The 71,315-nt window shown below is 47.3% G+C and overlaps 1 protein-coding gene across 1 annotated transcript; it reads left to right on the forward strand.

Annotated features, from left to right (window-relative positions):
* The first annotated feature begins 10,728 nt into the window (after positions 1 to 10,728).
* Positions 10,729 to 54,272, forward strand: SFRP1 (secreted frizzled related protein 1). Its single transcript, XM_030312576.2, has 3 exons — positions 10,729 to 11,272; positions 16,359 to 16,436; positions 50,718 to 54,272. The coding sequence occupies exons 1-3, from the start codon at positions 10,729 to 10,731 to the stop codon at positions 51,038 to 51,040; spliced, it is 945 nt and encodes a 314-aa protein (XP_030168436.1). The 3' UTR covers positions 51,041 to 54,272.
* Positions 54,273 to 71,315: the final 17,043 nt, after the last annotated feature.

A 71,315-nucleotide genomic window follows, 5' to 3' on the forward strand; every position in this document is an offset into this window, starting at 1 on the left:
AGGAATAAAAAAAAAAAATCACATCACAACAGCTCCATTTTGGGTGCTGGCATTGTTTTTTTCACAGTGATTTTTGCCAACGGTCATAATTACCACTAACATTTCTATTGCACTCTACAGTTTTCCAAGCTCTGGTGTTTCTGGAGTTCCTGATGCAGTATGGGACAGTAAAGTGAAGGAAGTGTGGTCAGAGTTTGTGTTTCCCATGAAATTTGAAAGTTTGAATGGGTCTAGAGCCTCTCAGCTCCTCTTCTTCATAAATTAAGGACCTCAGGCTCAGAAAAGTGAAGAGATTGAAAACATCACTCAGGACCTCAGGCTGGAAAACTTTTTAGCTCAATGTTGCATCCATGAAAACAGGTGTCTCACATAGGGTTGATGTTATACGGCATCATTCCCTTCTAGCAGCCAAGTTGATTTTTCCGATGTAAAATTCCAAACGATCAAGATTGTTTTGGAATCAGCCACCGGTACCAGGGGCCTCAAATTAAAAATGAAACCTGTCTTGCCTGTTTTAAGTAGCAGTTTCTTTGCCTCCTTCTGGGCCCATGTGGGCTCTGTCTAGGGATGGGCCTGGGTGGCTGGTGTCAGCCTCAAGTATCATTCCTGGGTTGCTTTGAGTGGTGGTGGTGGGGGGCAGGGGGGGCGGGGGGGTGTCCCAGGAAGTCACCTGGTGCTGGTGCCCCAGTGCCCATTAGCCAACCCCGTATGAAGTCCTGAATATGGACTTTGTCTGGTGAGCTCCACTGAACTCTGAATGGACTAAAGCCAGTCATTTGGCAAAAATCAGCTCAGTTGCCACCATTGTCCTTAAAGAGGCAGTGCTGAATGGGCTGTGGACTAATGTATTCTATTATGCCCCTCAGGCTGGCCTCTGAGTGTTGGGGAGAGGGCTGCATTCCACACGCACTCCCTCCCTCCCCTGCACTCTGCTCTCCAGCCCTGCACTGGCCCTAGGGAGGAGCTGCTCAGACAGCCCTGGGGCCCTGGGTATCTCACCTCCCAGGAAGAGCGCTTGATAATCAGCTGTGGGGGAAGGTGTCCCATCTGTAACCCCGGCAGTAGTAGGAAAGGGTGTTGAGAGTGGCCAAGAGTCCAGTAAGAGAGCCAGGAATGGGCATGGAAAGGCTTGGCTGCTGAGAGGAGCAGGCATGTTGCCCCACATCCCTCCCCCACATCCACCCATCATGCAGCCTGTGTCTGCTGCCCCCTTTCTCCTGAAGCCAGTTGACTATCAGGAACATCCTTAATCTGGAGAACATGATGGCTCATGGGATATATTTCAAGCAGCCTGCAGATCTTTCATTCCAGGGTCAGTTATGCCCAAACCAGGAGAAATATGATGTGTGAAAGACAAGGGGAGAGGATTTGGAGACAAAGAGCCTGGGCTCACACATTTATCATATATGCCCTTTTAAGCACAAAGGAGAGGCTTATATGAGTCTTGGGACACTACCTCTTGCTCCTTGTGTTTTGCAAATCTAGGTCTCTATCCAGGATTTCCCTTCACCTTGGAGAGCTGGAGGGGACCTCAGCCAGAGGAGTGAGGACAGAAGCCAGCGTGTGGCCAGCTGGTTTAGGTGTCCTCCCTAACCAGATGGAAGTTTGGAAGTGTGAACTTCCTGGCTCCAGGACTGGGTGAGCTCGTTCTTCAGAGCCTTCTCTCCTTTCTGGACTTTCACACTCTTCATCCCCAGCACCCTAGTTAATCTGCCACAGGTGTACTTATTCTCACTGACAATAGCTACCCCACCTTTGGAAAGCTATCAGAAGGCTGAGAGCCTACTTGTTTAGGATAGTTTGGGTGGGGCTGGGGCTGAGGAGGTGGACAAAATGATGGGGAGAGAGAGAACTGTCAGCCAGTCTGACAGAGTCGTTAGACCTGAGAACTATGGGGACCTGCATATGCTTAATGCCACAGTGAGGTAGGTTCCTGGTCACTTGTTCTGGGGCCATGGCCCTAGTTGGCTGCTCTGAATTGCTGGGCAGTGAGTGGGCAGATGAATGCTCCCAGATGAAGTATGCTGTCCTGACTGAATGTGACACCTCAGCCCGAGCTCTTCACACCTCCCCTCTCCCGAACCCTCTCTTCTGCACTCAATCCTGCTTGATTGCTTTGATGTGTGTCTTTCCTACCTCTATGCTTTTTGGGTTTTGGGAATACAATAAAACCTTGGTTTGCGAGAATGATTCATTCCAGAAATATGCCTGTAGTCCAAAGCACTCATGTATTGAAGTGAATTTTAAGAACCATTGGCTCATTTGTGATCATGTGACATTCAGTGTCATGTACTACTTGCATTGCAAGACATTGCTAGTTTGTCAAGTTAGAATTTATTAGAAATGTTTGCTCGCCTTGTGGAACATTCACAGAACAAGTTACTCGCAATCCAAGGTTTTACTGTACATCTTAGATGGCTTCTCTTTCTCATGTGACTCAGTCCAGGCAGAGGTTATGGTCAGGAGAAAAGAGAGAATAGAATAAACTCCAATCTGAAATCCCTGCTAATTGCAAGGAGGCAATTTCCTTGGAGAGGGGATGGAAATAAAAAATCTGGGAATGTGGGTGAGTTAAAATGGTGTAGGATGTAGAACACTTCATCCTCCAGAAAGAGTAATTTATTCTCCTGTCAAGGCGCCAATGATAATGGCAATAAAAGAAAACATAAGTGATGGTGGTAAGGATTATGTGGCAATTTAGGAAGGAGCCAGTTATATATTTATGGACCAAAATGGCTGGAAACCCTTCACACCCGAGGAGTTAGTGCAGAACTTGGGAAGTGCTCCAAGGCTGAGTGGCTCCACTTGGGAAGTTGTTATGTATGGAGCTTTAAACGGGGTATTCAGTAATTTGGTGGTCTAGACTATAGTTAAAAATAAAGAACAAAGGGTTTGATGGACAAATTATGCTTTCCTGAGGGGTGGGGGCTATGGCTTTCTTATAACACTCTGAGTGTTAGAAGGATTGATAAAAGGCAATGTTTGTATAGTGACAGATATTAAATATGATAGAGTGTGGAACTGCTGGAAGATTACAGAAGCCTCCAGATATACAGCTGCTTAAAATACAGTGCGTGGGAAGAACGCAGGGTCTGTTCGCTCCTGGCTGCTGTAGTCAGCTTCAGAGGGGCCAAGGGATGGCCCTTCTTTGCTGCCTAATCTTTACTTGCTAACACCTCTGCAGTGTGGCTTCCTGAAGAAAGAGGGTTGCCTGTCCACCCTTTCTGTTGGAAAACCTAATTTCGTTATTAAAGAGCAGTCTGAGGGGCACCTGGCTGGCTCAGTTGGTTGAACGACCCACTTCAGCTCAGGTCATGATCTCATGGTTTGTGAGTTCGAGCTCTGTGCCAGGCTCTGTGTTGATGGAACAGAGTATGCTTCGGATTCTCTGTCTCTCTCTCTCTCTTTGCCCCTCCTCCGCTTGTGCGCGCTCTCTCCCTCCCTCTCTCTCTCTCTCTCTCTCTCAAAAACAAATAAACATTAAAAAAAAAGAGAGAGAGAGAATTGTCTGAATGCTCTATACTTGCGGTGGCTGAGGAGCTTGTCTGTGACTTAGTTTCCTATTCAGAAAAGTGGGCCCTTCGAGTGGGATGCTAAATCTAGGGATACAGACACATGCGATTCATGTTGTGAGACAAATCCCCTGACGCTTTGAAATAGGGTGCTTTGCAGCTATAGGAATCAAAACAAGAGAAAAGCAGGCATCTGGAAGAGTTTCTTAGGATGGTGCTTCTCAGTCTTAACTATGCATACAACTCACCTAGGAATCTTGTTAGAATGCAAATTCTGATTGGACATGTCTGGGGTGGAGCCTGAGATTTTGTGTTTGCTACAAGTTCCCAGAAGATACCGATGGTGTCAGTCTGGGGACCAAACTTTGAATAGTAGAGTCCTAGGAGACAAGCAAAAATTAGAACTTGAAGCCTTTGAGTTTTCTGTCTGCTTGGAGAGTCCCTAAACTATGGATCTGTGCTAGTTAGGTTTATTTCCAGCTGTAAGAAAGAGAAAACCAAAATGATTTTGTATTCGAAAAAGTGAGAGAGAGATTGTAGGTCTCACCTGACAAGCATTCCAGGGCAGGCCTTTGGGTCATTCCTTACAGACCAGGTTCTTTCCATCTTCCTGCTCCTCCACCATAGCGTGTGGGCATTTATCTTCATGTGTGTGGTCTCATGGTTGCCAGCTTGCTGCTGTATCTCTTGGGATCCCACCTGAATTCTGGGCAGGAAGAAGAGGGAAGGGTCAAGGTGCATGCCTTCTAAGGCCGACTATTTTAAAATGCTTTCCAGGGTGCCCCACTTACCAACCTGCACTTAATTCTCAATGCTTAGAGCTGGGTTATAAGACCGATCTCATTTGGTGACCATAGGCCCGCTGCACATCTAGTGTGTGGCAGGCACTGGGCTAAGTCCTGGAGATACATGGCCAGAACAGATATAGTTTCTGTCCTCAGGAAGCTTCTAGAGGAACTCTGGACATGTAAACAGGCAAGGGGTGTTTGAGGAGAGGTGCTCAGATAGCCTTGGTACCCAGGGGCAGACACATGCCTTCCTTGACCCCTTCTAGCTGAGAGGCTCTGAAGAGTGGCTGGCCAAGAGAAGGTGGAGAGCTGAGTCTTGGACAGGGGCAGGGCATCAGCATTACCTTAGGCACAGAGACACAAGGCAGCATGGTGCATTCTGGGAACTGCATATCCACTCACACCACTGTTGGCATTGTCCCAGTGTCCCAGCGGGATCCAGCCAGTACACACCTGTAGGGCTGCACAGGTGATTTTCATCAGACATACAATCTTACCAGTCATGCCATCCTAGATTTTAAATAATTTAAATATCACCGCTGGAATCATCATGGAACTCTGAAAACGTCTAGGCTCTAGAGAGGACCATAAGTAGGACTCCTGCCTTAGCAGGACACCCTAGATTAGCTTTTGTATAGTCTCCTCTTTCCATCTTTCTCTCAAGGGTATATAGTGAGCCCTTTATCTCTTGGCATGGTCTTTTCTCCCTTGGAGTCTTTCTTTTGGGCATCCACATGACGGCAGGCCAGCTATGCATGCTTTATGGGCAGCTGCCAGCACAGAACACTGGGGTCACCTCTGCAACCCTGGCCAGGCCAGGGCACCCATTCTTGCAGCATTCCCCCCCCCCCCCAACTTCTGACGCCTGTATGTACTCACTACTCTATCCAATTCTTTTTCTGTCCTGGGATCCCATAGGAAAACACCCCATGTACTTGTCCAGAACTTCAGACCTCTATCTCCATCCTCCCTCTCTTTCAATGCCATCTTTTCCTTCTAGCTGGCCTCTTGGAAGAGTCCAATAAATGAATTCATGATAAGACATTAAGGACAGCCGAAGGCTCTGCAGGCTTCTCTTCCTAAGGATGAACACTGAGCAAAGGCAATTCAGCCTAATGCAGAGTCAACAGAATTGGAATCCAAAGATCTGTGTTCCTGACTTGAGTCTGTATGGCACCAGAGTGCAGTGGTGGGTGGACTGGTGGAAAGGGGCCCATCACTTGGAGCCGCTGGGTCTTTTATAAAATGGGAATAATGAGCTTCTCTGCCAGCTGTGAGGCTTTGTGTGAGGTTCGAAGGTGATAAGGCAGGAAGGGTGCAAACGGAGAAAGCCTGAAGGAAGACAGCTTACTCTACTGGGTGGGCACTGTGCCTTAGCCAGCGGAGGCCAGCCTGGTACAAGAGGCTGCCCCCTGCCCGGATGGAGGCCCCGGGTGATCACTTTCCCAGCCAGCCCTGGACTGGAGCTGGGAGTGAAGCTTTCCGGAGGAGGGGAGGAGAGCAGGAGTGTGATGATGGCTCTCTCCCACTCTTCCCCCTTAGCCCCTCATTCGTATCCCAGCTGCTGTTGAGAAAGGTGGTGGAGCTGACTGGTGTGCCGGCCAGGAAGGATTAAGTCAATACACACAGGGCTCCTTGGGGAATGTGTCCCGCCTCTGGGCCACTGCCCTCCCTGGAGAAATCTGGGCAGATTTCTGGGCTTGCAGTCATGGAAGCATGTGCCAGTTCGCCTTCACAGGGAGAGGGGGAGGGGTCCCTAAAGACTCATTTTTCCTTCCCAGTGAAGCCTTGAGCTCTGAAGCCAGAACCTCGAACCACGTGTTACAGAGCCAGAGCCCCTACCAGTGTCTCCTGCCCACTCCACTCCCAGGTGTTGTCAGAGGCTTCTGGAAACCTGGCTTTCCAGGTACCAGCCCTTGTTTTTAAGAGGATTGCCTTAAGAGGCTGGGGCTCAGTGTTCACTGCAGCGTCAGTCCCTGCAGGACTTACTGGAAGCTCTGCCCTCTTCCTGAAACAGCCCACTGCATTCATCAGCCCACCCGCTGGCTGCCCATCATTTAGAGCAGCCTACTCTGTGTATGCCCTGGGGAGAGAGAGGTGAGTCTGCGAGCATCTGTGCAGCAGGTCAGCTCTGGACGTGGACCAGAGGAGGGTCAATACAAAAGCCCCACACCCTCTTTACAGTCTTTGTGTAAGGGCTCATGATCATTTCCTTTAGAATTCAGATCTAGGGAAGATTTTTCTTTCCTGCAGACAAGGACAGCCACGTGAGTTATTCATGCTTGCTTTTTACCTTGGTTCTTGGGAAACGCAGTGCAAAATCAATGCTCAGGCATAATACCTCCCTTAGATTGGGTATTTCACATACCTGCCTCCTTCTACTATATATTGATGCACTTTTTGTGATGGTGGGCTTCACCAAGCACTGGCTGTGTGCCTGGAACAGTGATAGATGCTGGGGACGCCCATGTGAGACAAAATATGACAAGATTCTGGCCTTCCAAGGGCTCACAGTCATGTAGTAGATACCCCAAAGCAAACGGTTTGAAAACATCCATGTGAGTGCTATAACAAAGTGTGCACAAGTGCGCTGGGTGCAGGGCAGAGAGAGCAGTTCATCCGACTAAGGGTGGAGAAGGCAGGTGATGGACTGAGAGGAGGTCAGGCAAGGCTGCTGGGAGGAGGCGATGCCCGAAGGACGGGTAGTGGGTTTGCCAGATAAAATACAGGACACAGGAGTTCAGTTTAAATTTCACATAAACAAGGAATACCTTATAGTATAGGTATGTCCCATGCTCTATTTGGGACATACTTATACTAAAAAACTATTAAAAAGCATGTACTGTATTTTATTTTCCAGAGTAGTGGGACAGGCATTAATAGTTCTGTTTTACAGATGAGAACTCTAGGGCCAGAGGGATAACGTGCGAGCCATTCAGCCCGTGAAGAGCAGAACACAGGCATTACTCCATATTTCCTGACTCGGGGCCAGAATGCTGTCCTCTGCATTGTACCAGACCCACAAGCACCCAGCCATAGACAGGACACTCTCTTGCCCTGGATAATGGAGAGGATGCTGAGTGTATCTTTGGAGTGTCCGAAAAACCACGGACAAATGATAATGGAGCAGAATAGGAGGAAGAGGCTGAGGCTGAAAAGCAACCCCCACCTTCCCCCCTTTTTCTAGGAATGGGCAGGAAGGAGCTGTGTGTGTAAGAAGAGGCCACCAGGTAGGCACCTGGGAAGCCCCTGCGTGGTCCTGCTTGGCCCCAACATTCAGCTTTGGGCAATGGGAAGACTGAAGAATGCCTCCTTAAGCTGGTGTTATGAAGCAACAAGGAACACATTTCCAACTTTCATGTATGGGCAACTGGCAGTATGGGAAAATCAAAACTTTTTTGAGATGAAGAACACATTTCAAGTAGTATTTTGCTCCTGATCATTTAAACCGTTCAAGGAAAGGAGGTGTGCTTCCTGGCTCACAGCTCTCATATTTCAAAACCCTGGTTTCTGGGAGCTCTGTCACATCAATAGCATGTTTAAAAAATCTTTGTTCTAGAACTTTCTCCTCTACATACGCAAATGCTTGCTATTAGGAAAAGGGAGACTGGACTTTGAAGCTCCAAGTTTTGATAGTGTGAATAAGGACAAAAACCTGTATGCACCTCTAAAGTACAGTTTTCAGGTTGTTCTGCCTGGTGCTATTATATGATATGTGAACTGATTGGCAGTGGGCAGTCACTCTCCAAAATCTCAGGTGCAGGTTCTGGTCCGTCAGTGGTACTGAGACTGAGTCCTTCCTTTCCAGCTGGGTCTTTGGAGGAGCCAGAAATGTACTGGGTTTAGGATTCTGGGTTCTTAGTCATACCAACACTCCCTGTCTGTCCTCAAGATGACTGTGTCCTTGGCACAGCTCAAGAGGCCTCTCTCCCAAGCAGTAAGATGGGGTGGAGGGTTGGGGGTTGGGGTGATCAAAGTCCACAAGGAACAACTAGGTGCAGCCTAGGTCCTCTCATCAGTGGGACTGTGAGATTTTCTCCTTGAGACCCTCTGAGACTGGTGGAGGTCTACTACTGAAAGTAGCTATCACCCGGGCTACTTTCCAGAATTTTAATCGTGGAAAGACATAAGTTCCCACCATTTGGGGAAACTGCAAACATGAGTGAGAGGTCAACTAAGCGTGGATTCAGAGATGAGAGGATGTTATCTACAAACACAACTCTTTCCATTGCGTGAGTAAACAGACACATTTGGTTTGGAACTGAGGGCCTGGCTGTAGGAAAGAAAAGGACCCCCTACCAAACAGCATTTTTCTCTAAATGCCCCTTGAATTGAGAAACAGTTGCCCAGTCTCCTGCAGTCTATTCTCTGTGAGGAATGTCTTCCCTGGCTTCTTGGGCTGAGCATCACCAATTGTTTGGGGATTAACCCTTGGCCATCCAAAGTCTTGCTCTATCTCTCTCATCTCTTTCCCTCCATTCTGCCTGTCTTTCTTTGCTGCACCTTTCATGAGCTGAGAAATGACAGAGAGGATGACCGTGCAGCTGCTTCCAATGTGGATGGCTGAATCACAATCGCTGGATGGCCACGACTGCTTTAAGAACAGAGCCTTACTTCTTCATGAACTCTGGTAGTTGTACTTGGAATCCGTCCATCAAGAAATTAGGTCTGCAGCGTCCAAAGCAAGCTTCCCCAGAGCTTTACAAACAAGCTGGCCCAGCAAGACAACACCACCTACAGTGCCTGCCTTGAGCTCTGAGATCTGTGGCCCATTTGCCACATGCAGTAGTGTCACACTGCTCAGATGTGGGTTTTCGGCATCCTTGGCTTCCCTCCACCCACACTTCAAGATGCAGGCAGTGTAGAGACCTAGCAAACTTCACGAGATGTTTGCGGTTGTCACCTGTCTCCAGGGGTCAGTCATGGTCACACTCTCAGCTCTCTGGAGACTGACCCTTCCTCTCAGGGTAATGTTAGAAATATACAAAAAAATTCCCAGAGACTCCGAGGGCAGGGAGACTTCTGTTTCCTTGGGGGAGGGTTTGCCTTTAGAGAGGACCTGCTGTATATCTACTGATACACTCTTTTTGCCTTCTGCCTTAATGGGGACCCTGGGTTTTGACCCGAGGTTCCTGGGCCAGCTCTGAATGTAGCATGTGAGCCTGAGTGATGGACTTGATATTTACACAAGCCACACTGATAAGTGCACATGTGTTTTTAATGTTTTGGCTTTCTACACCACAAACATGTCAATGTGTATTTGTGGGCACACACAAGACTTGCTGTCAGGCTGGGACTTGAGTATGTCTTTTCTTTTCTCCTTTCCTTTCTTCTTCTGTCCTCCTAAAGCTAACACCTCTGTGAGAAATATTTCCTCCCACCCTGAGCAACATTGGGACAGTTACCTACTGCCTCCGGTGTTGTCTGAGGTTGGCCACCGGCCGGTTGTCCCACCTGGAAGGGTGCTGCATTTTTAAACCGGCAAGCGACTGGAAGGTTTAAACCTTCCCCTTTGGGTTTGCACGAACCGAGCCTGGACACCTGGACGGCTGGGGATTTAAAAGCAGACCTCTCTTGGTTCAGCCTTCCTGAGCCCGGGTTTGTCTGAAATGGTCTGTCTTTGTACTGCAACTACAGAGGACAAAACCGGGGAGGTGGGCTGCTTGTCTGGTGGGCTGCTGCTTGAAATTAGGAAAAATTGTATTAAAAAAAAAGGGGGGGGGTCTTCAGTATGTCACGGGTTTGCAAGTACTGTTAAGGTTCCTGGCTTTTCATCAAGCCTACTCAAGTTGACCAGCGTTGACTGTCCTCTTTATCCACCCCACACTTTTATCTAGCCCCTCTTTCTTTTCCTGTCCGTTCCTTCCATTTTCTCCTCTCCTTCCCCCACTTCTTCCGCTATTTATTTATTTATTTTTGGTTTTGTTTTTTAAGGGGTGTTGACCTGGGTTTAGTTCTAGTAAACGGAACCCTCTTGCAAGTGAAGCGATTGGTTAATTGCGCCGGTGACTGACGTGCTAAATGAGTGCGGCTCGCAGCAGCCGGGAGCTGATTGGCTGCGCAGGGAGTCTCCGAGGGCTTTGCAACAGGAGCACCGGGCACTCGAATCCTGCAGCCTCCCGAGTAAGTGCCGCGCGGCCGCCCACCCGCCCGCCCGCCAGCCCGCCGCGCGTCCGGGAGCCGGGGCAGCAGCACTCGGCCCGCCGCGCGCGCTCCCCTTCCCCGCGCGAGCTCCCGCCGCGGCGCCCGCCGCAGGCCGAGGGCCGCCACCCGCCGAGGACCGGGCAGGAGCGCGCGGCCGCCGAGCCGGGCAGCGCTGGGGCCGGCGCCTTTTGTCCCTGGAGGTCCCTGGAAGTTTGCGGCGGGACGCGCGCGGGGAGGCGGCCGAGGCAGCCCCGACGTCGCGGGAGCCAGTGCGCCGAGCCAGCATGGGCAGCGGGCGCGGCGCTGGGGGCCGCCGCTGGGCCGCCCCGGGTGTGCTGCTGGCGCTGGCCGCCGGGCTCCTGGCCGCGGGCTCCGCCAGCGAGTACGACTACGTGAGCTTCCAGTCGGACATCGGCTCCTACCAGAGCGGGCGCTTCTACACCAAGCCGCCGCAGTGCGTGGACATCCCGGTGGACCTGCGGCTGTGCCACAACGTGGGCTACAAGAAGATGGTGCTGCCCAACCTGCTGGAGCACGAGACCATGGCCGAGGTGAAGCAGCAGGCCAGCAGCTGGGTGCCCCTGCTCAACAAGAACTGCCACATCGGCACCCAGGTCTTCCTCTGCTCGCTCTTCGCGCCCGTCTGCCTCGACCGGCCCATCTACCCATGCCGCTGGCTCTGCGAAGCCGTGCGCGACTCGTGCGAGCCCGTCATGCAGTTCTTCGGCTTCTACTGGCCTGAGATGCTCAAGTGTGACAAGTTCCCCGAGGGCGACGTCTGCATCGCCATGACCCCGCCCAATGCCACCGAAGCCTCCAAGCCCCAAGGTCAGGCCGCCCCCTCCCACGCGCGCGAGTCCCCCGACCCGGGCCGGCGGGGCACCCGGGGACCCGCCGCGAGGATGCCGCTGCCACGCTGATCCGCCCCCTCCCCCCACCCTGCCCCGCTGCTCCTCCCTGGAGTTCGGACGTGCTCCCTGGAGGTTGCTCTCAAGCTGTGCAATGAGTTTTAAAAAGTCCGAGGTGTCGCTTAGCACCTCTACCAGCCCAGGTGCACGGCGGGCTTGGCCGGCAGCGGTGGCCGCGCCTGAGCCCCAAGCAAGCTCCGTGCGGTGCCCCGGGCGTCGCTTCCTGGGATCCAGGGTCGCTGCCTCCACACCTGAGACAAAGCCTTATGCTCCACAGGAAAGGAGAGCCCTTTTCTCTCTGGGAGGGAACCGAGTCCCCATCGAAGTTTTTCACACCCGAGACGGGATGCCCCAGGAGGAAAACACCCAAACCCACAGTGTAGGAAGCCCAGAAAGGCCGAGAAAATGCTAAGGCGCAGCTTCGTTTACTTTCATAGGTTCGACGAGGATTAAAAAACCCAAAAACCAAATACCTCTCGCTTCCCTCCAGCTTTCCTGAGCTAGTCACTGGGCCTAGGAACTCCGGGAGGGCTGAGAACTGGCTGAGAAAAAAAAAAAAAAAAAAAAAAAAAGTTTAGAAGCTGAGGATTTCTGTTTCTCCACCCTTTTCAGGTGGTCTGCTTGGGGAGGGTTGGGGCTGGAAAGCTGGTCCTCCCATTCTTGCATACCCCCTGCTTCTCCCATTTACACAAATCCTCAGGTAATTAGAAAGATAAAAATGTAATTAGCTCATTGTTCATCTCTCCTTGGGGAGTGGGGCTCCGCAAATTGAAGACTTTCCTAACAGTCCCTGGAGGGGCCTGAGCTTCCTCTCAGAACCCCTCCCACTTAAAGGGCAGCTTTTGAGTGGGAGGGAAAAAAATCCCGGAGAGGCAAAAAAAAAAAAAAAAAAAAAAAAAAAATCAAAATAAACAAGCAAAAAATGCAGTGCAGTGGCCTTTTATAGGAGCGAATTCTTCAGAAGCAGAGTTGAGGCTGAAAGATGTGCATATAGTCTGGGATGGGGGCCCCTAGGTGCCCTCAGCACCAGGGCACATGTCTTGCGGGTTTGCTGAGGAGGGGTTTAGGGTGGGGGACCGCCTGCTTGCTGGCTTAGCTCATCTCCAAGGATGCCTGAGAGAGAAGTGTCCTCTGAAGGGCTTACTCTTCCAGAGTGAGGGGGTAGCATGGGGACAGGGGGCCCCAAACTTGAATGCTCCTGCTTCTTCTAGGGAGGGAGGAGATCGGTCCAAAGTGATGGGCATTGGGTGGCATGGACCCCTGCTGGGTGGGAAACCTGGCTGTCTGGCTGCAGTGGCCAGGGCACCTCTGCTCCCCACCTCCTGGGTGTCTGCACAGGGTTAACCTTCGGGGAAATGCGGCCCTTTGGGAGCAAGAGCTGAGCAATTACCTAGAGCAAACAAAGCACTTTGTGTTCTGCGGGTGTGGAGCCATCCCCTGCAGCCGGCAGGATTTTCCTTCTCCCCTTCCTCACAGGCCAGGAGATTAGCCCAGCTCTGCCCCAGCAGCCTCTGCTCCACTCCCGGTTGTCTGTTTCTGGGACAGCCCAGGCACGTGAGGTGGGGGCCCATTGGGGGAGCACCTTCAGAGGGGAAGATGGGGACTGCTTATAAAGGGGGAAGAATCCTCCTAACAGAACCCCTCAAAAGGCTGTGGTGGAAGTAGAGGAATACCGAATAATTGTTGTCTTGCCTTTGACTCCTTGGCTGCTCTTTTCACTTGTCTGCTATCTCCTCAGGGGCCTCGGTCCCATGCTCCTCTCCCCTCCGCTCTGTCCCAGTAGTGCCTAGGCAGTCACCCTCCCAAGGCCAGCTGCCCAACGGAGACAGACTGTGGAGGACCAGTCAGGTGTGGGGCTTGGGGACTGGTTCTCCCCTCAGTGTTTATGGTGAGAGGCCCTGCCCGGAGAGAGCACCCACTCCTCTCCAGTGCTGCAGCCCTTGGGTGGAGGGAGTCCCACAAGACTTCCCCCCCCACCCCAGGATGCCTGGCCACTGTCAGCTGAGGTGGGTCTGGGAGAGCTGTGTGTGTGTGTGTGTGTGTGTGTGTGTGTGTAAGGGTAGGTTGACACAGACCAAACTGCCACATGGCTAGTGGCTCCAGAATGGAACCGATACTTTTGGGTGAGAATAAATACACATGCGTGACTTTTATTCTTCTGATTCTCTGAAATTAAAACCAAATTTTCAAAGCAATGCGTATCTCTGCATGCTCTAGGCTGGTTTCTGTTCACGTAATTGGTCATGTTTTGGGATATTGGGCAGACTTTTGCAGCCATGTGTTATTAAAGATAAACTTGACAATGAGAAATGAATGAAAAGATGCTTTTCCCTCCAAAAGGCTGATGCCCCAGCGACACCCACATCTGTTATCGGAAGAGGCATAACTGTATAAACTTTCCAGGAAAGTCGTTTCTAAATCTTGCACTTAACATGAGACCTGTACGTTCCCAGGCTGATAAACTGTTGTTCCTCCTTTCCGCTTAGGTTTCACTGATTTAAGTTCTATGAGGGAGCACATCGTTTTAGTTTTAGTTTTTGTTGTTTAGACCTGTTGTGCATTAAATCAGCCTGGCTGTTTTAGTTGCAGATTGCAGAGGTCATGGTGCCCTTGTGTCTCGAGAGCCTTTCTTAGGGTCCTTTCTCCATGTTATCAAGGAGCTGGTCAGGGAAGAACTGCTGTGTGTGTGTGTGTGTGTGTGTGTGTGTGTGTGTCTGTATGTGTATGTGAGAGAGAGAGAGAGAGAGTGTTTGTGTGTAATTGTGTGCATGTGTTTGTGTATGTATCGGTGTGTGTGTGAGAGAGAGTGCAAGCAAGCTGTGTGCGTGTGTGCATTGATTTTTGAAAAATCACTTAATCTTAATTCCAGTGTTGGACTTTCTCCTCTACTCCCCCTAAAATATTAATGAGCCACAAAACCTTTCAGTTTTTGGTTCCTTTGCTTTAAACGTTATTTTAAGTATACCTTCCAACAGTGATTTAGTTCTCCTTCTCAGATGGATGGTGGATTTCTCCTACTGAGACAGCCTGCAGGGCCCTGAGGACACGCCAGAGGGGGCGCAGATTAATATTGCATTACACATTCCTCCCTTCCCGGATCAGGCTGCCGCAGAGTGCCATAAGAAAAGTTGCGATGGGGGTTAGCCCTGTGGAGAGCACACAGAGCTCACCCCAAGAGCTCTTTCCACCTTGAGTGGCGCTGAAGGTCAAACATTAATTGATGAGACTGAGAAAATGTCCCTGTTGGCTCCGGAGCCCTCAGCTGCCAGTCAGATCAGGGAACTCAGAGGGTCCAGAGGAGATGATGGGGGTGTGCCAGGGCGATGGTGTTTTATATTCTCACAGCTGCTTGTTCGGTGAACACCATATTCATAGACACTTTCAGTATGATAACTTCCACTTAAAAAAGATAATAATAAAACAAAGAAAACCCCAAAGCACAGTTCACACTCCTAGTATAGGTAACATGTAGGACCTCCTTTCCCTGTTTTTTTCCCCATGGAAGCAAGAACCATAATGCAAAATTCTGGCTAAGTTTTTCCTTTTGTCAGAAACACCACCTCCAGAACCCCATTGCAAGTTCTGACTGAAAAGCAAATTTCCAAATTCTGGGCCCAAAGACAGTCATAGTCTTCTGCTTGGAGTGTAGCTGTGATTCTTGCTGCCCCGAGGACGTGGATGGTGTCCGGCCCTGGGTACAGAGTGAAGGTGGAGGGGTGTGGCCTCTGCTGGGCCATGAGGGGACCCTGCTTGGAAGTGGGGGTGACCGGCTGTGCACTAGGTATATCCTGGGGGCAGCCCTGGCCTGGCAGGGCTTGGCAGCAACTTCCACAGCATCAGTATCGGGGGAAGCTTTGCCCATTTCACTGAGCCGCAGGGGAACTCCCAGGCAGGAGATGCTGCCACGGAAGCCACAGAAGCCACGGAAGCCACAGGAGAGGAGAGCATGGGGAGGAAGAGGACCAAGGGCCTCACCTCTTACCATTTTGCCTTGGGGTGGCTTTCCTGGGCTCCTCAGCTCCAGCCGGGCTTGGCCTCCGGTGGTTGGCCAAGGTGTAGTGCCTTTAGAATGTGTAAAATGCTTTCCTAGATGGTGGGTTCCACTCCTAGAGTTTGATAGGTGATGGTGGGGGTGGGGGTGATGGTGAGCAGCTGCCTCGCCCTTCTGGGGATTCCACTGCCTACTTTCTGCCTGTCCTCCCACAGAGGCACTTTACTTTCAAGGGATCCCCTCCAGCAGTATTTTGGCTCAGAGACCTCCGGCCCTGGCCTCAGAAGTCTCCTCCCCCTGTGCCTAATGCCTGGCAGTGGCCCTCATGCCTGCCACACACACACCTCCTCTTCAAAGCCCTTCACCGTATTGTGAAAACGCCTTCAGAGGGTCCCCCATCTGCCCCCCCCCCCAGCTCTCCCATTTGGCAGCTCTTGCTACCCCGGTCCCCAGCCCCCACTGCCCCCCCATCCCCAGCCCTCACCTGGCAGGCAGGAACTTGCACTGCAATAGCCTTTTTGGAAGGGGTGTTCAGGGCCTGCGGCTGGAGTTTGTGAGTCTGGCTGAGTTTCCTTCTTGGCTCCTAGAAAGGGGTTCAGATTGATCTGCTGTCCTATTGGGAGTTTGGGAATGGGAAGGGGGCAGGATTCAGAGAGGGATGTTTAAGGGAGAGGGGAGAAAGAACCGGAAACAACTGGAATAGATGTGTTTCCCAGGGACCACCACACCTCATCAAACCGGAGTTCAGAGACCCGCCCTGCCTAGCCCTGGATAAGTTTGGGTTAAATGGTTGTACCATATTCAACAGGTTTTCAAGAAGCTATGTCTGTTTGGCTTTAGGTCCAGGGCTTCAGGACTCTTCTCTTATTCTCTAGTTGCCCTTCAGAAATTCCAGGAGACCTTTAACTACTTTCAGCCTGGCCCTGGGGCTGACCTCTTCCCCAGGGGCAGCTCCTTCCAGACACCCCTACCCCTGGAACTCACAGCTCCTCTTTCTCTTCTTTTCCTTTCCTAGGCACAACCGTGTGTCCTCCGTGTGACAACGAGTTGAAATCTGAAGCCATAATTGAACATCTCTGTGCGAGCGAGTTTGGTAAGAAAGCATCCCTGGCTGCCTCTAGGAGGTTTGGCATTGCCTGGTTCTTCCTGATCTGCGTCCCTGGTGAACAGAGAGCCCGGTGACACATCTTTTTGGACCTTTATATTCTCTCCGTCCATTCTCCCCGAATGGTTGCTGTTCTCGGGCCCGTGGGAATCTAGACAGGGTGGAGGGCTGGCTAGTTTTTATTAAAGTCAAACTTAGCTTTGGCCCTTCTGTGTGAGGGATCACTGGACAACTTTTGGGGACCTTCTCTGGGAGTGGAGGGAGGTAGACTTGTGGGCAGACGGAGAGGAGTTAGGTGACAACACCACTCCTTGGATGCCTCTAGGAGGTGCACCCAGGAGGTCCTGCCCACAGCTCGGTCTTCCCTCCACACAGGCTCTTTCTCTACCCACCCCTAGGTGTCAGCACCACCCTGCCCACACTCTGAAATGACTACACAGGGTGTCCTCCCAGGGAGGGAGTGTCCACCCAGGGAGGGTGTTGTCCAATGCTGAGGGCCATGATCAACTCCTTCCTGACACAGACAATTGACATTCCTCCAGTAGTGGGAATTGTCTTCCCTTCTTCTCAAGTCACTGTGCGTTAAAAGGGACTTCTAGATCAGCACCTGCAGCCCCAGGGGGAAGTGCTGTATGTGGCCTGGGGAGCAGATCTCAGGGGGCCTTTCAGGGATGGTTCCTTGTAGTCTGCCTCATAGGAGACCTGACACCCCGAGACTATCTTCTCTGGGAAAGGTAGCTGTCAACCGCATCCATTTGGAGGGCCGACTCCTTCTATTTTATATGGATGGTGAAAAGTGGCTTGGCTCAGGCCAGGCCCACTTTGCTGAAGGAAGGTTCAGCCTGGCACTGAAAGTGCATTTCTCAACGTTCCTTAGCAGGAGAAACAGAACGGTAGGTAATGTGAGTCTTTGTCCATTTGGGGCTGCCAACTCCATGTTTTCATTAAGTAAACATAATAAAGTGTATGAAAGGGACTTGTTCTGGCAAAGTGCTGGGCCTGAGTCACACAAATAGGGCCTACACATGCAAGTTGAAGGAAATCATATAAGTGACGCATACATTCTCAGGATTGTCATCATGACTGAAGACCCCAGGTGGGAGAATTCAGATCCTTTGCCGCAGAGAGCTTCTTGAGGATGAAAATGTCTTGCGTGCTTTATTTCTGCACTAGGTGTCTCTGCCTCCTTTGTTCTTGGAGGACCGCAGGACCTCTAAGAAGATTAATCTGGTGTGCATTTTCCCTCCTGTCTTTGAATCACATCCTTTTTTCTTATTGCCATTTTATTTATTTATTTTTTAAAGTTTATTTATTAATATGCTTTGTGTGAGAGAGAGAGAGCCAAGAGTGCATGTGTGCATGAGTGAGCAGGGGAGGGGCAGAGAGAGAGGCAGAGAGAATCCTAAGCAGGTTCTGTGCTAACAGCGTGGAGCCCGACTCAGGGCTCTATCTCAGGAACCGTGAGATCATGACCAAAGTTGAAATCAGAGTTGGGTGCTTAACTGACTGAGCCACCCGGGTGCCCCTGTTTTTGCCATTTTAAATGTAGCCAGATGAAATTGTAGAGTGTGCCTGCAGTGATGTGTGCAGACCCTGGTTACCCTTCCACCTACTGATAGTTATATTTGCTCCTTGATGCTCACCCCCTTGCTTCATCAGAGGGTGGTGAAAGCCCAGTCTAGCCTGGTACGTCTCCTGCTGTAGAGTCTGTGGGTGCACAGCCCCATACTGCATTAGCAACAAGTTTTTCTTCCACAAATGGAGCTGAGATTCCTTCCCAAAGATGCATGTGGACATAGAGGAAAACTCTCTCGTAAACCCAGACGAGAAGCCTTTTGCTGCATGGCTGGGGCAGAAAGAATCTGTTGAGATATGGCTGTGATCCCAAGGAATCCTTACAAGGGATACCTAAGGGGCCACATTTTGATTTCATGGGTCCTCTTCAGATATTATATATCAGCACACTCACTTTTAGGAGTTGGCCCCTGATATTCCAGCAAATCCAGGACACCGTATTAGAGTAAACTCTGAAAGGTAATATATCAGATGATGTTTTGTGCTCATATGACTTCTGTTGGGCTCACCTCCTGAGGGACAAGTGATGGCAAACTCTGGAACTCTGTGTCTGCAGGTGATTGACTGACTATGCCTTCCTGTTCAGGAACTCAAATTCAATGTATCTGATCATTCATTGATTCATGTATCCCTCCATTCAACATTTCTTGAGTACAAAACACTGTGCTAGATACCATGTGCAAAAATACTTAACTTAGAATAAATTAGAATTTAATTAAACATTTTTTTCTTAAACACTGACCAAGCACTAATCAATGATTCTCTAGAGAATCATGGAGTCATGACATAACTCACCAACTGTGGAGGGGGCCGTGGGAACTCAAGGCCAAGTTAATATTAAGGAGGTGTCGGAAGAGAACCCATGTCTTCATGCCCAGAGTCTTTGTCTAGAACTTACCAGCTTAAATTTGTCGTCAGGTCTCCTCCCTCCATTCCCACTTGCTCACCACAATTCTGGTGATTAGGGGCTTTGTGGCAACCAGTCAAACTAGAGACATTCTCTAGAAGTGGGCCAAAGAGGCAAGCTTTGAGGAGGAATTTGAATGTGGAAGGTTGACCTTGCCATGTAGGGTAGGGCTCTCAAGGGTGTCAGGTTCCTCACCTGGGGATGGATATCCTTTTCCCCACTGTAGTAGCTGCCTGCTGAGTCAGCAAGCCACCTGCTTACTGCCTATGGGAGGGAGGGGTAGATCTTATTTTAATAACCAATCAGGTCTTGGCAGATCTGAATGATTGGTTGTTTGGGATTGTTCCTTTTTCCCTGAGATTATTTTCTTCTCAGGTTCAGAGAATTTTTGAGGTCTTCCTGGACCCCATAGGTCATCGTATCACATCCACTTATTTCATAAATAAGGAGTCTGACTTTCCCACCTGGAGTTCTTTTACTCTCTGTCATGCTGCCTTCCTCATTTAGGAGAAGAACAGCCATTGGGCTTTGCCACGGAGGCCTTTAACCCCTCAGCATGGTGGGTATGGTGTATGCCAGGCTCCTTTGAACTGGATGCAAGAGAGACTTTTTGGGTGTTTTTGTTTGTAATGTTCTTATAAGGCAATAAATAGGATCTTTTTTTTTTTTTTTTTTTTCCCACTCTGCAGGAGCTGAGCTTAGCTCTGCCCTTCTCAGCATCCTGGAGAATGCAGCCTTGTTGAGAAACTTGTTTCTTAGCTCAGTTCATTTCAAGTAAGTGAGGCAGTCAGCCACGCTGATGGGATTCAGTTAGGAAACAAAGAAATTCAGCAATGCAAGCTGACACACAACAGAGAAGAAAAAGAATGTTTTACTCCCTACTCCAGGGATCAAACTTTGCATTAAGTGGCCCTGACATCCCTGGTGGGAAGGCATCAGGTTGTTGGAAGGCTCTCTGTGAGCTCTAGGAAGAAGGGGGTGCATTCCTTCTGGGTCAGCACACACACTCGCCCTCCTGCCAATGCGTCCTCAGACTCCTGCGGCCTCCGTGGAGCTGGGCGTGCACAACCCGTCACCTCTTTCCCAGGCAGTGCATTTTTAAATCTCTGGCGGGTCTGCTTGGCCACTAGTCTCTCCACCTCTGCACTGTACCCCCTCAGTTCAGAGCGCATTTTTTTCCCCCAACAGGGAAAAAGCATCAGTAGAAACACCTGTGTGCTGATACTCAGGAATGCAGCTGGATCAGCCTGGATCAAGTACCAGATGTGGGAAAGCCAAAAGTTAGATGGTGCAGAGTCTCTGAATTCAACATGGTGGCCAGCCTGCCTGCTGCACTTAAATCAGGACGCACTGCTCTGCCTTTTGTTCTCTCTGCTTTTCCTGCTATGTGACAAGAGGGTGCTGCTGCTCCGTTCTCTTAAACAGGCCAATATAGTATTTGCAAGCTGCCACACTAGTTATCTTGCTGTTAACAACTCATAGCCATCTTTCCTTCATGTTAGCTTATCCCAGGCGTGTGAGGATCTGATTTATAATTGCTGTGAGGTTAGGTCCCCACCTCTGGCCAGTCTCTCTAGCTTCTCCAAGTATCTGTAAACACCCTTAAGCTTTTCTGGTAGAAATGTGCATTGTGCTTCTGCCAAGATAGTTCAGACCTTCCTCTTGGACTGGCTCCTCCACTTTTTTGAGCTTGAGAGTTCAGGTGGCAGCGTCCTTTACCCCAGTATTTTTTTGCTGTGGAAAAAAATTTCTTTGCCCCCAGAAATTTTCCTTGCCTTCTGGAAGGATTTTTTTTTCCATTTATGTGTTTCCTCATAAAGAGTAAAACCATACTTTGTAACACCAAAATGAGTCAGATATGAAAGAAAAGAAATCAGCGCTCACTGTTAGCATTTGGGAGTATTTCCTAGAAAAGAAATATTTTCAGAGGTTCCTGAACCTTCACTAATTTGTTCTTGCTCTGCCTTACTCTTCTTTCAAGGTGTCTTGGCTGTGCTGCTGTTTAGAGGCACAGTGTTTTACTCCCAAGGGTAATTTGATCTCTTGCAAAAAGTTCAGCCTTTCCAAACTAAACCTTGGGTTTCCTCCTGCAGGTGAGGAAAGCTGGCTGCCAGCACAGTAATTGCAACATCTGTAAGCTGCTTGAGAGCAGAGTCTGTGTCCTGCACCTTATTTTACCTAATGTAAGATGTCCATTAATTAAGAGATGCGCTATTCAAAGGAAATATACCTCATGTTAAAATGGGAAGATAATCCGTGTCTTAGAATGAACAAAACAAGGCCTGTTTGTACTTAAATAGTTCCTGGAAAAGTGTCTTCTTCTCCACGGTCGGCATGAGATGCAAGTTCGTCAGATGAGTATTTGAATGACAGGATGGCAGGGATATGGAAACGGGACTCCTTTTTTTGTAAAAGGAGAAAACTCCTTTCCAAGTGACTGTGTACAACAGGTTAATTAATTTCAAGGAAAGATACATGACCTGTTTTAGGTGAGTGAGTGTATATGTGTATATGTTAAAAAAAAAAAAAAAGCACTCACATCCAGAAATCTAGTTCGTTTAAAGTAAAATTAAATAGACATGGGGAAAGGGCACTGTTACCCCCGGGGTGGAGTCAGCAGGCTGAAAACAACTGCTTTTTATTGTCTTTGAAGATCTCTAAAATACATATCCCATATACAGATCTGTAAATACTTGGAAGGGATTGTTAAGGCATTTCACGTGCGGGAAAACCCACTCGGTGCTTTAAGTCCATGGGAAGTGTCGCTCATGGCCCGCAGCCTGTGTCTCTATGAATTTGACCATTCTGGGTACTTCATATAAGTGGAATCCCACAACATTTGTCCTTTTGTGTCTGGCTTGTTTCACTTAGCAAAATGTCCTCCTTATCATTTGATGTATGTATAAACTGTCATGGAGAAGGGGAGCAAGGAGGACAGACCCTTCACTTCACCTCTGCTCTCTGAAGCTTTTCTGGGCATGGGTGAAGAAAGGTGGGGGAAGGGATGAGATAACATAAGGGGGCTATTCACAGCCTGCACGTGTGGCCCATTCCTTTGGGTGCTGCATTGCTCGTTCGTATCCCTTTGCCATTGTAAAGACATGCTGAGCTGGACGGAATCTCAGAGATCAGCCAGTCCAGGGCTCATCTTACGGACTGAGAAAAATAAGACTCAGAGAAAGGAGTTAGTCATTTGATTGCCCAAGGTTGCTCTGCTTGGCATCCATTACAGCTTCTGTTCCCACCAGCCAGTCCAGACTTCATACCCTTCCTCCTTCATGTACTCCTGTGCCTGTCACATTCCTGTCCTGCCAGGAGTGCTGGGGAAACTCCCTGGGAAGGGGGCCTTGGGTGCTCCTTCACTGCTTTCAGAGCCTGTGGATATAAATGGACTGATATGTGTGCTTGCACTGTGGAAAGAGCTCAGCAGTCATTGCTTACTTTGTGGAGAGGCAGGTAGTACAGTAGAAAGAGCATAGGCTTTGGGCCAGACAGACTTGGATTAAATCCCAACCCTATAAACTGACCGACCACGAGAAAGTCTCTTAACCTCCCTGAGCGTGTCTCCTCACCTGCAAAATGTGAGTGGTGATTCCTGTGTTACTGTGTTGTAGGGAGACTTGAGTCAATCAGATGTGTGCAGTTCCTGGAACATGGCTGCTGCTCAATCCATAATAATTATTGTCTCTTCTTATTGGAAAGAATTGTTTCAGGATGGAAATTAGCCTAGGTGGGAGGATTCTGGCACGGATGAAATCAGCTTGTTTGGCAAAAGATGTTTTAGGAAATGGAATGGAACGTTCTGGTTAATTCTCTGGTTAACAGAGAATTAAACTGAAGGAGCCTTTTAAGAAGCCCATTTGGAAAAACTTTAAAAGCTTTATGCAGCTTCAAGGTGCTAGAGTTAACCAAACCAAAGCAAACCAAAGCAAACCAAAACCAAATGAAACCAAACAAACAAACAAAAACCAACCTTGTGCATACCAGAAGTTAGATCTGGGTTTTAGTCTGATGATAGCCTTGAGGCACCATCAAAGGGGGAGTACCTGACATTTGTGACAGCAGAACTCAGGGAGCTAGGGCTGACTGTTTGCAGCTCCAGGACGTGTCTCCTGAGGTTGTTTGTGTGTGTGTGTGTGTGTGTGTGTGTGTGTGTGTGTGTGTGTGACTTTTAGAAATCTTATTCCTGGTGTGAGTTTTCCTATTCATAATTTGTTGGGTTCCATTTAGGAAAGGTTTTAAAGCCCTTGTGTGTTGTGGTGCCCTCCGCACTTCTCTTTTTCTCAGGCTGTATCTCCAGGACAGCCAATGCTGCTTTGCCTTGTGATATTTGTGAGATGTACCCACTCCAGCCAAAAAACAGGCGGTGTTCAGAGAAGCGAGTGAGCATTTAAATATTGGTGAATTCCGTCCAGTTTTGCAGAAATGAGCCAGGAGCTCCAATCTGTTTTTTTTTTTTTTAAAGGAGAACAAATGGCCAAAGAAATGTCAGGCCCTTGCCCTGCCCTAGCCTACTTCGAGCAGCCAATTAAACATGCATTAGCTTTGGAAGGCTTCTCAAAGGCCTATAGATTACGTTTGAAATCTTTGTTTAGTCTTTCAGGAACACTGTCACACGGATGATTTATCAAAGAAAGTTGTTTATCTGGCAGTAAAATAAACTCTGGGCCTGTTCAGACGAAAATTTCCCGTGAATTTCTACCAAGGTAAACACTGGTAACTGGCAGGTTGCAAATTCCGTGTGAAAGCCAGACACATACAATAAATATTTGAGCTATAGCTTTGCTGTGTAAGAGGCCCAGCCTGTCACTGGCACTGTCACTCTCGCCATGGCCCTGAGGACCTGGAGCAAGAACCGGGAGGGCCCATGTGTGGGCCTCCCTGGACTGCAGTGCCACTTAGCGCTGGCACTGGGGGCTTCCTGGTTCAGAGAGGGCAAGCCTCAGGATGGCTTCCATCAGCATCACACAAACAGCCTGTGATGTGTTACAAGGGAGGTGAACCTGAAGCAGCCAGCTTAGGTTTCTTGGAAAAGAGGCATTTGTTGTACCAAATTGGCAGGGGGCGGGGGCCTGTTGAATGATTTGGGAGCCGGGGCCAGGATGCGGTGGCAGGGGGCGGAATCACCTTGTGAATTCTGCTGAGCTTGAATTGTAGTGGCAAAAAGTGCTGCGGATGTGTCCCCAGGGCCTCTGGCTTTACTTGCTGGTGAGAGATCCGTCTGGAATAGAGAGGACAGAGCTGGCCCTGTAGGTGCCGCGGTAGTAAGTGCCCACGGCATGTTTGAGTGAAGGGTTGAATGAATAAGCTAGTGGTAGTGAAAAGAAAGGAGATGAAATAAAGCCTTCTAGGTCTTTCAAAGGAAGCTATTGTGGTAATTGTTTATAGTGGCTCTTCAGGGAGGGACTACTGAATGATAAACAGCTCGTTCTCTGACCGTCCTGATCCCAGAGTCTGGAGCTTCTAGATCACCCTGGCGTTGGGCAGGGTCCTTATTGCAGGACTGCATTTATAGGTGTTCCTAGGCACATCCTGTGACTTAGATCCTGAGACTGAGGTCTTATTCTAACTTCCTTGGTGGGTCAGGGAGAGGAAGCAAGGACCCAGGAGAAGAGGTGACGTTTGTGTCATTTGTGAGGACGTTTGGGGTTGAGGTCTGGGCTCACGTGCAGAGAGAGCATCCACCCTTGTGTTTAAATCTTGAGAGTGACTGGTGTTGGTCTTTCCGGGTGAGAGGGGTGGGTGTGTGTGTGTGGGGCCAGCTCTCTGGGGATTGGGGTGCAGGTAGAAGATGCTTCCTGGCTTGCATTTAGGGGAATTTATTTAGGGGAATAAAGGAGTATTTCTTCAGGGCAGGAATTAAGGGAAGTCATTTACAAATTCTGAAAGGGTGTCTGTGAGTTGTAAAGAGATTACAAAGTAGTGCTTTGGCAGTAGGGAAAACGAGGAACCCGCTTCCCTACACTGGTGTCACTCAGGCAGGATGACGAAGGCGGCTTTCTCGGGCTCTCTCTTGCCAGAGTGTCCGTCAGTGTGCTTCCCAGGACATCTCCCTCTGGAAGAACCTCGGATGTCTTGTCTTTGTGAGCCCTTTGAAAATCACTTCACACTGGTGTGTCTTCCAAAACAGATCCATTCAGTTTTCAGAAATGGCTTTATGGTGGAAGGAACTCTCTAGCTCTGTGTCCGTGGTGGCAGCACATGCAGAGACAGCTGGCACCTGGAGAGTGAGTCCCCTCTGGTAGCACCCCCTGTGCGGCAGTGGCTCTAGCCCGCCACGCTTACCTCCTGGCCCCAGGGACTTGTCTGTGGTCCTTCAGGGCTTCCTTCAGTCTTAACTTCAGGCCGAGGATCTGATATTTTGTCCTCAACAAATACAGGAATCTGGTGAACGAGGCAGGCCCTTCCTTGGCCATGCTTGTTTGTCCGTGTTCTCTGGTAACTTCAGATGCTCTCATGTGCAGTTTCAACTCTCAGGCTTGAGGAGGGAGGGTCTTCTGTTGGGGCTGGAGAAATTCAGGGAACTTTATGAGAGGAGATGAGTATTCTAACTTCAGACAAGATTAATGGAGAAAGTAAAGACAGGGATTCCTGGTGTCAGGAGACAAGGGCCAGGGAAGGAGTCAAGACCCCAGACAAATAGTAATTCTTAAATGACAGAACCTAATTCAGGTAAACAAATATGAGTAGAGAATATCATTTGTCAGCTCTAGCAATTAAGTTGGCATTCTGTGTTAGGACTCAGCCCTGGCCAGAGACTTGGAGACGCAAAGGCTTCGCTGAAGTGTGATGGGAGGAGTTGGCTTTTGGGATGCCTGTGTACTCCACTGGGAAGGTGGGGGGTCCCCAGCACTGGGCCTGCTCCTCAGGGAGCTGCAGTTAGAATGAGCTGGTGTGTTATGGTGGTTACCCATTCAATGGGACCCCCCCCCAGGTGGGGGTCAGCTACAGGAGGAAAGGAGATCAGTCATTAAGTATTGCTGTCTGCTGTGGGCAAGGTGCTGAGACATGGAAAGTGAAGCAGCTGAAGAGGGCAGCCTCTAACTTCCATGTAAGCCGTGACTGCTTCTACCAGAGGGTGGAACCCATGGAAAGGGTTACCGCCTTTTTTCTAAGATGCAGGGGTGCAAAGGAACTCAGATGTCTGCAAGGTTAGTGTCTTTACTCTTAACCGTCTTCATTTAAAAACAGGTGTATGGGGTGTGTGTGTGTGTGTGTGTGTGTGTGTATGTGTGTGTGTTTCTTTCACAAATCAAATTATCTGCAGAAGGTATGCACTCTTGCACAGATTAAATTCAACACACAGTGGTTGAGCTTCTAGTGAGTACATGGCCTTGCTAATGCTTTGTACTGCGTATGCTGATTTTGGGATTGACACGCAGGGAGATTCCAGTGGGTACACACAAGTGTTTGTATCATTTCTTCCCAGGGCCTGGGAAGAGGAGAGTCCCATAGTCAAAGCCAAAGAGACCACCTCTTCCTCCCCATAGGTTTTCTGAACTCTGAGGTGATCTCTTGGCAAGGAAGGTAGCTGGCCAGAAGAGAGCTCATACCTGTGCAGATAAGTACAGGCAAGGGGAGATTTGTTGTAGGCCCACTTCTATCCTGTGGTGCCTTTTACACTGGATTCTAAGTGAGAAGCCCTGCATAGAGCCACCAGATGAGGTAAGAACAGCCTACTTTATCATGCCTCTATCTGACTGAATAGGAGCTGGTGAGTTTTGGAGGTGGAGGTGGGGGTATATCCGTAGGTGAGCTCATGGGAGACTGGGGCACCTCACCCTCCCCATTCCTGGGGCCATCTTGAGGCCAAAGCTTCAAGTTTGCCATGGGCTTCCCAAAGGTGCTTCTGTTCTGCCTCCCAGGCCTGGCACCCAGCACTTTTGTGCTACTCCATGTGGTATTTCCTGCCTTTGAGGTGCCTCAGTGAACTAATGGTATGCTAGTGTTAGAGGTTTAATAAATGCCTGGATTGAGGAAGTATTGTATGTCAGCCTTGGCACTGGTTAGTGCACTTGAGAATGGTTGGGTGGGATGATTAGGATGTGGTGGCTGCCCTCCGAGGGCTTACCTTCTGAGGAGACACAGAGGGAAACAAAGATACACATAATACCATGTCATGATATGCTGAAGTTTCTGTAATAGCTAGGGGGCTGTGGGAGCACAGGAGGGAGTGGGTCTTCCTGGGGAGGTGTCAGAGAAAGCTCCAGAAAGGAGATACCTTTTGTTGTCCTCCACAGAATTGGTAGGAGTTTGCCAGGCTGAAGAGATGGGCATAGGAAGAACACTCTATGTAGAGGGCTTAGCGGAGATCCAGACATGGAGGTAGGACATTATCTGCATATTGTGGAGCAGTGAGTCTTTTTGCCATTAGCTTATAAGGTAGGTGGAGGCAAACATTTAGAAATGAGATTGACAAAGTAGTCAAGAGTCAGTTTGTGAAGGGCCTTGAATGCCATGCTAAAGAATGGAACATTTGTCTTGTTGGCAATAGAGAGGCATCAGGAGCCTATTTTAAAATGTTACATTTACTTACATCTTAAAAGAAGATCTTGGGTAGGGAAGGAGACAGAAAGAGAAGGTACTCGGTAATCCAAAGCAATGAAGTGCTAATGGCAGAACTTTAGGCATCAGAGAGTGAGATACTTTGGAGAGGGGGTCTGTTGGGTAAGGGTGAGGAGGGGCGAGAGAAGAGGCCCTCAAACCACCTCCCTTAAGAGAGGGCACAGGACCTGGACCAGCTCTGGGCCACCCAGTTGAAGGAGCCCCCGAAGGCCGGCCTGATGAGGTCAGCACATGGCCCGGGCAGCCAGGGAAGGGGCCATGTGCTGCGGTCAGAGCCCCCAGGAAACCTTTGTTCTGGGAGTGCGGAGCAGGAGCCAGAGCCCATAATCAGCTCGTGCTCGGGTCGCCGCCGAGCTGGTCATTACCAAGAGCAGTCATCATTAGGAGCTGTCATAAACTGCCCTGACTTTTCTCTCCAGACCTTGTTAGTGGCCCAGGCGGGCAGCAAATGTGGTGCTTCTGGAGCCAGCCCTGTAATGGTTGGACTGGTAACAGCATTACCCAGGGCCTGAGGGGCTGGGTCAGCTCAGGCGTCTGGAGCTTTCTAGAAGAGGGAGGTGAGAGGGGCTGTAGCTACAACAAAGCACAAGGGGAGAGGCCACAGATGGGCGTGTGTGGTGTGTGTGTGTGTGTGTGTGTGTGTGTGTGTGTGTTTGTGTGTGCGTGCACGCGCACGCTCATGTCTGCATGTGTAAGGCTAAATCTGAGGCGTGGGTGTAGATGCATGTGTGTGGCCATGGGGTACAAGCTGTGTGCATGTCTGCGTGTGCTCTGCGTGTGCACTGCGTGTCTACCTGGTGGGCTTGGCCATGCCAGTCGGCCCCTTGCCCAGCTGAGAGAAGCTGGCCTCTTCGCCACTCTTGCTTCTCCAGGTGCTAAGTCTCCACTGGAGACTTAGTTTCCTCTCCCCACTGGCACTTTGGAGGGAGGCCTTTGAGAACAGGCAGAGGATGTCCCACACTTCAGGAAGGCTTTAGGGCAGTCCATGAGGGATTTCTCCACAGCACGTCTTTGTGCAAATCCAGGGCCATTTTGTAAGCTTGGGGAACACCCCTGTAGTCTTGGTGTTTTGTTTGTTACCTCAAATGCCAGTGAGGCCTGTTTTGTTGAGGTGCTAGTGTTTGCTAGAAGTCCATTTAGAACGCTGGTTCTGTGGGCAGGAGCTACTTCCTTAGCAGAGTCCAGTGGTCGGCAGGGAGTGTCATAAAGGGCAGGGTGCAATCTCAAGAATTTTGAAAGTGTATTGGCAGGAGCGTGCATACCCTTAAGAGTCATACAGACCTGAATCCGAGGTCTCGTTCTACGTTCTACCACCTACTGTGTCTGCCCAGGTAAGCCACTCAACCTCTCTGAGACTTAGTTTCCCCAGCTGCCAAAAAGCAAAAATAAAAACTCTGTGCAGGAGATAATCTGTCATGTGATGGAAAACAACTTCCAGAGTCCTGGGATCTAATTCCAACACTGACACCAAATAGCTCTGTGACTCGTGCCAGTTCGTTAAAGTCTCTGGACCTGTTTCCTTAAGCAAATCCAAAGGATCACCTGACATGATCTCTAATGCTTCTTCTAGCTCTGAAATTGTACCATTTTTCCCCTCAAATACTCTGACGTGGTTTCCTGATTGGTTGTCTTTATTGGCGCCTCCCCACTCTCCAGGAATGTTCACTGGGAGCCCTGGGCCCTCATCTTTGGCACCTGCAGAAGCAAAGCCTGCACAGCAGAGGGAAAGTGAGTTGGATGCCCTAACTACAGAGTTGAGTTGGGGCTACAGGCCTACTGCAAAGGGCAATGCATTGTTGCACTGTGGATCAGCATTCCCCAGCAGGGCCTGGGTGGCCGCTGAGCATCCTGACCTCAGTGCCTCTCCTGAGGGGACTGGTCCCACATGGAGATCCCTCTCCTGCACATGTTCCCAGGGCTCTTGTTCTTCCCGGGGTCTCCTCAGAAACCCAGGAATGGAGGGCATGGGAACTTCCTCGCCTGCACAGGAAAGGAGAGCCTGATGGGGAAGCAGCTTGGAAGCCCGGTGCACGTGCTTTCTAGACCTCAGAACTGCATTCTAATTCCAGCTCCAGAATTTACCATGAGGCATTGGCCAAGTCCTGTTATTTTCTCATTTGCCGAACAGGGATAATTGTGCACACTTGTCAGAACTGGTGTGTAGACCCCATGAGACTGTATTGAAGCATTGACTGTCCTGGAAATGACAAGTGCAAATTCACATCCAGCCTGTTACTTTGTGGCAGCTGGTCACAGGTGCCATCTTACATTTCTGCATGGTGTCCCCAGGACAGGCTTTTGGTTCAAGTAGGGGCTGTCAGCATGTCCGGCATAGCCATATTTTCCCTAAAGCACTCATAACAGAAAGCCACATTTGGCTTTCCTTAAAAAAGAAAAAAAAAATGAAGGATGGATGTGATTTGCAGACATATCAAATCTGAACCAGGATGGTAATGGTAATATTTTTTCTCAGAGAAGTTTTAGAGATTTGGAAGTTTGTTTTAATTTTTAAAAATTTTTGAAAATGTCTATTTATTTTTGAGACAGAGTGTGCATGCACATGTAGGGGAGGGGCAGAGAGAGAGAGTGAGAGAGGGAATCCCAAGCAGCTCAGAGCCTGATGTGGGGCTTGATGTCAAGACCCTGGGATCATGACCTGAGCTGAAATCAAGAGTAGGATGCTTAACTGACTGAGCCACCCAGGCACCCTATGTTTTGGAGGCTATTTAAAGTATAGGCTTATGTAGCCCATTTTTGGGCTCCTGGGGAGCAAATCTTAACTGAAGACTGAAATCCAAAACACTGGGTAGGAAAGGACACTTGGAAAATCTAGGCCTGAAACTTCATGCCAGCCTGGCCCCCAAAGAGGGGACAATGGCCGCGCCAGGCCCTGGTGCAGATGTGGCATATCTAGGACCCTCTATCCTTCAGTCAAGAGTAACTTTTATTGGTAGTCTCTATGCTGTTCCCCTGCACCGATGCCAGCATTCAGACTGAGGGTTCAGCACACCTTTGGTCCAGGATGCGATGGCAGATATTTTTTGCAGATAGGGGATGTGAAGTGGGGGGAAAGTGAGCTGCTGGGCGATTGCACCTAGGTGTTGTGGGGTCAGGTTGGATGCTTCCCACTCTCCAAGGGGCCCGGTAGTTCTCTTCCCAGATCCTCTTTCAAATGGACGAGTCTGTGTGTTTAAAGATGTCCGCCTCTTGACTACAAGTATCAGGAGGACAGTAGAGGAGAGACAACTGAGGTTGTCTGGTCCAGCAAATGGAAGATGTGTTCTGCATAGCTCTGATAGAACCTGGCTTGTTGAGGAAACAAAACCTTGATCAACAAGGTAGTGGGGTCTCAACCACAGGAGCTGTTCAAAGGCTGAATGGCGTCTTACTGCGGTGGGTGAACTCTCCTCATCTCATGTCAGATGATTTTCCTGAGGAAGGTGGAGGATGAAACTGGAGCCCCAGCTCATTAGATCACCCAGCAACATGGAAAAAAGCACCTTGGAAATGTGTTTCTATTCAGTCATGGGTAGACCCCCTTTTTCAGCAAGGAAAAGGACACTGCTAGGTGTGCAGAATCAATCCCGATGTCATTCCAATGTATGTGCCTGTGGTGAAGCCCAGATGGCTTGGAGCCTTTGGGTGGCCATGGCTCTTGGGGAACGGTCCTCCCATTGCCAGAAGGGAGGTCCAGCAGACTGGGAATGAAGTGCAGACCCCGGGCTGGGCCTCCCTCTTCTCCTGCCTCCCTCTTCTGCCCTTGCCTTCATACCGGCAGAACCATCTGGTCCACCCCCACTCCCTGGTATCAGTTTTCCTGGTGACTTCTTAAAAAATCCTTTTTTGCCTTCACAGTAACTGTGCATGATGGGGGAGGGCAGGGAGAAGGTTGAGCACGAAGCTGCCCCTTCACTGGGAAAGGAGAATCAATAGATTGTGTTGATTTTTCTCTGTGACTGACAGCTCTTTGCCTGGAGCCTTCTTTTCTTACAGACTTAATGTGTCTTCTGGCAGATTTCCTTGTTTTGAATGATTACCTGAAGTAGCAAGCAGGCGAGCCTAGCAAAGAACTCAGCGCTTTTCTTTTGCTCATCATCCCCACCTTCTCCCCCTTTCCCGATGCTCCTCGGGGGTCGGTTGGTGAAGTGGAATCTAGTCTGGGCCAGCTGCAAACTCTCTGTGCTTCTTCCTTGCCCTCCACGTCTCTTAGAATGAGAAACACAGCTTGCACTAGAAAAGCTTCCTGTTCCTTCTATGGAGCCCGTGGCACAGACAGTCCTGCTGGGCCCATGTCCCAAGGAACTCTGGCACTGGACACCAGTGGACAGCTACATTGGAAGTGGCCGGGGTCGGGGGGATCACTGACACCCACTCTGGGTGTGATCTGATGGCATGCTCTTTGACAAGGGAACTCACGGGAGCCCGTCCATCTGTCTTAGTCCCTGGCTCATCTCCAAATGCTCCTCACAGGCAGGCAGGTCAGGGGCTCACCTGGACAGGCCCCGAGATTGCTCAGTAAGTTTCCTGAGTTGAGGGATGGAGTGCTGGGCTGCAGCCTGCTGTTTTATCTGATCGGCAGCCCTGGGCCAGAACGAGGACCAGGCCTAGCTCCCCTCGCTTCTCCCCGAAGAGTGTGGGGCACTGGGGGAGGGGCCTCTGGTCCCGGCTTTCCTCCTTCAGCTCAGTCACATTTCTTGCAGGAAACGACTTATCTGATATTGAGCTGGGGTTGCACTTCTTCAGCCCGGATGGAGCTCAGTTTTCCAGTGTTTGGCATTTTATCCTGGCATTGAAATAGTGAGAGGAGGGTTGCTTGCATTTGGAGGTGGGAAGGGAGGCTGCATGGTCCCGTGTGCTGGAACCAGAGGGGCTGGGGGTCATCTTTCTGAAAGAGGGTGGGTGCAAAGAGACAGAAATGACAAGGACAAGTGTTGGGAAACTAGGGGATGGGAGACGTGGGCCACAGGCAGTTGGTGGCCCTGGTTCCAGTACCTGACCAGCTGCTGACAGCTGAGACCACAGTTCTCATTCCTCCCAGACTCTGTGACGAGATTGTGGCTGGACGGCCTCTTCGGTCCCCGTCCACTCTAAGAATTTGTTCTTCTATGTCCCAAGTTAGTGTTCTTTAAACACACACACAGGCCGTGGAGCAGAACTTTCCCCTCATAGGAAGCCTTACCGTGAACTTCATTATAGAAAACTGGTCAACACAGACTGCTGGGCTGAAAGAGGAGGGGACCTGGAGGGGACTGGCTTGGCCACTACAAATTCCTGGGGCACGTGGGACACGCACTCTGTTATGAAGTTCCCGGGACCTGGGACAGGGTGTCTGACCTCAGGGATGAAGGGCTGGGATTATCCAATGAGACACTCATGCTCTACTTTCTTCCTGGATGGACCATCAGGGACTTTACCCGATGTGCCCTGGCCTAGCAGCCTCTCGGTACAGATGGTGACAGTTCCATCCAAACTGTGCTAACCTGCTAGCCTGCACTTACTGGTGGTCTCCACCTGCCCACCAAAGACTTTGGGGGTAGGCTCTGCAGGGACTCTCCTCCCTGTGCTGCCATTGCAGGGCTCCTGGAGTGTGTCTCCACAGGCTCGGGCCACCTGTCCCTGCTGCTGCTGGCTGAGCTGGTGATCCCCGGGCATTGCCAGCTCCATTGTCAGGCCAAGGCTCCCAGCTCTTGGAGACCAGATGTCCAAAGGCCCTACAGCAAGGGTGCCTGGGCCCTAAGGTGTCACACCTTCTCGTGGAGCAGCTCTTTGATGTGTTTACAAGGCATGTTTTCCCCACAGTGTGGCTGATCCACACAACGGCCATACCTGGAGCCACACTTCCCTCCTTACCTTAGGTCCGGCTTCTGAGTCAGGGCTAATGAGCCACGCTCACTCCTCCTGGACGTATCTAGTGGCGTCATATCTTCACTCAGTGATGTGGCTCCTTGCAGTTCCCCTAGATGTGCCTGTTTATGTATGGGTTCCACTAAGGATCTTAGGGTTTTATTTTCTCCAAAAAATTCCATGCAGTCATGTAACAAGTTAATTGCAAACGGGTAATGGTGGTGGGGTTGGAGGATGGTGACCACAGCTACCACTTGTGTTCTGGCCCTGCTGGGACACCTGTGTACAGTGATAGGCTGGATGGAGCAAAGAAACAGGTGCTAATCAACTCTGTGCATTAGTTGAGCTAATCAATAGATACAAGAAAATTGGAGGAATGCATTTTTTCCTCCATCTAGAAGTTGTATTGATCTGGGAAGTTTTTACAAGCTCAGCTACTGATTTTGATCTGACTTTCTGATTCCTTCCATTGGAATGTCTTTAAGCAAATCTTGAGAATGGCTGAAAAAAAGCCATCTGGTGCCTGCATGTCGTCTTTCTAAGGATGGTTTCCCTCAGTTTCCCATCCAGCTACCAGGTCTCTCTGACTGGAAGACTTGACATATTGCCAGGAGAGGGCCTTCAAGATCATTCTGTTTCCATTTCAAGTGGAGAACCCACAAACTTTTTAGGGGACACAGGGGGAGAGAAATGTGATAGTCCTCCAGGAGGCTCTCTAATTCCAACACATCAGGAAATACTTTTCTTTTTTTTTTTTTTTAAATTTTTTTTTTTCAACGTTTATTTATTTTTGGGACAGAGAGAGACAGAGCATGAATGGGGGAGGGGCAGAGAGAGAGGGAGACACAGAATCGGAAACAGGCTCCAGGCTCCGAGCCATCAGCCCAGAGCCTGCCGCGGGGCTTGAACTCACGGACCGCGAGATCGTGACCTGGCTGAAGTCGGACGCTTAACCGACTGCGCCACCCAGGCGCCCCAGGAGATACTTTTCATTGTAACAAAGATGTGGCTGTGTCCTGGAATTCAAGAAATCAAGATATGGAAATATAAATGACAGAAAGAGAGGGAGGGCAGGGCAGGGGATCCATGTTGTCAAAGGTCACATCATAGAAAGCAAGGATTTAAATTTAGCAGGGCTCTTATCTGTGGAGTCATTGGAGTCTTTAGTCTTTGGGAGTGGGATGAAGAAGAATGAGATCGTGCATAGTTACAGAGAGCTTCTTGAAAGACTGTAGGGGAATGAATCAAAATTGTACAGCTTGGGTTAATTTGGCCTAAGCACAGTAGAAAACTATATTTACACCACTCTGCTTCTCCTAAAGTCAGAGGGGTGCTTAAAATTGAGAAGTTCAAATGAATGACTAAAGTATAAGCCATTAATTTATACACACATGCTTACTTACAGAATATATAAATTAAATGTATAATTTATTTTTGATTATGTAATTCAGTTTTGAAATGGCAATATATTCACCTGGTATAAAATAAAAATGTTCCAGGGTGCCTGGGTGGCTCAGTCGGTTAAGCGTCTGACTTCGGCTCAGGTCATGATCTCACGGTCCGTGAGTTCAAGCCCCACGTCGGGCTCTGTGCTGACAGCTTGGAGCCCAGAGCCTGTTTCAGATTCTGTGTCTCCCTCTCTCTCTGCCCTCCCCTGTTCATGCTCTGCCTCTCTCTGTCTCAAAAATAAATAAACGTTAAAAAAAAATAAAAATGTTCCAAACAGTAGAGATTTAAAAGTAACAGGAACAGTTTGCTTTCTCATACATGAGCGTATTTATTTAAAAAAACTTTTTTTGATGTTTGTTTATTTTTGAGACAGAGAGAGACAGAGCTTGAACGGGGGAGGGTCAGAGAGAGAGGGAGACACAGAATCTGAAACAGGCTCCGGGCTCCAAGCTGTCAGCACAGAGCCCGACGCGGGGCTTGAACCCACGGACTGCAAGATCATGACCTGAGCCGAAGTCGGACGCTTAACCAACTGAGCCACCCAGGTGCCCCGAGCTTATTTTTATATTGAGCCTACCAGTGACCCTGTGATGTATGGAAAATATTATTATCCCTCCTTTTAGGTGGAGGAAGATGAAGCTCCAAAGTTTAAGTGACTTGCCCAAGGTCACACAGCAGAGTTGGAAGTCAAACAGGGCAGCCTGGGCCGGTATCAGGTTACAATCATGTGTAACTGATCACATCCCAAAAGACTACATTTCAAAACCACATTCTAAGGTTCCAGTTGGACATGAATTTTGGGGGAACACTATTCAACTCACTACAGGGTTCTAGAGCCAACTTTCCTGAGATTGAATCCTGGCTCTAGGTCATTTCCTAGCTGGTGTCTTTTGGGAAATTATATGCCTAAATCCACTTGTCTTAAAAGGTGGATGATAATAGTACCTCGTTCATTAGGTTGCTGGGAAGATGAACTATAGGACCCTTAGAACAGTCCTGGCACTTGACAGTCAGTACCAGGGATCCCTGAGGCAAACTTGGTAGATGACAGTACAGAGTGGTCGTCAGAGGCGTTATGGACTCGCAACCACATGAAGCAAAGCCAGCTTCACGCAGTGGGTTATTGATGTGTGAATCTTGGAAAGGGTTTCCAATGAAGAAAGCATTGTCAGTCTGGAGTGCCTGACTTGATAGAGGAAATTCTAGGCATGAGATGGTAACCCAAGGGATGCTGCGTCCCACGTGCTGCGGCCTGGCTCCTGGTAGTTACTGGGAGGCAGGGAGCAGCTTGGCATAATAGCCAGTGGCTCTGATGTGTAGCTGTTGGAGACAGGGGTGTCATGAGACCCACTTTCTAACGTGACAGGCATGCTTGTGAGTGGAGCCACAGAAAACCAAGAGCCACAAGGTACATTGTTCTACACCTGAGGTCAGAGGACATCTGCATGCAGCCAGCCTGGGAGAGTCAGATGCAGACATGGAGGGCAGTCAGCTCCCCAGAAGGTGCTTGGGAAGCAGTGCCCCAGCACTGAGTGCTCAGAAGCTCTCTAATGAGTTGCTCCAGCAGCTCAGTAAAATAAAGATTGGTTGAACGGTAGGCACAGTATCTGCCTTTTGCTGGAGGAACCATGATCAGGGTAGACTTGAGCACGAGAAAACAGTCAGCAGCTTTGCACAGGGATCCTAGATCTTGAGCCTGCATCTTTATGCAATTCTTCATACCACCGGGTGTGTCGGCTCCTCTGACCACTGCCCACAGCCCCTCAGGCTACTGATCATAATCAGCTCTAGCGTGCATGCCATATTAAGAATAGTTTCTCAGCAAATCCTCAACTTTTTATGGATTGGCACTGTGGCTCTTGTTTATATGGTGTCTCTCTGTACACATCTGTCCACAAAAGATATAAACTGGTATTGGTGCTTGTATAGCACCCCACAGTTGACAAGATGCATTCCCACTTACCGACTTAACTGAAATCTTTGGATGGTAGCCATGAACTTAAACATTTTGTGTTCTGAAGTGACTGCAAGCGCTCTATGTTTGTATGCGAGTTGGGGGGTAAGTGTGTGTGTGGGAGGATGATTGGGGGTAGGGATGGGGGTAGTGTGATGAATGCCCTTGGGGCACAATCCCAGAGGCCTCCCCCTAGCTCTCTGGGTGGTGCACTGAGAACCAGAGAAAGGAACTAGGCAAAGTGAGTGTGTTTTTGGTGGGAGCGGGGAGAGGGGGACTCTACTGACCCTCTCTCTGTACTGGGCACACCTGTTGGGGGAACTGGGTGATCACAGGACTGTCCAAAGGGACTTTGGAGCCAGAGTCATTGCCCCTAACCCCTGGGACTTTGATTGTTCTCAGTAGGAAGGGATGCATCTATGTGGAGAGTACTTGGGCACATTGAAAGACCTTGCCCAGAACTTGGTAAATACCCAGAAGGCATTTGCCACCTGAAGGGTAGGAATGCACTTGCTATGTTCTGTCTCTGCAGTTCCTGGAGTCTTTGCCTATACACCAGACTTCGTGTGGGTCTCCTTTGGGCCTGGGGTTATTTGTCCCTTCTCTGCTGCCCCAGGGGACCACAGCTTTCACAGCCATGTAAGTGTCAATCCTGAAGAAACAGCAGGGAGTTTAGTTGGGGGCAGAGAGGCATACGCATCCCCACTGCCTTTATTTCCCTGACACCCTGGGCTCCTCTTAGGCTCCGGATCCCATGGATGGGGAAGGTGTGCGCCAGGGGTGTAGGTTCGGGCTGGACCTTGGTACCTGTGAAAGGCCACCGTTGGGCAGGTTGCTAGGGCGACTAGGTCTTCAGAGTATCCCTGCTGTTTACACAAAGACTAGAATGGTGGGGAAAAAAAGAAACAGAAAATTGAAGTGCAGAAAGTTGGGTAGATATGCAGGATCAGAAATGTAAATGAGTAAGTGCACGTAATATCAATGGAGGGGTGGGATCAGGTCTTGAGATGAGGCTTCTGTTTCTGCCTCAGAGCAAAACCATATGACGGTCAGAATGAAGGATTTCGGACACTGGCCTCTGTCTTTTGAGCTTTCTTAGCTTGGTACTTTGGAGAAGACTGTGATGGGTCAGAGGGGTGTTTCCCTCTCTGAGTCCTTTTATTCCTAGCATGCCCTTGAGAGGGAAAAGGGGGTACAGTGAGTCCTGAGTGAGAACATTCCCTCACCTCAGACCTGAAAAGCAGCTTGCCATAGTGAAGGGAAGATACCTCAGGACAGGGGTCTTCTGTTCTGCATATTGTACCTCAAATAGCTTTGTGCCTCAAATCACTGACTGGGCATTGGTCTCCTCCCTAAACTGAGGGAATGGCTTAGGACTCATGGTTGTGTCAAAGGTTCCTACCAGCTGAATGGTTCTGTATCTACTGGACTCTGTTTTCCCCCAGCCAGGGCTGTCTCTTTCACCACTTTGGAAGGGTTGGGAGCTCCTGGGTTAGATAAAGTATGCCTTATTCTCTGACCTGTGCACCTGCTGGGTGGCTTGGGGAGTCCAGAGAGGGAGAAGGTGGGGATCTGTCACCTCCTGTTCACCAGACTCCTCACCACCAGCTCCATGCCAGTCACATCTTCATTTTTTAAGTTTTATTTATTCAAGTAATCTCTACACCCAATGTGGGGCTTGAACTCATGACTCCAAGATCTAGAGTCACATGCCTTTCTGACTGAGCCAGGCAGGCATCCTGTCAGTCACATCTTTAAAACATGCATGCACTCTTTACATATGGGCTAGTTTCTTGCTAGGATGGCCAAACATTCTAGTTTGCCCAGGATGGTCCCGGTTTATTCCTGTTGTCCTGGCATAATGATCAATTACCTTCTTTCTGTCTCAAAAATGTCCTGGTTTGGAAGCTCACTTACATAGTTGGTCCTCCACCCCATGACCAGGGCATCTCTGTGGTGACTACCCATTGAAACTTCATGGCATAGCCAGGAATTAACAATTTTTTTGGTTGGGAAATCCTGGTCAAATGCACACAGGATTAATAGACATTAAATTTGGTGGTTCCTGGGATTTCTGTGAAAATCTGCTTCCCCTCCTGAGGCAGCAGAACCTCTTACAAGGAACAGAGAGTAACCTCTGAACACTTGTCGATGAGCCAGAGTCACGAACTGTAGATTTTAAACATGTTATTTGACCAAATCTTTTCCTGATATGACTTCTTTTTTGGAGAAACTTTTTTTTTCTGATTATAAAATACATATTTATTGCATGAAACTTGGAAAATAGTGAAAAGCATATAAAGAGGTTTGACATCACCTATCTCCTCACCACCCAGAGACAGCTACTGTTAACATTTGGGATGTTTCTCTCCCCTGCATCATTGATGTGCACAATTGTGTGTAGTGACTTCTTTCCAGTTAATTCTTGATTGTAGGTATTTTCCATTCTGAAAATTACTTCACAGTTTTCCCCATTCTAGACCCTTTAAAAGTGGAGACTCTTACTTACTGTTTCACTATATCAAATTAATATCACCTTAATTACTGGTACCATTCAAGAGTTTCAAAGGCACCTCTCTGTTAGGATTTCTTAGGGACAGTGTTCAGGATGAACTTGTTGGAGAACATTCTCTGCATGTTAAAGAGAAGAAATAGACCCAGAGGGCTGTGGTTGCCTGCTCAGGCCTCACTCGAGGTCTGCTTGTGCACAGGGAGCACCACCTGTGCCGAAGGCGTTGCACAACAATGACCTTGCCTCCACCCCTTCTGGCAGAGTTAGTTTCCCTTCTGGTATTATTCACACACATATTTGAGCTAGACTCCCTGGGATTAAATTCTGGTTCTCCCATTGACCCATTAACCATTCTGCCTCCCAATCAGCAAACTGCTTCTAATTAGAATATTTACCTCATAGGGTCATTAGAGGCTTCATGGAGTTAATGTGTGTAGAATCACTTAGACCAGTGCCTGGCTCAGACAAGCGTTCAATAACTGTTGGCGGTGGCTCTTGTTATTAGTGCTAAAGCAGAGGTTTGTGCAAATAATTCCAGTCTCTCTAGTGAGGCTGTGAACTTCAGGGCAGTGAGTGTGCTGTTGATGTCTCTTTATTCATTCGTATATCCAGTAAATGTTAGCTTGAGCTCTCTGATGTGTTAGGCATGACACTAGTCAATGAACAGAGATGAATGTGGTCCTTGCGCTGCACGCATTCACAGTGGGGATGCGGGCAGGTAAGGCACACTCATGGGTAATTATCATGCTATGCTGAATCATGGTTCACACAGGGAGGGCCATGAAGGTCAAAGCTGGACCGGGATGGGGAGGCTTCAGGGAGAAGATGGACTGTAGCTTGGCCAGAAGGATGGGTAGAAAAAGCATGAATTTTGCTTCAAGTACACCTCCTGCCTTTAGAGAGATTAGCTGAGAGAACAGTAAAGGGATAAGAGCTAAGGTGGGCCTGCCCCAGTTGCCACAGGCACTGGACTCACACCTTCTTCAGATATATCCCAACCAAGTGTCCAGGGGCAGCCATGGGGTCAGGGTACACCCTAGGTCTCTTCTCCCATCTGTGAGATGGGATAGCATGAAGACCTGTCGGCGACCATGCTTGGAGTGTGTCAGATAATCTGGAGCCATCTTTAAAAAAAAATTATTTGCATATAGTAGACACACAGCGTTATATTAGTTTTGGGCATACAACAGAGTGACACAGCTTCTCTATATGTTATGCTATGCTCACCACAAGTGTAGCTACCATCTGTCACCATACAGTGCTATTACACTGTCATGGACTATATTCCGTCTGCTGTATCCTGGGGCTATCTTTCAGTTTAGACAACTTCACAATGAGGGCTGGACTCTCAAGCCAATGTGTTCACTGTGGGCCTGGACTACTGTCAACTGAAGCGAGGTCCCCACGTGATGTAAGCAGGTGAGGGCAATGGTTACCATGTTGAGATAGAAGGTACTTTCCCTTGGTTGATTGGTGTTTCTATATTGGCTTTCAAGACAGAGAAAGGAAGTATGATGACTTAGAAAGATTGCCAGTGCTAAAAGGAAACTGAGGTTAATTGGTCCAGGTGGCCTCATGAAGACCCAGAGAAGTAAAGTGATTTACACAAGTTTATACAAAAAGTTAGCGATGGAGTCTGAACCAGAAGCTAGAGTCCTTTCCGCTGAGATGTGCTGTCTCTTGCTACCAAAGCCTTTGTGTTTGCAAGACTCACCTCTGAAGATCGGGGCCCCAAAGACCTTGGTGATTCTGAAAATGGTGCTGGATCAGTTTGCTCAAGGTCATCTGGGTCTCAGACATATCCATGTTGAACTTGTTGACCTCATCCAGAACTTCCGTGAGTTTGGAGGGCATAGAGTATGTCGAGCCTCCAGGATATGCAAACACCAGCCAAGAAAGAATCCTCAGAATGCACCGCTGTGAACAACCAAGGTGACAAATCAAAGACCCCACCCTGTCCTTACCCTTGAATCCTTTCAGACCAGAAGCATCAACATCACTTGGGAACTTTTCAGGAATACAGATTCTTGGGCCCCATCCTATTGCTACTAAATCAGAAACTGGCTCTGCAATCTGCAGAGTTTTTTAAAAAAAACTTCTTTTAAAGTTTATTTTGAGAGAGACACAGACAGCATGAGTGGGGGAGGAGCAGAGAGCAAAGATTCCAAGCAAGCTCTGCACTGTCAACACAGAGCCCAATGTGGGGCTCGAACCCATGAAACTGCAAGATTGTGACCAGAGCCGAAGCCAAGAGTTGGCCACGTAAACCCACTGAGCCACCCAGGGGCCCCTAGCAATCTGCATTTTTAACAAGTCCTCTGTGATTCTGGTGACACTAAAGTTTGAGGAGCTTTCTCTTAAATATCTCTCAGAGCTGGGAAAAGCTCATGGCTTTTCAGACCCACTCCCCATCTTTTTTATTCCAAGAGACCATTCCACACTCCAACTTGCCATTTAGGCAAACACGGCAGGCTGGAATGGAGAGGAATGGAAACCCAGTGACCTCGCGGCAGGAAAAACTGTTTGCCTTGGCAGGTTTGCATGGACTTGGAGCCAAGATTCAATCAATCCTAATGATTGACTGCATTTAAGCAATTCTCCCATTCTCCTCTGCCCCCTGCCTGGGGATGGGGAGGAGGGCTACAGGGCTTACTGGGAAGGAGAAGGGCCAAAGCCCCTCTTTGTCCCACTCTGAGGCCCTTGTCCCTGCTGCCACGGCTGCCAGTGCACACGTCTCCCCAAATAAAACCCCACCAGGCAACTCTTTGCTCTCAAAGTGGGGTTTTCATTTTGTACCATTAGCTTAAATCAGTGGGGATTTAACACAATCCATGAAATCAAGCAATTAGGCAGAGGGATTCCGGATAGCTGACATGGGTGCTGGTGTGCTGTGTGTGTGTGTTGTGGGTGATGAGGAGGGTCCCGAAAGCTGCAGACTCTTCTCTCCTGCCTGCTGCCTCCACTCCCAACCTCCCCAAGACGTTTGGGGTCCAAAAACCAGGACAAATTCAAGTAAATAATTTGCCTCAAATAAGTCACTCAGGAGCATTTTCTACATCTATTGTTTTCTTGTAATGAGAGAAAAAGAAAGCTGCTTTCAATCGTTGTGTTTGGTAATGTATGTCCTATAGTTAGAAAATGCATGTAAGTGTTCAGCGTGTGGTTTGTGGTCAGGGGACAGAGTCTGAGTTGTTGTGACCAAGTGCAAGCCTCTTTCTTTGCTAAATGAATTAATGATGCCAAACACCGGCTCCTGCAGGAAACAGAGAGGTCTGTTAAGCCTCCATTGCAGGGTCTTTGTCAGTAGGACTCATTGGGTCAGCTTGCCCTGGTGCCCAGACCCTCTACTGCATGTTGGAAGGAGGCTGTGGTTTCTCACAGCCAATCCCTTACCCAGTGCCGTTAACAAATCTCATCTGCACTATTGCACTTGCTGCCTTGGGGTCATCCACCTGAGATATTTGTGAAAATGGGGCTGGGAAGTAGAAATCAGGTCCTTTCTGTCATTACTGCTTAGTGAAGTCTTGCTGTCTGAACAGGCTTTTCCATTTAGAGGAGGGGTGTAAGCCAAGCCCACCGGGCTGCTACATGGGGTGCCCATCTGTGGGCCTTCCCGATTCAAGAGGCTGGTAACAGGTCATGTTGTAAACAGTTTTCCAGTATTACCCCCTGCTCCTCAAACCATCTACTGGGATCTTCAGCCCTCTCCACAGGAGAAAGTAACCGAGGACAAAAAGCGAGTTACTAAGGAGTCAGGGTGTGTGGTCTGTTACCTGCCCCAGGATGATTTGTCATTGCCCAACTGCCCCTAGAATCTGCCAGGACCCCATGCACCCCCTTTGCTTTCTTACTTCCTGTTCAGAGGAACTGTGGAATACAGCAGAGAGCTCTGGGTGGAGAGGCAAGGAGCAGAGCTCTTATTCAAACAAAGCCCTTGAGAAGCCCTAACTAATGCCAAGCTCCCTCGGTTGAATGGAGAGTAGAGGACCTAGAAATGTAATCTTTGCATTTCTTTTAAGATCTCACAGTTTTGGGATTGATTTAGAGTTTATATACTTTTAAGTTCTTTACTAGACTATAAGCCTTTTTAAAGCTTAAGTTTTTTTGAGTCAAAATAAATGCAATTTAAAAAGTCATGGTATTGAAATGTTTCTAACAAAACCTCTGCCTGATGCCTTTCCCACCACTAATTCTTACAACCCAAAGGGAATATTTTCCAACTAATTTAGCTACTTGTGATATTTAGCAAAATGGGGTCAGTAAATAATTTTTCATTTTAATTTTTAGTTATTACTGATCTTTTTTTATTGAAGACAAAGATTTATGTGTCTTACTTTTATTTCTGAATTTTAATTTTATTTTTCAGACATCATTTCTGAACTTTAATTTTTAGACATTATTTTTTGATTTTGTATTATTGAATAATTATTGATATTGTATTATTATTGAAGATAAAGATTTATCTGTCTTATATCTCCACTTCTCCCCATTTTTTATGGTAGAATTATATCACATTTTCAGTTAAATTAATACTCAATGATTAATTTGTTACAATAAATAAATATGATCCCCAGCTGAGCCATGTACTATACTGCATTTGTATTTCCTTTCTTTTGTACCTTTTTTTTTTTCCTTTGAGATAGCAATTGTCTCATTTTATTTTCCCAGTTCTTAATGTTTATAGTATGAATTCAGCCTCGAACTTTTCTGCAGGTAATTTGCCTGAGCCCTCTTTCCTCCTGTTTCAGTGTGGACTGATTGAGCTTCAGGCCTGCCACATGGTCATTCTGGAAAAATCATTTTAAGACTTCCATTGCTTTTATCAGATGTTAGATCTTTGGTTTCCTGAATCCTGTGTCTTGTTCTGCACTTTTGTAGAATGCATCATGGAGTACCTTCCCAAGAAAAGATCTCTGGAAGACAACTTTGTTCTAATGATCGAACTTCTGAAGACGTCTTTATTCTGCACGCATACACTGATTGATAGCTTGGCTCGGTGTTGAATTGGGGAATTCTAAAGGCATTGATCCGTTATCCTCCAGCTTCTAGGGTTGCTGTTGATAAATCCAATGCCATTCTGATTGCTGGATCCTTTGTATTTGATGTATAATCTCTTTTTCTCTAGAGGACTGTAAACATTCTCTTTATGTTGGTGTTTCTAAATGTCATGATTTGTTGAGCTGGGTAACTGTTAATCTGAGAACTCATGTTTATTTCTGGAAATTTTTGTGTATGATTTCTTTGGTATTTCTCTCATCTGTTTTCTTGGTTCTCTCTTGTTCTGTGTCATCTTCCTGTCTCCTATTTCCCAACTCTTTGTCATTTTGTTTGGCTTCCCTGGAAACTGTTTTCAACCACGTCTTAAAGCACTTGTATAGCATTGTTATGTTTTAAATTTCCTAATACTCTTTTTGTTCTCTGAATGTTTCTTAGTTTCTTTCTTTTATTTAAGTTTTTTTTAACGTTTATTTATATTTGAGAGATAGAGACAGAGCATGAGTTTGGGGGGGGGGGTGGGCGGAGAGAGGGAGACACAGAATCCGAAGCAGGCAGGCTCCAGGCTCTGAGCTGTCAGCACAGAGCCCGACGTGAGGCTTGAACTCACAAACTTTGAGATCATGACTGGAGCCGAAGTCAGATGCCCAACCGACTGAGCCACACAGGCACCTCTCTGAATGTTTCTTCTAAAAATTTTGTGTTCTGCTTTTATGAATACAATGTCTTATCTAATATTATCTTCGTAAAAGGTTTGTGTCCCCTAAGTGGTCTTTGTTGTCTCTGAATTCTCTTTTTCTTGTTTAGTTTGTATGTTTTGGTCTCTGTTGTTTGCCCTTAGAGGCTTTGCTTAAATGCTTGCTGACCTTTGGCTGACCATTCAAAGAGTGAAGCATTACATTGGAAGCTCTGTGTGTGCATGTATGACCTGTGATTTGCTGGGCCTCGTTTGAGAGTTTTGTTGGTAGGAGCGCTGTAGGTCTTTTCTTTAGGGCTACTAGTTTCTTTAGATAGAAACCCTTCACTCCTCTCTGGAGGATATAAATGCAGGGTTCTAAGGCCTGAGGGACTCACCATTTATTGTGCAGACTTCACTTACTCCTTTGGACTCAGTGCAGTGCCTCGCCACCTTGCCCTTCCCTCGTGTCTGGTATGCCTAAGCCCAGAGTCTTCTGGTTCACACATTCTATTGGAATCAACCTTTTGGATGTTGCTGGAGTTGGTGAGGGGCTGTTACCAGATTTATGGCCCAAGCCTAGCGGACCTGAGTGTCCTTCTACAGACAACCAATTTTTATACTTAATACAGTTTTTTTTAACTGTATTTCTGAGGTCAGAAATACCCAGTGGCCCCAATTCATGAGCATTTCTGGGTCTTGCGGTGTGGACTGGCTTGTTTGTTACTGGCACCCCTATCTGTAAGCTGCTAAGCTTCAGTTTTTCTTCTCCCTGTCAAGCCAGGTTTCACCATCCATTTGCTTTCCATTATACTGCATGCTGATATGTTCTTGTTTTCTTGCATGTGTTTATAACTTTTTTTTTTTTTTTACTTTAATTTTAAACTGACTTCAGAATGGAATGGAAATGATTGTGTGTGCTCAATCTAATATGTTTGGCTAGAAGTAGCCAGTGGTAACTCTTCACAAACATTCCAGAAGCATGGTGGTTGCCAGTATGGCATACCTTTCCTTTTCACTTCCCAGTGGTTTTTAGCTCTTTGGAATTCACGCCCACCCCTTCAGATCAGGATCTGTGCCTTCCATAGGCCACCAGTGACCCCAAGTCACCAAGTTGAGTGATCTCACCTCACACTAATGCTTAAACTGCAGCATTTGGGATGGAGGAGCATGTCCTCTATTTGAAATGCCCTCCCCCTGTGCCTTCTGAGATACTTGGCCGCCTGGTTTTCCATCTGCGCCTCTGATTACTTTTACAATAACACGTCCTCTCTCCCTAATGATGGTGCTCGCTGAGGGCCCTCCTTCTCTCTTTTCCCTTCATTGTAATCAGCTGAGTCATGGATCTGGTTCCTAACTCAGCCCCTTTTCCAGTTTTTGCATCAAATCCTCCTTGCACTCCAGCAGCAATTCCACGTTATTGGTTGTATGAATGGCTGGCTCTCAGCCAAGGGTTGCCATACACCCCAGCACCCTGTTGAGGTAATTGGACTAATGGTGGCACCATTAACATTAGAGGGCCAGGACGGAGAGGTGGTTTTGAAGAGAGTGTTGGTTTGCAATGGATGTAATAAGTTTCCTGTTCTCATTTTAGCCTCAGAAATATGGCCAAGCTTCATGGGGAAGCTACCAAAGAAGTATCATTTGGGAGCAAAAAATAGGGTTTCAGGTAACTAAAAGTGGGATGAAATTTAAATGTCTACCTGAACATAAGGGATTATTTATTTTAATATTGATCAGAAAGACCCAGATGAACCCTAGTGGCAACCTTACCTGGGGTTTTCCAAGTTTCTGGGTCTCTGAATTCTTGATGGCAGTGACCAACCAGCAAGGTGAGAGGTAGGAGTAATATTCTACTCTCAGAAGATGTGAAGTTGTTGCTAAAAAACACTAAGGTGTTTTGTTTATTTGTTTTGTTTTAGTTGGGGTCCAGGTGTTACAGGTAGCCGAGATCAAGGGCCGGAGGTAGTTGTAGCATTTTTTCCCAGGGTGAGAAGGGCACACAATGAAGGAAGAGAAGACTGTGCACAGCATGGGGAATCCTAGAGATGAGGTTGGCTAGACCCCCAGCATTGACCCACATGGGACCTCTGGATGGTAGTGCTGCAAGGCCAGCAGTCAGCACCGTATGCTTTACAGACGGAAAACTGAGATTCAGAGAGCAGAAACCAGATTTTGTGGTCACACAGTTAGAACCCAGGACCCAGTACTCTGTCTAGTGCCCCAGCTGCTGCCTCTTTGGCTTCTCCTCCCTGCCCACACCACCATTTGCATTGCAAACTGTGAACACAGTCTATGGGTGAATCTCTGGGGCTCAGGCACCCTCTGTGTAGTGGAGGCCGGGTAGGGGAAGAGGAAGTGGTGATCCGTTCCAGGCTGCTCCTGGGCCAGCACCCACCCCTGTGTCAGAAGCCCCTGGATGTGGTATGGTGGGGGGCTGTGCGTATATCCACAAGGCACAGGGAAATCAACCTTGGCCGGCTAATCGCCTATCCAAACATTGTTGGTAATCTGCATCCCTAAAATAAACCCTTAAAAGATGGAAAGATGTTAGTAATTTCTGGCCATATGTGCCTCCTCCTTCCTTACTCTCCCCACCTCAAAAAAGAAACTGAGCCAAATGGCAAGAAATAAAGAGTCTAATGCATAACACATTTCCATCATTTGATTTCCCCTCTCCCCTCGGTGTCCCCCCACCTATGTAAACTAAATTCCTTTACACGGTCATGGCAAAGGAACATTAATTTTTGATTTGAGTTGTGATTAAAAGCAACACAATCAAAAGAGTGAAATAGTTTCCACTGAAGCAATATCATTTTAAACCCAGTCATGGTATAATAGGAAAGAGTGTGGTCTTTGGGGTTAAGTGTGGGTTTTAATTCTGATTCTATCTCTCTTACATACTGTGGCTTTGTGTTGTCATTACTTGACCTGAGTCCTTCTCCTTGATTGTGATAAATAATAATGATGCCTTCTTAGCATGAGTGCTGTGAGCATGAAATAAGGCGCTGCACATAAGCAGCCTACCCTGTGCTCATCTGTGGAGTGCGGCACTCAAAAAATGATGGCTCACTTCTCTGCAGAAAAGAAGGTGCCCACACTGTCAGCTGGGGCATGCACTCATATCTGCTGTTGATGCATTCCGGCGCTTCTACAGCAATGCTTGGTTGCCAGCCTTAGGTTTTGGGAAGTAGCTTGGGATTCACCTAATACCTTGGGGCCACCTTATTTAAAGGGTCTCGTGAAAGGAGCAGAATTGTTCTTACTGCCTTCTCCTCCCGTAGTATTCCTTTCTTTGATGAGTGGTTTCCCCCAGTCCTGTTTTCTCTGTTTTGCAGAGGGGAGGCCAAGATGGAAACTTGACTTTCCCTAGGCCTGGGCAGTGAGTCTCCTCCTCCTGGTTCCTTCTTGAACTCCACTGAGAACCTTCCTCCTGCAGCAAGCCACAGACCAGAACAGTTGAAGTCTTTTCCCAAGTGAACCACCAGGCACAAAGTTTGTAAGCCAACAAACTAACCCAAGTGTAGGCCTGTGTGGGCATGTCTGGGGTGAAGCCCTGGACAGGTAGTTTCTATGCTTTCTGTTTGCCACACTCCTGCCTGCTGGTCCCCATACAACCTGTCTGCAGTGGGGGTAGGAATAAAGCATAATCAGAAGCACTGGGCAGTGGCCGGTTTGGGTCAGGGAGAGCTTAAAGAAAGGAACTCATTGGGAAGCTGTGCTCAACTCACTTCCATGTGTGCTGGGAAGCCTGGACCAGCCTGAAAGGTCAAGGTTAATCCTCAGCAAGAGTCTTCTGCTGCTTAGTGCCCAGTTCCTGAACCTTCTGCTGCCCTTGGGAGTGAGGCATTTCTTAAGGGATACCAGGCCTAGGGTATTATATGAGGTTAAGTAGACTGCAAAATCTGGAACTCCTTTTGTAAAGAAAAGAAAGCAGTGGGAGTGGGTTTAATTTACTGACTTTGACACATTCATTAAAGGTTTGTTCCTAGGATTTTCCCCTCTCCTTCTTATTCTTGGGTTAGCCAAGGGTGTGTTTTTTAATCAAGTAAATACTGAATAATAAAGCCTTTGCTACAGCAGTCTGTTTAAACCAGGAGAAACTCTTTTACCATTTTGTAAACGAAGTCGTTTTGAAATGTGGGTGAAACCAGGAAGTGAGTCTGAGCTCTTCTCCCCTATTTTCTTGATCCATTTCGCCGGTCCTCTAAATATGGGGTTCATTATGAAGAATTTTGCTGCCATAGAGTCAGCATGGACTGCATGGTGATTAAAAGTGCACATTTAAGACATGGGTTTAAATTGAGGATTAGAAACTTTGGCCAAGTTAACTTAACCCCCTACACCACACTTTTCTCATCTATTAAATGGGGAAAATAATTATACCTTCCTCATGGAGTTGTTAGGTTTAATTGAGGAAATTCATGGAAAATACTTAGCACACTTCCTGGCATGCCATATGCTCTCATAATTGTTAACTACTGTTATTCTGTTCACATTCAAGCCTTTCCTCATGGAGCCTGGGTGGGAGTTTCAAGTCATGAAAAAGAGGAGGCTTGCTAATTTTGAAGTTAGAAGAATTCAGAGGATGCACAAATTATCTGGTGACTAGCATCTAGAAAATGACTTTCATCTCCTTTGGTAAATATCTGGGCTGGCCAACCTGAGAGGGGAGTTGAGTGTCATAGTGGCACCATATTTTTAGTGCATTTACATCTTAGAGAATGCCTCCACGCATCGGTTCTCGGCATTTTGGCTAAGATCAAGTGCAGAATGCCTCCACGTGAATTTAATTATCTTCACTAAATTTCCTGTCCATACATTCACATTAAAATAATGTTAACTCAGGGTCTGTAGAGACAAGGAAAAGATAAGGCGGACACGGTGGATGGGCTCTTTCCTTTCCTGCAGATAGCGGTGCTGAGGAAGGGAAGCCCTTGTCCTGTATTAGACTCAGAGATCATCACATGGATTTATCTGTCAAGACTTCACCAGGACTTGCTCTAATCTGTCAAGAGCTCAAAGCAGAGTTTGATTCTGTGTGGGTCTACCCAGTGGAAAGAAGCATTAGTGGCACCCGTTAGTAGTTGCTTTGTGGTTGACAGAACATCAGCAGTACCTGCTGTCAGAACTCCCTAGAGGCACAGTGGTAGGGACTATGATTTCTCCAATGCAGAAGTTGGACACTGATTTTTGATGCACTCAAGCATGACCATTCGATGTGCTGTTTAATTTCTCTATTGCCACATGTGCACACATAGATTTTGTCAGTCTTATTTATAGGATCCAACTTTTGAGGAATTTTAGGTCCCGTGGATGTTAAAAAACTAAACCAATGGCTTTCTCTTAAAAAAAAAAAAACAACCTCCGGGTAAAATTTTTCTTTGAATCCTGAGGCCTATAGCTTTAGATTATGTGGATTATATTCAATTATATGATTCCCTTCTTCTCTTAAAGCACTGTAAGATATTTTGAGTCACTGAATTTTAAAAAAGAGAAATATCATTTGGTTCTGAAAATTTACTTGAGAATCTCATGGTGTCCCAGGGCAACTACTGAGTTACCATTAGACACCACAAAACTAGGGGGCAGACTCAGAACTTGAAAATTAACTGAGACCTTGGTTCTTACCTATAAAACTGCCTCTTTCGTTGACTTGCCAGTTGCCTTTCATTTCATCTCCCCCTTGAGCCATAAGTTTGGGTTATTGTTTCAGATGGAAAGCTGGTTTCTAAAATGCTTTTTCTCCCTCCTTCTCTCCTCTTCCCCAACCTTGCCTGCACGGTCTTTAGCGCTGAGGATGAAAATAAAAGAAGTGAAAAAAGAAAATGGCGACAAAAAGATTGTCCCCAAGAAGAAGAAGCCTCTGAAGCTGGGACCCATCAAGAAGAAGGAACTGAAGAAGCTTGTCCTATACCTGAAGAATGGGGCTGACTGCCCCTGCCACCAGCTGGACAACCTGAGCCACCATTTTCTCATCATGGGCCGGAAGGTGAAGAGCCAGTACTTGCTGACGGCAATCCACAAGTGGGACAAGAAAAACAAGGAATTCAAAAACTTCATGAAGAAAATGAAAAATCATGAATGCCCCACTTTTCAATCAGTCTTTAAGTGATTCTCCCTGGGTGGGTGGGGAGGGAGCTGTGGGTTGGGGTGAGGGGCGGGGCTGAGCATACAACCCTAGAGCCTGGAGGTCTGTGCTCACTGCCCCTTCGGTTGGTAGAGGACATTGTAATCCAGCTGGCTTTGCTCTGGCAGCTTTCCCACTCCTTCCCCTCCATAGCCACGCTCTAGACCCCAGTACCGCCAGTATTTAAAGCCGCATACCCAGGTAAGGAAAACCATTTAGATTAGGAAGTCTTTTAGGATCTACAGTGTGGAACAGCACATCGCTGAGGAAAAGTAGGTGCAAACCATTTCAACCAGAGACAGCCACTAAAAAAGAAAATTTTGCCAGTAAAAAACAAACAAAACCCCCAACCAAAAAGCATTGGGAAAAAAGTGAGAGACAGCAGCAAAAAAACTAAGTTCTGCAACTTTCTTTGTGTGATCACAAATTGCTTGTGGATCTATTAGCTAATCCATGCCTTTGATGTGCTGCTTTCAGTTCCAGAAACTTCTGTCTCTGTCCACCTTATGCAGAAACAAACACACACCACACTTACAACTGAAGATCAATGCCAGAAAATTAAGTGCAGGGAAGAAAAGCACCAGGACAGTATGTAATGGTAAAAACACAGGGAGGTCATCTCTGCTCTGCCTCTCCACGTGATTGTCTTTTGATCTGAATCAGCTAAGTCTCAGGTGCCATGGAAGTGGCAGTGAACATCAGCCTTGGTGCGTGATCTAGCCTCCAGACATGTGGAGGGCAGCATGTGCCTGCCTTTGTGTGAGGAAAAGGAAACACCGTGGGCACCAAACCCACGGCATGAGAGGGACGATGATTTTCAGACTGAGAAGGCAATGGTTAGTGGTTTTCAAAGAACATAAAGAGAAAACAAAGAAAAAAATATTAGGAACAGCCCAGCAAATTGTGAGTCAGTGTGAATTGTAATTGGTTGAAGAGCTTAGTGTTCTGATTTCATCCATTTGCTCATTTCACTTTTGTTTCTGTTTTTATTTCTGTTTTGTTGTTGTTTTTTTTTTTTAGAGAACAACAAAAACTGTGTTTACTTTTCAATGTTTAAAAAAAAGTCAACATTGACATTTGAAAGACGTACTGGGCTGAGGGTCTTTCGATGCATTTGAGGCTACTTTCTAGCAGAGCTGCTCTCTCAAGGGGCATTTGGGGTGGGAAGTGGATTTGCCTGAGAGCAAACCTTGTGATCCTCTTTCCTGAGGAGTTCTGGGTTGTCCTGGCCCCAACACAGTGCCGGTCAGAACTCACAGTGCTTCCCATGCCTTTATTTCCTGTGAAGAAGTGGATTCCCTTAAACTTGATTGCCTATAGATCAAAGAAATTCAGAACAGCCAGATTTCCTGTCCTCCTTGTACTTAAAAAAAATTTTTTTTAAAAATTTCTGCAGAGGGAGAGTTAAGTCAAAAATGTCTCCATCTAAGGAGAGAGTTTCAAAGACAACACACATCTCTACAGGTTTCCCTGAGTGCCCGAAGATGTTTCTTAAAACCCTTGTGTTTAATAAGTGATGTACATAAGCTCATTCACAGAAGCAACTTTACTCCTCCTGTTCAGTGTATAGGAAGTCATTCTAAGCAATTAATGTGAATTTGTTCCTCAAGCCTGATTCTTAATTCTCTGTAACACCTGAAGATGGTGAACTAGTGGTTGTCCCTCCGGATGAATGTTTATACCCATTCCAGAAGCTGCAGTGAGGCTGGGAAGTGTCACCCCCATGGCCCTCGACTGACACAGAAACAGTGGAAGATTCTGTTAACTTCTGAAGACTCCAGTCTGAAAATTAGCATACCAACTCATTACCTACCTGAGGGTGATCCTGATATAATTAACCTCTCACCATTAGTGATCTTGTTATTTTAACACTTTTGTTTTTTGGTTCTCTCTGACCTTTAATCATAAAGTGTTGACGATCTTAAGTGATTTGCCTGTAATTTTGGATGATTTTCTTTTAAATGTGTATATACATTAGTTAATTAGAAATATTCTACTTTACTATTGTTAACTGAAATTCAGAACAATTTCATGAGTGCATGGATCTGGGCCTTAGTTTTGGTTGATTAACTCATGAGTTCATTGCTTATATGTATCTGCTCATTTTGACAGAGCATCATGCAACAGGCTTCTGCCCAAAGCTGGGCCTTGGGAAAGGTTTTGTGTGGGGTATTAGCTGTTACAGCAGAAAGAGTACGGAAGATTAGGCGGCCGTGCTGCGCAGCTGTCTACATGGGAATCCTCAGACAGGAAGTGACATTTTCAGAATGAGTTCAAAATAAATTGGAAATGTGAACTGCAGCTGCACGTTTTACCCCAACCATATGGTCCCAGGACTTTTGAATTTGACTGTGGATTTGAGATACACACTCTTTGTCTACAACACACCAGCAATTTGAGGATGCAAAAGGAGGCTGTGGGCTCAAAACTGCCTTCTTACCACAAACCTTTGTTGAGAAACAACAAACCATTGGTAGAACAGAGCCAGTGTATAGACTATTGGCTTGGTCATCGGTTTCTAAAAGAGGAGGTCTGTATGTGATTTATAACTATTGCTAGTTCAAAGGTCATATTTGTAAAGGTGAGAAGTAATCCTGCTGGGTAGGATCCTGTGAAGTCATGGCAGAGCTCAGTTTAGTCTTCAAAGATAACTAGTTCTCTCAGAAGATAGAAAGTGAGAACCCCAAGAACACTTCACCTTTAGAATATCCCATGTGACACTTGGTTCCTGGTCCTGGTGCATTAGCACCAAGGGCTTTTGGAGGCAGAATCCTGTCAGAGCTCCAGTTTTCACTTGGATGTGTTGATTACAGACCCCCATGCTCAGAGCTAGAATGTATATTTCTCATCAGACTCCAATTAAATCGTTGCTCTGTTGCAACTCCACAGCTGTCTCTGAAGTGCACCTTTGGGTAACTCCCACAGAATAACGTAGTGGCCATTCCGATCTGTCACCAGCGGATACATAGGGCACAGGTGAAATTCCCGTTTCCCCTAGTCCCCTCACATAGAGTCTAAATCTTTTACAAAAGCTTTGAATACTGTGAAAATGTTTTACATTCCATTTCATTTGTGTTGTTGTTTTAACTGCATTTTACCAGATGTTTTGATGTTATCACTTATGTTAATAGTAATTCCCGTATGTGTTCATTTTACTTTCATGCTTTTCCTGCCATGTATCAATATTCACTTGACTAAAATCACTCAATTTAATCAATGATAATGTGAGTTGTGTCTTTCCCCCCACCGTCCCCAGTGATAGACCACTCACTCTCTTCCACTGCACATACATTCCCCTGCTTGAGTTTCTTCAGTGATGTTTTCTTGTCCTGGTTTTACAACTTGCAAATGATAACTGGGCCTGGGTGGGCTGGAGGAGCACCTGGGAGGCACTGCCTGATACCTTCACCCCCATCCCACAGTGATCATCTGCTCCTGTGAATAACTTCCAGAAGCGTTTCTCCCAGCTGTGTGTGTTTCAGACCAGAGAAAAGGTTAAATACTTGTTCTACAAAGACTGTGTTTTCAATGCTGCTGTTCTTTTCCGTGTTTTTGGTTTCAGATGCCTTTTCCCTTCAGCTAATTCTGGTTAAAATTACCAACTAAAATTTGAAAACTCTGGGATCTGGGGTCTTAGACCCACACGAGATCTTAGAGGGAACCATGTCCAACTGTTTAATATACAGATGGAGAAGGTGATAGGGGAAGATGGCTGGGGTTTCATAAGGAGTTTGGGGGTCCCAGGTCAATGGTGTTGCTAGAACCAGAACCCAGGGCTCCTACGGGCTAGACATGTGGGAACGACATCTGAGTTACTGTCCAGCTTCTCTTTGGACCCCAAGTGTGGCACTTACTGAGCCCAAGCTGTTTCATATTAGGTTATATGCCTGTTGCCCAAGGGATTCCTCAGGGTGACTTTTAATTCTGTAAGCAATTACCGTGACAACTTCATTTGATGTCATTGCCTGATCAACAGGGCACTTCCAAACCTCAGACAACTGGCAATTTTACCCAGAAGTGAGCAAATACTGCTGGGTCACCCAAAACCACACCTAAGCACAAAGACACCATTTCTCAGGCATGGTAGGAGGACTTAGGAAAATTCCATTAAAGTTGTGCTCTAGTATCTAAAGATCTTCCCATACGAATGTACACATGACTGGTGAACTAGTGATATGCTAGCCAGGTCAAGGCCAATATTGGCATTTTTCCTTTGTATTCCCTGTGGTTAATGAAAAGGAAAATCTCCTTTAGGTTGGGTAGCATGTCTTTGTGACCCAATGAAGTCCCATCACTATGACCCATGATTTCCCACTGCTGTTTTGAATTTTTTTTAACATATCAGCAAAAAGATGCTGAAGTATGTACAAAGGCATCTTGGCTTGTGCTGCTGGAGTCACCCTGGAGTGTGGGGTACCCAAGGGTCAGGACTACTTGAGCCTTGTGCCTAAGACATGCTGCTAGCACCAAGATTGGCAGCCTTGACCTCAACTCTGTAACATCCACATCTCTTCAGGGAATTGTACAGGTGCTCTCCTACTCAGGGGCAGAAAGAGATGAAGGGTCACAATGTTATCCAAGTTAGGTTGCTCTTACTTCTTAAGTTATTTATTTATTTGTTTATTTATTTATTTATTTATTTATTGAGAGAGAGCACAAACAGGGGAGTGGCAGACAGAGAAGGAGAGAGAGAGAGAGAGAGAGAAAGAGAGAGAGAGAGAATCCCAAGCAGGCTCCATGCTGACAGCGGGGCTCAAACTTACAAACCATGAGATCATGACCTGAGCCAAAACCAAGAGTCAGACGCTTAACTGACTGAGTCACCCAGGCACCCCAGGTTGTTCTTACTCCTAAGGCCATCTCCCCATGGTGGGTCCAGAAGTATCAGCAATTCATTTTTGCTCCTGAGGAAGAGAAATCTGTACCAATCCTCTAATAGTAATCAAAGGAAATAGAACCAGTCTTAAATTAAAAAAAAATTTTTTTTCAACGTTTATTTATTTTTGGGACAGAGAGAGACAGAGCATGAACGGGGGAGGGGCAGAGAGAGAGGGAGACACAGAATCGGAAACAGGCTCCAGGCTCTGAGCCATCAGCCCAGAGCCCGACGCGGGGCTTGAACTCACGGACCGCGAGATCGTGACCTGGCTGAAGTCGGACGCTTAACCGACTGCGCCACCCAGGCGCCCCAAGAAATGCAAATATAGGTTTGTTTTATTATTTCCCCATGAATCTAGCCCATTCCAAGCCCCACATATTTATCCTTGCCCTTCAGAGAGAAAAGAACCAGAAGGAAGTTTCCAATTTCTTTCCCTGTGTAAGAGAAAGTTAAGGTAACACACCTTCGATGACAGATAAACCTCAAAATTTCATTGAGAAAAAAATTTTTTTAGCATAGATCACCCAGGAGAGCCTGCTAACAAGCGGTTTCTGACATCCACACCTGGAAATTTCAGATTCCAAAAGTTTGCCATAGGGCCCTAGAATTGGAACTTTGAACTAGTGCTCTAGGTTTCCCACATACCAGCAATCTGCTGGATCTTACTTTGTAAAATATTTTGTTTGGACATTTTTTTTGGCCTGGGGATGACAGGCGGGATATTATTTTGGTATTCCCCCTTATCCCCACCCACATACTCCATATTGCTGCAGCCCTTTCTAAAGTTCTGAGTTATTCTTATTAGGTATTAGTTAATAAAAGAGGTCGGTTAGAGACACGAGGGCAGGAATGAGCCTATTTCCTTTAGCTGGCTGCATGTGGCTTCCCAAGTAGTGCTTCTCAGACTTTAATATGCACAGGAGCCACCAGGAGACTGTATGAAAATGCAGATTCTGATTGGGCAAGGGGGTGGGGCCTGAGTCCTGCATTTCCCATGGGCTTCTCCTGATGAGAGGCTGACTTCTGGTCTGCCAAGCACACTTTGAGGTTGAGGCTGGAAGGGGTAGGTGAGAAGGGCTGCAGGGCTCAGCAGGGTCTTTGCTTCCTGCCGCAATAATGCCATGTCTGGGATCCCTGTGTACAGCCCGTCTCCATGGGACTCAATATTAACCACGCTTCGGGTTGGAAAGAAAATCACACTGTGGGAGAGCTCCAGGTAGAAACCCAAAGCTGTGGGCTAACCCTCCCAACCCACTCTCTGGATTTCACTTTTGTCCCAGATCTTGACAGTTGATTCTTCTTGCGCAGACTCCACTTACTCTGGAAACTCACAGATCCCTTCTTTTTTTTTCCTTAGCAATCTATTAACACTCCAAGCCTCTGCCCTCCGGGGAATTCCCTTAGTTCCCAGGCCTGGACCACCAGAGGTCGTTGAAGTTGACCAACTGGCGGTATTTACCTCGACAGCTGAAGTCATACCAGAATCTGACAACAGAATTGGGACTTTTCATGTTCCATTTGTTCACATCTGGGCAGTTTCAAGCTCAGGTTATGGGAGAGGCCAAGAAGAGGGGAAAACTGAAGTATTTGGAAGGGAAATCCCACCTCTTTGATAAATTGAGGACAGCCTGCCGAGCAGGGCTGATTTACTGAGGAACAGGCGTTAGGAATTTCTGTCAGCGAGGGCCTTTTTTGTAGGTTTGGAGAAGATGGGTACCAGAACGAGCTTCAAATAGGAGCAGAAAGCTCCTGTGTCTTTATACATCTGTGGACTATTTAGATAAGAAGGAGCTGTATTTAATCATGGAGAGAATTGTTTGCTTAAATAAAGGGAGGGAAAGTTGCATGTGTGTGTTTAAGGAGAGAAAGAGAAGGTGGGAGGAAGGAGAAAGGATCCAGCAATTTTCCACAGCTGAAACCCAACCACGTGGTTTTAATTAGGATGACCTTCCCATCACCTGAGTGCCAGAAATGGTGGATGGGGGCTGGGGTGAAGGCTTTGGAATTCTCATGGTCCCGTCCTCAGGATTTCAGCTAAGCTCTGCCATGGGCAGTGTGAGCTCCAAGGAAAAATTCTTACTTAGAAAACTGGATTGATGGTGTTGTGAATCTTGATAAAAAAAAAAAAAAGGATTATGGGTGGGTCCCAGTCAGTTTGGATCCTAGCAAAATTTCAACTACAGGGAAAGAGACCCAGTTTTACATCAACCCCTTCCCCAGAGTACCTGAGTCCTGGGCCCTAGAACCATGTACGCCCAGGAAGCCTGTTCATTGGCTAGCCAGGTGGGATCCCTGGCCAGAGCGTCTTTGAGATTCCTTAGATGTCAGGGCTTAAAGATAAATAAAGCAATCAAAACCCAGAACTTAGATTTCCTTTCAAAAAAGGGAAGTACAAAGAAGAGCCCCTGTTGAAGTGCTTTGTACATAAACTCATTTCTTGCACATTGTGATAACTCACACCAGCATCCACTGTCACTATTTGTACCAGGAATGAGTGAGCAGAGGGTGGGGGCTGGGGTAAGGACCTTAGTTTCCAGTTTTGCTATCTAGTTCTCTGGAGAGTTTATGCAGATCTGAGTAGTTGTGCCTCTTTGCCTAGAAGATTAAGCCTATAATCTGAAGGAATGAAGGTGACACATGCCAAAACCCAAGTGCCTATTTCACAACGTGGCCCACAACAGCCAGGGTGGGTTGCACAGAATTAACTGGATTCCTCTGGGGTCAGCGCTCCCTCCCAAGGCTGGCAGCTGAGGCTACCGGGAATCGAAATTTGGCTGCTATGCTTGGCAGGTGACTTGGTGACTTCTGTGGTATAGCCTTCCAGCACGGTAAATCAGGGCCTGACCTGGGCCAGGCCTGGAGGAGTCCCCAAGGCCCCCCCCCCCCAGGGGTGGGAGGGGATGAGGAGGCAGCTTGTAGTTGGCTAGAAAGAAAAATAAGCACCAGCCATAAACTGCAATTAATGTCAGCATGAAGCCTTCCTAGGTCTGCCCCCAACTTGCCAACTGCCACCACGAGTAAACCATTAGCATATTCTGGTAATTCTCTCAAGCTGCCTCCTTATGTTTGGATGCCTCGTCTTTGCAATGCCAGGACCAATGACTGTTTATGATATGGAGGCCAGATATGGGTGATAGAGGCATCCCACAATGGAGGCTAAGCCAGGACAGTTTAGATATGTGCCAGAACCTATAGACTTGCATTGCTTTCCATTAAATGGAAGGAAAGAACATACCTTAAAACCTTAGACACTGGATCCTTGGCACCATGAATCGTGATTGAAAAAGGACAGCTGATGTGGCCTAGTCCGTTTGGATCCTAGCAAGATATTTCTATACTAGACCCTCCTCACTGTGATCCTACCTCTAGTCCTGGATTGGAGAGCACAGCTCTACAGTGGGGGAACGTTCTTTTCTCCAAGTCTGAACATTTTCCAGCAATCCTCAGACTGAACATAGAGCAGGTCCAGAGAAAATCCTGGCCTCTTTTCTGACTCACAATTTCCTCCCTGCCTGGTGGATGGAAATGTGTTTGCTCAAGAGAAGTGGTTTCAACTGCAGGGGAAAGAGATCCAGCTTTAAATCAAGTCAAATGAAATTCATGTGTTCTAAAAGGCATACACACACACACACACACACACACACACACACACTGTCCACATGTGCCAGGGAAGGTCACAGCTCCGCCCCAGGAGGACTCTCTTTTCTAAAGCACAAACTGCTCCGGGTCTGAATTTGTTGCTATCATTTTTATAATCACTGTTATGTGTTCCGATGATTGTGAGTGGCGTTGGGAATGTTTGTTCTCATGTAATTGCTTGTTTCCTACTGAAATTTCCATGTCAGACCCTTTCATTGTTCTTATTATCGCTTGCCTCACATTCTGCCTGCTGGGGAAGACCCATCACAGTGCCTTTGGTATTGTTGGTACAGATTATGGAGTCCGGGTGCAGGATCCCCCCCCCTCCCGGGGAAGGCCGTCAGGCGGCTGTCACAAGCCAACCACAGGAATTCAGGCCCGGGAACTCCAGCTCTGTCCTTTCCAGCTGGGGTTCCTGGTTGCTGGGCCAAACTTCAGGGCAAGGGAGACTTGACAAGGTCTGCCTCCTAATTTGGGATTAGGCTAAATTTGGAGTGCATTTTGCACCCCAAGTATTTTAGAGGGAATGTGACCCTTGTGTTTCAGACTCACTCACGTGCACTTAACTCATTCAAATGTTGATTTACAAAGGGGCTGTGATGTTCAAACAAACTTCTAGGGCTTCTAGTCCAAGCCAGCTTCCCCCTCGCCCCTTAGGACTTTTTGTGAATATGGTAGGTGGGAGGAAGAAATCAAAGGTTTCGTCTTTGAACCAGGATGCAACCTTCCACTCAGGATGAAACGTGGCTGGGAGTCCAGCAACACAGACCTCTGGAACTGAGTGGGTCCTCTACTGGACAAGTCACGTGCTTCTCATCTGGTCAGAACCACCTGGATCTCCTCAAGGCCCAGTTACTGTCCAGGCAGCACAAAGCATTTGAACTTGACCTGTGCTGAAAATGAGCCAGACTACATTAAAAGACTATTATCTGTTTACACAAATAAATGCATGTCCATGGAGAACATTTGGAATTCTGGAATAAACAGTCCATGCTTGCCATTTCTCTTCATCTGAAGTTTCAGCAACCCCCTCCCACGAACACTAATTCACTCTTTCAAAAGACCCAATGCTTCCAGGAACTTACGGTGCATTTTCTTTTGGGGTGCACATGAAACCTGTTTGGAATGGAGCCAAGGGGTGATGACATATAAGTTCAATCGTGAGTGCTGTCTTGGGTCACCAAACCTCGCTAAGGAGCCCTGGGCATTTGTCCATTTCCCAGTTCTTTCATGAGGAACTGAAAAATAATTTACCCTTGAACTTGTGTGTGAAGAGCACATCTCTTTTCGAGGTGTGGATATGTACGGATGGGCGTCTGTGTGTGGGTGTGGGTGTCTGTTAGGGTCAGAGTTCATGGGTGATGGTTTTGGGATATGTGTGCTTGCTTTTCTGTAGGTGTCTGTGGGGTGTGTGGCTTCAATATGAGGCCACTGGGATTTCCTTTCCTCACAAACCCCTCCTCTGCGATACTCACCGTACTTGCTGTCCTGTGGAATGTTCAACTGTGTGATACCAAGTCCATTTCATGCTGATCACTCTGGTTTTGGGGACATCTTTTTTCTTTTTTTTTATGAAGTATGTTTTTTTTAAGTTTATTTATTTATTTTTAGAGAGAGAGAGAGAGAGAGAGACAGCACTGAAAGGGCAGAGAGAGAGGGAGAGAGAGAGAGAGAGAGAGAATCATAAGCAGGCTTCGCACCATCAGTGCAGAGCCAGATGCATGGCTCAAACTCACAAACCGTGAGATCATGACCTGGGCCGAAATCCAGAGTTAGGTGCTTAACCGACTGAGCCACCCAGGCACCCCTCAGGGATATCTTTTAATCACTTCGATCTGTCTGTAGGCACCATGAAGTCTAATATTAATACTGAAGTCTACTAGAATCCATGTTATATATTACAATGCATTATACTAGTATTATACATGTGTAATTCAGTTCTGTGCTGCCCTTCATCACTGCCCTTGCCCTCAGCACTGTGTTGAGGCTTGCACTCAAGTCATTTGGACTGGATGGTTAAGAAGGAAGAGGGATGGATGCAGACAACTGGATTATCGCAGCATTGCAGATTGTGGCCTATGCTGGGCATTCCAGGAGAAAGAAACTTTATGCTAAAGGGGTGAAGAGCTTGGCAGCATTCCAACAGCTTTGCTGTCTCTGCACACGAAGCCTTTTCTTGTCCCCTGTTGGCACTATTGGATTGAAAGTGTCTTCAATAAACTGGCTCCACCCGCCCCCATTATGAGAGAAGAATGGTGAACTCATGCCAGCAGATTTGAATGTGTGAAGGTTGGTCTGGGTTCACAGATGGTGTCCATCAGTTGCTGACATAATCAATGAAATTAGGGAAAAGCTGGTTTTCCAGTATTTTTTGGCAGGGGACCCAAGAACTGACACTGGATCTGAATTAGGGCTCATAAAGCATAGAGGCAGGACCCTGAGTGCTGAGCACCCTCTTATAAGATGCTTTCCACTCCTTATCTTTCTGAACAGTTAAATGTCTGCAGTTGGCTCACTTCCTTTGGGACCATTTATTGACTTTTTAGGATTACTCCCTTCTGCTGCAAATAGTGAAGATCTGAGCTGGCCAGAAAACCTGGGACCTTTTCTCCTAAATAAGGGGTTCATTTTGGATCTTTTGTGGACAGTTCAAGATTCCTTGCTGTAGGACCCAACCAGCAGCAAAAAAACAACACAAGCCAAAAACAAAACCCTAAAATTAGCATAGGTGTGCAAAGTAAGACTTTCTTTTTTTTTTTTTAATTATTTATTTATTTATTTATTTATATTTGAGAGAGAGAACGCGAGTGAGTGACGGGCAGAGACAGAAAATCCCACGAGGTGCAGAGAGAGAGGGAGGAAGAGTCCAGAGCCCAGAGCAAGGCTTGAGCTCACCCGATATGAAGCTCGAATTCATGAGCTGTGAGTTCATGACCTGAGCTGAAGTCAATGCTTGACTGACTGAGCCACTCAGGCGCCCCAAAGAAAGAATTTCTGATAGGCTCATTTACAAACTCTGACACGAAAAGAAACAGAAAGGAAAAGTTAGCTCCTAACCTGGTCCATGCCTGCTCCCTTGGGGCTGGCCTGAGCTACTGGGGCGCATACACTTGCATTCACTGGGACGGGGTTCTATCTTGTTCTTTTACTTAACAGCATCTTGAGAAGAGCCGTAATATTGAAGTTGGCTTAAAATACGGTTCCTTCCAGGCAAGAAAAGAAAAAAAAGAGATTAAATTGGATGACTTCCAAATTTAAAAATTCTGTGCATCAAAGGACACAGTCAACTGTGAAAAGGCAAAGGCAACCCATGGAATGGAAGAATTTGTAAATCATATATGTGATAATATAATATCCAGAATATATAAAGAATCCCTACAAGTCAAAAACAGGCAGACCAAAAAAAAAAAAAAAAACCCAACCTGAATAAAAACTGGACAAAGGACCTGAATAGACATTTCTCCAAAGAAGACATACAAATGGCCAATAAGCTCATGATAAGATGCTCAATATCACTAATCATCAGGAAAATGCAAATCAAAATCACAAAGAGATACCATCTCACACACATTAGGATGACTTCTTTTTTTTTTTTATTTTTTTTTATTTTTAAAATTTTTTTTTTTTCAACGTTTATTTATTTTGGGACAGAGAGAGACAGAGCATGAACGGGGGAGGGGCAGAGAGAGAGGGAGACACAGAATCGGAAACAGGCTCCAGGCTCTGAGCCATCAGCCCAGAGCCTGACGCGGGGCTCGAACTCCCGGACCGCGAGATCGTGACCTGGCTGAAGTCGGACGCTTAACCGACTGCGCCACCCAGGCGCCCCTAGGATGACTTCTATCAAAAAAACTCAAGAGGGGCACCTGGGTGGCTCGTCAGTTGAGCATCCGACTCTTGATTTCAGCTCAGGTCATGATCCCTGGGTTGTGGGATAGAGCCCTGCATCGAGCTCTATGCTGAGTGTGGAGCCTGTTTGGGATTCTGTCTTTCTCTCTCTCTCTCTCTCTCTCTCTCTCTCTCTACCCCCCCCCCGCCTATCTCCCAATCACACTCTCTCCTTCTCTAAAATAATTTTTTTTTTAAATCCCAGAAAACAACAAGTGTTGGCAAGGATGTGGAGAAATTGGAACCCTTGTGTACTGTTCATGGGGATGTAAAATAGTATGGCCACTATGGGAAATAATATGGTAATTCCTCAAAAATTAGAAAGAGAGTTACTGGGGTACCTGGGTGGCTCAATCGGTTAAATGTCCAACTTCAGCTCAGGTCATGATCTCACAGTTTGTGAGTTTGAGCCCTGCATTGGGCTCTGTGCTGACAGCACAGAACACACTTCAGATCTTCTGTCCCCCCCTCTCTCTCTGCCCCTTGCACACTCATTCTCTCTCTCTCTCTCTTTCAAAATAAATAAATAAACTTAAAAAAATACAGCGTTACCAATATGATCAAGAAATTCCACCTCTGGGTATATACTGAAAAGCACTGAAGTCAGGGTCTTGAAGAGATGTTTGTACACTTGTGTTCATAGCAACATTATTCGTAATGGCTGAAATGTAGATAAGTGGATAAATAAAATGTTGTAATATACACACAGTGGAATATTATTCTGTCTTAAAAAGGAAAGAAATTCTAACACATACTGCATCATGAATGAACCTGGAAGATGTTATGCGAAGTCAAATAAGCCAGTCACACGAAGACAAATACTGGAAGATTCCACTTCTATGAAGTGCCCAGAGCAGTCAGCTTTGTAGGGACGGAAAGTAGACTGGTGGTTGCCAAGGGTTGGGGTGGGGGGGGGGCAGGACTGGGGTCTTGATTAATAGGTACAGAGTTTCAAGCTTGTAAAATGAAAGAAGTTCTGTAGACTGGTTGCACAATGTGAATATACTTAACACAGTTGAACTGTACACTTAAGAAAATGGTAAGTATGGCAAACTCTGTGATGTGTATTTATCACAAAAATAATTAAAAAAAATATTGTCCCTTTTCTCTTGGGCATTCTGGGACAAAAGAAACTCTCCAAAGTCCAGGGATATATAAATTGGCAGCTATATATGCAGCAGACCCTTATTTTGGAATTACTTACGCGGTTTAGTGGCCTCCTAATGGAAAAAAAACTTTGCGGAGTGTTTTTTCCACCTCCTCTGCTCACCACACTGGGGATTACAAGAGGAAAACAGCTACACCCAAATCAAAAGTGATCAGAACTCTTGCAGCGGCAAGATTTTCCAACCCTGGCAGGAGAGTTCCTCATTAGTCCCTCAACACACACACGTTCACACACGCACACACATGCAGACATGCACATGCACACACACATACAGGCACATGAACACATACACGCAATACCCATACACCCATATATGCACACACACATACATACACATATACACACATATGCACATGCACACGCACGTACACCCACATGCGCACACACACATACACGCACAGGCTTTTCCAGCCACCTCAGCAGACATCTTCCATGAAATGAAACGGTTTTCTGGTCTCTGTGCTGCGCTGGGGTGGAGCCCTAAACTCACCTTGAAGGGCCTCCCAGGACTTGGGCTGCCAAGGAGCAAGAGGAAGGGACTTCTCCGGGCTTCATGGAGAGACTCACAGCTTTCCCTGGGGAGCCCTGCTCCTTGCTGGCGGGATCAAGGACTCCACCTTGGAGGGGAAATGCATTCAAGAAACATTTATACCAGTCTACTAGGCTCCCCCAAACTGTACCACTAATGTTTATTTACCATCTCTTCTCCCTAGCTTTTAAGATTTCCTTGTTTTCCTTTTTTCCCCTGCTCTCCTTTTCTGTCTTTTCTCTTTTCCATTTTTTTTTTTTAAAGAAAATCTTTCTTCATATCTTCCCCTCTGGTTCCTCCCAGCCCTAGCCCCCTGCAACCTCCCTACCTGCTTTCCTAGCTACCACCTTCTTTCTCTCTTCCTCAGCTCTCTTTCACAGCCAGATAATGATTCTCCACACAGACACTCTTGTTGGAGGGGTGGCACAGCAGGGCCTAGCTCAGGGACCTTGGCAGGGAACCTGTCCCTGCCATAGAAGTTTGGGCAGCCTCCTTCGCTCAGACTAAGCCAGTCTGGAGGCTGTCCCTGCTCCTCACATCTCTCAGTTGCCTTGTCCAGACTGCCTGTGACTTGGGGGTAGCCATGCCTGATTTATGGCAGGGCCAATGTGGGGGAATTGCAGGCACCACAACCTCCCCAAGGGGCTGGAGGGACGTGGGTTTGGTTCCTGCAGGTATGAAATGTGGCACGTTGAGCTTGCATGCTGCCATCCGTCCTGGTGCACCCTTGGATGCAGGAACAAAAACAGCCCACGATTGTTTTCCAGCTGGGTGGCACATTCCTTCCACAGCCCATCACCCTGTAATCAAGCCTTGTGCCTGTCGTGCACACGGGAGTCTAAACAAAAGTGGTTTCCCTTCACACAACGCTAACCTATCTTCCATCTGTCAAGTCTGCTTCCCCATCTTGGGACAACTGCCATTGGGCTCTGACACCCCGCTGGGCAATAAGAGGCCTAGGAGAGATGAAAAGAAGTGCCTGCTTGACTGAGACAGGGGACAGCTGGTGTCCTCATTTTCTGAAGAGCTTAGAGAGGCACGGAGCCCTTCAAAAGGGTCCACTTAGCAACCAGCCATTTTCCTCAGTGCTGTTGGGAGTTGTCTGGCTGGGGTCCATCAGGGCCTGGAACTTCCTGGCACTCGAGGTAGGAAGAGCAGACAAACGGCTATTTATCTGTGCCCAGCCAGCTCCATCCGGAGTCAGGGAGAAGGTTGTCTTGTTTTCAACCATTGACAAAAGCCCAACTTTATTAGGTAGCCACCGTCCTGGCTATTAGGAAGTTTGCAAAGGTAAAGCAGAAATGAGTCCTGTCCCCAGGTATCTTACAGTCTCTTAGGGAAGGTAACATAGGAACATAAATCACCACAGTGCCGGCAGGACATAAACTATGCTTGAGACAAGTATGGCTCAGCCCCCTTGAGAAACCTCAGGGCAATGCTATCCAGGAGGATCTGAAAAGTGGGGCAGGTGGCCCTGAAGCTGGGCCCCACAGAGTAGTGAGGGCTGGACATGCCAAGTCAGGAAGAGGGTATGTCAGGCCGAGGGAGTAGCATGATGTTTGAGAGAGAGAATTAAAGCATGGAGCTGATGCTGGAGGACCCAGAAGGTTGATGCTTGGAGATTCACCCCATCAGAAGTTGGCCCAGGGAGCCTGAGAGACCAGCAGGGAGAGACTAAAGGTCTCTTGGCCTGGGTCTATCAAAATCCTGCAAGTTTTAAGGACTGACCCACATAGAAGCACAATGGCTCCCATTTAACTGAGCCTAGCTGGTGCCCCGCAGCACCATCCGTGGCCTGGCTGCCACTTACACTCAATGAAATGAGTGCAGAAACTGCAATTGATTGGAGTAGCTTTGTGTCTGTCGAATCCAATGCAAATTTTGAGCTTGTATCTTGCATGCTTTGTTTTTATTCAATTTTTCCTGATCATTTGTCAGGATCAATGTAGTTCCATGACAGCCTAGAAAGAAGACACAGCTAGTCTTTCATGACATAGTTTGAGTAGCACCCACCTTAGCATCTCCCTGCCATTCTTCCTAAAAAACGTTCCATTTTTCCTTGGTAACACATGTTCCCACCTCACGCTCTTTTCTGAGGCCTGTTGTCTGAAACTAATCTTTCCTTGCTCTCAGTGGAGCACAGAGAGCATATGTCCTGTCTGCATTGTGCTGTTGGAGTCCCACATAGTGGGGCAGGGACACGAGTTTAAGGTGTCTGTGAGAGCAGGGGCTGATATTTTGGGCCCCGTCCCAGCGGGTTCGCACTCACAGGTAACGAGGAGGATCTGGCCCCAAGTCCTGACACTGCAAGACCACTGATATGGACTTAGGAGAGACCTGGCCACAGCCTGATCTTTGTCTCTGACCTCTGGAGTCCCATATCTTTTCCTATAACCTATTTTCACATATGTAGGATTTGTAACTGGTTTACTGAATGAGCTGGACTTGGCCTGAAATAATGCAATAATGCTATATTTCCCAACTATTGCCTTTCCTACCTGTTCAATTGGATCCATATCCTGAGAACTCATGTAGACACCATAGCTTTCTGGTCCCCTTGCTGGTACTAAGGATCAGTCTTATTCTCGTGTACCAAATAATCCAGACTCATCTACAAAGCTTAAAGTTCCTATTCAAGTGAAACTCTTCCTCCCCCATACCCCCACATTTGCCACGAAGAAAGGATAGGTGGTCTCTTCTTCATCTTGTCCTGCCTCCTCCCCCACCGGTTTTCTTGGTTATTGGGGAGTGGCAGGTGGGATTAAGGAGGACAAGTATGGGTGAAGTTATTATCTTTGGCAAATGTGTAGTTGTCTGGAATAGATGCCCTCTATTTTGACTTGTGTTCAGTGCTAGGATCTTTCTCTCATGGGGACTTTTCATGAATTATTGGAAATCCTTTCTTCCTACCCATGGAGCACCTTATCCTTTAAATGATAACCCCTTTAGTTCCTACTTCTAGAAATACAACCCACAGCTGTCTGTCAGAGCCCTGGAGGGAGTTTTCATGAGTATACTCTTTAGATGGATTCAGCCCAGCCACCATTTCTGGCCCAGTGGAAAAACCCAACAGTCTGGCCCTGTTAGGCCCTAGAAAGCCACTCCCAGTGCAGCTTCTCATAATGCTGCCTTTCCTTATAACTACCCACCTTCTACCTTCAGAGGTCTTCTGCTGAGAGTCAGACACATGATCCTGGACCTGCAGCTCCAGGGGACACTTTTTATTCTCCCCTAAGAACTTTCCTACCCACCTCTGCTCTGGTCCCAACCAGTGTTCCTTTGCTTGAGATGGGGAGAAGGACAGAGAACATCCGTATCTACTTTAACAAGCTACCAATCCTCTTCCAAGAAATACATCTCACCAACCCTTTGCCTCCATCTCTTTTCCTTACCCTTTAAACTAAACAAAAGTGATTGCTCCTGACAGGAGAGAGGAAAATAAATAAATACATAAAAGAATGTAGAAAAAGAGGAGCAAATTAGCCCCCAAATAAGTAGCAAAAGGAAATAACAAAGCAAAGAACCTAAGCTGATGAAAAAGAAAGAACAAAAAAAGTGAAATATGAATGAACTCCAACCTGGATCTCTGCACGGAATAAAATGGATAGACCTCCAGCCGGATTGGCAAGGAAAAAAGAAAGAAGACAGAAATTACCAATATCTAGAATGCAAGAGAAGACTAAGATGCCACATGCATTGAACTCATCATAAAAGGATATTATTTTTAAAACTTTATGCCAACAACTTTGACATCCTAGATGGAAGGGACAGTGCAATAAAAATCAACAATACCCAAAATTGACTCAGAAGAGAATAAAACCTAAGTAGACTCAAAGTAATGAAACAAATTGAATTCATCATTTAAAACCTTCCCACAATGACTGCTCCAGGCCCAGGTGGCTTTGCCGGAGAATTCTATCAAATCTTTAGGGAAGAAATTATACGAATCTTTTTTAAAAAAAAATTTTTTTTTTCAATGTTTATTTATTTTTGGGACAGAGAGAGACAGAGCACGAACGGGGGAGGGGCAGAGAGAGGGAGACACAGAATCGGAAACAGGCTCCAGGCTCTGAGCTATCAGCCCAGAGCCTGACGCGGGGCTCGAACTCACGGACCGCGAGATCGTGACCTGGCTGAAGTCGGACGCTTAACCGACTGCGCCACCCAGGCGCCCCAGAAATTATACGAATCTTACACACATCTGGAAAATAGAGGAGGAGGAACACTTCTCAATTCATTTTTTGAAGCCATTTTTACTTAGGTGGTTCTAGCCACTGTCCCTTATACCTTTTGGCCTTTCCTCTGCTGCTCTCAAGTGACCTTCCCATTCCTCTAAATCTCCAATTTTTTTAGAGGACTGTACTGACTCCTTTTTGGAACCGTGGCTGCACTAACAAGTACTGAGCATAGATAGCATCTCACACAGCATGGAGATTCCCTTTAACTATTCATGTGAAACAGTGTCACCCAGGATGGATGGATTGGAAACTCTTTGAGGGTGTGTGTTACATACATCACGTGGCTCCACATGTACGCTACAGTTCTGACCTGGGCTTGCGTCCATTTTTGGATCTCAGTAAAGAGCTCCTCTTTGAAACTGGGATAACATTTTGCAGTCATCCACATGTACCAACATTCCCAGCACCAGCCTCTCCCAGCCTCTCTGTACTCCCCAGGTACCTCTTCATTTCTTTTCCCACTCTCCCTCTCTGTCCATTTCTCATTTTGAGATAGATGGGATTTTCATCCTGGGCACAGAGTGACCCAGTAGGAGGCAGAAACAGCATCCAGAGCCCTGCTTCTCAGCCTTTTGTCAGGTACCTCTGTTGGATCTTACAAGCCCTTTGGGGACCATATGACCCAGGTTGCCTGGTCAGTCCCGTTACACCATTGTCTGTCATAATTGTTTTAGTATCCTTTTCATTCTCAGAATTTCTGATCTGAATGACAGTTTCATGGTCACCCTAGAGGCCCATGGGAGGAAGAATCAGACATTCAGGATTGTTGTTAAGGGTTGAATTGTGTCTCTGAAAAATTTATGTTGAACTCCTCACTTCCAGTACCTCAGAAAGTGACCTTATTTGGAAATGGGGTCAGTACAATGCCAGTGTGATGAGGTCATACTGAAGTAGGGCGGGCCCCTAACTCAATATGACTGGTGTCCTATAAAAACCACGTGAAAAGACCGACATGCACATGGGGAGAACATCATGGAACATGGAGACAGAGATTGGGGCGATGTGTATACAAGTCAAGGAAACTCAAAGATTGCCAGCCAAACTCCAGAAGCCAGGGAGAGGCCTGGAACAGATTTTCCCTATATTTTCAGAGGGAACCAACTCTGTGACACCTTGATCTTGGACTTCCAGGCTCCAGAACATCCAGACAATCAGTTTCTCTTGTTTTAAGCTGCCCAGTTTGTGGTACTTTGCTGTGGCAGCCCTGGGAAACTGACAACATTTGTGTTAGCTGGAGTGGCCCCAGGACATCTAAGCAAGTCTTCATGACAATGAAGAAACTGAAGCCCAGACAGATTAAGCCATTGCATAAGGTCACCATGCAAGTGACTGATGCTTGGCCCACTGGAGCAGTCAGTGTCCTGGGTGCGCCTTTCTAACAGCCTTTTCTGGACAGTCTTCCTGGAACCAGAAATTATCTTCCCTGAGTGGATGTTTTGAGTTTGGAAAGTTTATGGTCACGGCCCACTGCTTCTGGGGGCTGAGCCAGCCAGAGACTGGGATGTTGGGAATTAACAGTGTTTAGGGAGGTGAGGCGCAGGTACTTGAGTTGGTTGAGAGGCAAGTGCACGTTGTAACTCTCTCATGTTCACTCCTGGCCAGAGCCAGGTTTCTCTTATCTCTGCACAAAGCCCCCAGAACTGTAGCCTTCAGGGGCTGTAGATCAAGTTCTTGCCAGGTTACTAGGATGACAAGTTACGTAGGGTAGATTTCAGCACACTTGATCAGAGAGTATTTGCTGAATGAATGGTTGTCACAACTAATCTCTGAGTTCCCTGGGAGCAGGCAACATGCCATCCATCTCTGTAGAACCTGACTCTGCCTCAGGGGTAGGCCTAGAGCAGGAGCCCATTCTTTCTTGTCCTGTGTTCCCTGTTTCTCTCAGGGACACCCCATCCTTCGTGTCACCCTTCCATGCT

This window comes from Lynx canadensis, chromosome B1 (genome assembly GCF_007474595.2).
Source record: "Lynx canadensis isolate LIC74 chromosome B1, mLynCan4.pri.v2, whole genome shotgun sequence".
In the NCBI taxonomy this organism is placed as follows: Eukaryota; Metazoa; Chordata; class Mammalia; order Carnivora; family Felidae; genus Lynx; species Lynx canadensis.

What these genes read in the sequence shown, in the direction of transcription:
- SFRP1 (XM_030312576.2), top strand. Translation starts at nt 10,729, where the DNA reads ATGGGCAGCGGGCGCGGCGCTGGGGGCCGCCGCTGGGCCGCCCCGGGT. An exon ending in CGAAGCCTCCAAGCCCCAAG is followed by an intron (nt 11,273 to 16,358) that starts GTCAGGCCGCCC and finishes TTCCTTTCCTAG; the next exon opens with GCACAACCGTGTGTCCTCCG. An exon ending in TCTCTGTGCGAGCGAGTTTG is followed by an intron (nt 16,437 to 50,717) that starts GTAAGAAAGCAT and finishes CACGGTCTTTAG; the next exon opens with CGCTGAGGATGAAAATAAAA.